Below are 72,089 nucleotides of genomic sequence, written 5' to 3'. Positions count from 1 at the left end.
AAGATCGGTTGTTACATTATTGTATTGAATTCTAAACAAACCGATATAATCACCGATAGGTAAAAGTCTATGTTGATTGTAGCTTTAGTATATAAATTGAATTCTTTTTTAATAAACACTTAAATTAATATTCAAAAATTTTTAAATCGAATATTTTAGTTTCAAATAAATTTTTATTTACTAAAAATTTTCAAAAATTATTTTATCAGGAAAATTTATTCTTGTATTATTTAAAAAAAGATTAATTTAGCTTATAATATATTTTTTGAAGATCTAATTCTTTTATAATATAATTCATTATAGATTATTTGTCTAATATATATTAAAAGATTGATTAAAAATGATAGATGACTAAGTTATTCAACAAAAAATAATTTTTAAAAATTTCTAAAAGGTAAAAATTTTGAAAGACCAAAATATCAAATTTAAAATATTTGGAAAACTAATTTTTTATTTATTTATTTTTATTTTGATGGTAATAACGAAAGAATTAGCGAGATCATTCGATATACTATTATGGCGGCAAAGCTTGAAAAAAATTTTTGGTGGGCAAAAAATTGTAATATAAAAATTGTATAGTAATATTTATATTAAAATAAAATTTATAAATATAATTATTTTTACATTTATTACTAATTTGACAATAAATAAATAACTATATAGACAGATGTTATAAAATATTTTAGAAATTTTAGAATTGAAATTATAAAATAAATAATCATATAGATAAAAGAAATTAATTTTACTATAATTAATTCCAACATTAAAATTCTAAAACCCAGTTGATAATGAGAATAATAAATTATAATGAAAATAGAATTTTTATTTGTATAAATAAGTCAATAAAATTTTTAATTTGTAAAAGTCTATTGAAATCCAAGTCCAAGAAATTATTGTAAAAAAAATTAATGTTATTACAACTAATTACAACATTAAAATTGTAAAATGTTGAGAATAATAAATGATAATGAGAATGAGATTTTAATTTACATAAATAAATAAATAAAATTTTTAATTTGTAAAAATCTATTAAAATCAAATTTAAAATATTAATATTTAAAATTAAAAATAATTAAATAAATATAAAAATTAAAAGTTGATTCCACAATTCTAATATAAAGTGTGAGACATAAATTAATTGAGTTATATCTATTAAAAAAAATTAATACTACTAATTTGATAAAAATTTTGAGAGCTACTATGACCTCAAGCTCCGCCCCTGTACTATTATATCTTTACTGTTTAGATAGGATGTATACATTATGATCTAATTAAAATAAGTTTTGATTGTTAAGCGTCTATTATTGTTTATTTGTTTTATAAATTGAACTTTCTCCTATTAAAATTGAGAACCTAATGAATTATAAAAATGTAGAACGCTATGAGTTTTTTTTAATTATTAAGTAAATAAAAAAATTCAATATAATAACTTATATAAATTTCTTGTAAGATATACAATTATTTATATGTCATTTTTTAATAATTTAAATTTTAAAAAAATATCCTTTATTGTATATTACCAAAAACTTTTATAATAAAAGATTTAAAAATTCAATGTCTATTATTCTAATACAGTGACTTTTATCATATTAGCCTTTTTTTTTTCTTCTTTAATTAAAAGCCTTCATAAACGTCTTTAATTTTTTAGCTGAATTTGATGGAAGAAATTTTGATGATAAATTGATAATGCAAGCGCACCATAGACAAGTGTAAGGCGGGTATAAATAATAAAATGTACTAATATAAGCCCCTACCTTGAAAGTCCATGAGTTAATAATTTTAAATAATGTGAGTTGAAAGAAATCATGATTTGATGATTGGAAAATAAAAAACATGATGTGACTAATAATATTGAAGATAATGTAAGGGATAATAGGTGATGGGACAGGGTGAGAGGGAAATTTGAGATAGAGACAAATGGTTGTTGTTAAGATTTCTTGAACATGACGGTAAAAAGCACAAAATGAAAAGGGTGGCCATGGAATTCTAGGGAAGGGGTATTCCTCATCCGTTCCTCATTTTGATTTGTTAAAGTTGCAAGTGTTGAAGAAATATCCATTAAATTAATTTATTATTTTAAAATTTTAAATTAAATATAGTATTTTTTTATTTTATGTTTCCTCACTTAATTCTTTTTAAAAAAATTTTAATGATCGAGAATTTTCCACAACAACCCAACACTATTATTAACACTTTTTTACATTTTATCAATGCATTATAATAGGTTAATTTTCTTAACATGATAAAAATGTAATTTAAACCTATAACTTCATGAGATTTAAGAACTAAAAAAAAGTTAGAGAATATTGTTGTATAAATATATAGAAAAGACCATAAATAGACAATCATATACAATTAGAGAATAGTTTAATTTTTTTAGATAATTCTGATCTATTTTAGAATTAGTTAAAATCTTACATAAGAATGCTAGATGAGTTATCTTACTTTTATCTTATTTATTTTTAGTTTTTTTAGGTATTAGCTCTCTTTTAGTAAATTAAAAAAAAATCTCAATCTTATTATTGTTCATAAATTTTTTATTTTAAATTTTTAATTGGACTAATGAATGTGAAAAGATTTTTACTAACATAAAAAATATTCTCTCAAAATTAATAATTTTACAAAAAATTCTTCGGGAAGAAGAGCTTTATTTATATTTATCTGTCACTGACTGGGCAATAAGTTCTGTTCTTGTCACAGAAAGGAACAAACAGCAACAACCGATTTACTTCATCAGTAAATTTTTACAGAATGTTGAGCTTCACTATTCAAAGATCGAGAAATTAGCCTTGGCTTTAGTTTTCTCAACTCGGTGTCTCCGACCTTATTTTCAAAGCTACGTAATCCATATCTGAACTGATCAGCCATTAAGGCAAGTGTTACAAAAACTAGAGCTGGCTGACCGACTGGTAAAATGGTCTATAGAACTCTCCGAATTTGACATCAGATACCAAAACCGAGGTCCTATAAAGTTTTAGTATATTGTTGATTTTATAGCCAAATTCATCATGCCAAGCTCGGCGAACAATCCAACACAGTGGATCTTATATGTGGATGGAGCATCCAATCCCAAGGCTATGGGGTCAGAGTACTTGAAGATGAAAACGGAATAGTCCTAGAACAATCTCTAAGGTCAAAGCAAGCAACAATCAAACCGAGTATGAAGCTCTAATTGCAGGCCTAAGGCTCGCAGCCAACTTGAGAATTTCAAACTTAAAGGTATACTGTGACTCTTTACTAGTCGTTCAACAGGTAAATGATTTCTTTCAAGTGAAGGATCCTCTATTGGCAAAATATTTGAATTTCGTGAAAAAAATTATTTCTCATTTCTCACCAATTGAGATCCTTCACATACCTCCTGAGCACAATAGTCGAGCTGATATTTTATCAAAACTCGCCAGTACACAAACACCAGCTTCTACTTTATCTCAATCTATGCTACATGAACCGAGCATAAAACTAGCCGAAATTCTAAGTGCTACACAGAAAGAAGATTGGCGTACATCCAACATAGAATATCTCAAGACTGGAGTAATTCCAAACAAAATTATGAATGCTCGACGATTCTGCCAACATGCATCTTTCTTTACCATATATAACAATTCCTTATACAGGCGAGGCTTGTCCTGCCCACTTCTTAAGTGTCTTTCTAGGTCGGAGGCCAAACTTGCGCTTGCAGAAGTACACGAGGATATATGTGGTACTCATGTTGGAGCACGAAGCTTGTCATCCAAAAAATCACGCATCGACTTCTTTTGGATAACTATGCAACAAGATTGTAACAACAAAGTCAAACATTGTGACAATTGCCAAAGGCATAGCCCAATCACACACCTTTCAGCCGAGGAACTCCAGCTCCGATATAAGTTGGCCTTTCAACCAATGGGGGCTCGATATCTTCGGCCCTTTCTCCCTAGGAAAGGGGCAGGTAAAATTTCTAATTGTCGCTATCGATTACTTTTCAAAATGGATAGAGGCAAAACCCCTAACCAAAATAACATCGGAACAAAAGATTTCCTTTGTTTGGAAGCATATTATCTGCAGATTCAGCATACCTCGGCACATTATCACTGATAATGGTCGCCAGTTTGCCGATCACAAGTTTGCTTCTTTTTTGCAGAATTTCAAAATCAAACATCACTTCTCATCGGTAGAACACCCCCAAACAAACGCCCTAGCAGAAGCCACTAATAAGGTTGTCTTACATGCTCAACGGAAGAAATTAGATGATGCAAAAGGTCTTTGGACTGAATTAATACTAGAAGTAATCTGGGGTTACAACACCACAATCCACTCAACAACAAAAGAAACACCTTTTCGATTGGTATACGGATCCGAGGCTATGATACCCTTAGAAGTATCTCAGTCATCAATAAGAACTCAAATAGATGACCATAATGAAGCTCGACAAATAGATCTCGATACACTTGAAGAAATCAGAGATGTTGCCACCCTTCGACACCGAGCAGCACAACAAATCATAGCTCGACACCATAACACAATGGTCCGCTCCTGATCATTTCAAACAAACGACTTGGTTATTCACAAAATAGAACAAGCAAGAAAACCACCTTTACATGGAAAGCTGGCCACGAACTAGGAAGGCCCTTTCCGAGTTATTGAAGTGCTCGGAAATGGAGCTTATCGGCTACAATCTCTAGATGGTACAAATTTACCCAATACTTGGAATGTTTCTTCTTTAAAATAATATTACAGTTAAAAGTCATGGCCAGGCTTGTACTCTTTTTCCTACTCATAAGATTTTTTTCAAAAGAATTTTGCTTGGAGAGGTTTTAACGAGGCTTGCCTACCTGCACCTTTATATATAAAGGTTGAAAAATTATCAAACTATTATCAGATAAACTGCCTTTTCTAATCGACAAAACAAACGCAAGCATATAAAACAGTCAAAAGCTCTCCGACAAGCAATCAAATCTATCAACAACTACTGTAAACAAAATAAAAAGTTCAAATACACAATTCACTGCACATTTTTATCTTCATCCTCGGCCGCTCCATCATCTTTCACCATCGCTCCTCACGAACAATTTTTCCCGAATCCATCACAGAAAAGTGAATATCAGGTGCCAAAAACTTTGCCTGGAGGGATGCCCTCTTGAAACCCTCAACAAATGAATCCAGTATTTCTGCCTGTTTATTCTTTTCCATATCTTTTACTTGGCGGTAACCTCAACCACCCGAGTTTCCATATTTGAAAGATTGGCCTCTTTCTTCCTCAAATCCTCAACTTCCTTCGCATAATTTTCCTTTATTAACTTCAGCTCCTTGTCACTCTCAGTTAACTTAGCTTCCAGCTCTGCAATAGTGCTCGTCTTAAGAGCCAACTCCTCCTTCAATAAACTCGGATGTTCTTTCTGTCCGAGAAGTTTTTTATGCTTAAGCTCTTGGCTGCGACCCAAACTAGCCAATCGCAACCCAAGAACCTAAAACAACAAACAATCAAAACCCAAAATAGAATACCAAACACCAAAACAAATCTGAAAATAAACATAATCAATACCTACATATATTGACCAATGGCGACGTCTCCAACCTCATTCGCCAAAGACACATCAGACGATGATTGACACACATCATCGGCAACGACCATGAATGGGAAGTCCCTCCCCCACACAGACAACCCGTCACTATGATCGGTGGTGAGATGAAATTTCTTATGATTATCCATAAACTTATGAATTTCCTCAACAGACACTTCATTCCCACCCTCGTCCGAGTCCTCAGATAAATTAACCATGTCCAATTTTCTTTTCTTCAAAATCACCTTCTTCCGTCTTAGGCGAGGTTGATTAACCTCCCTCGCAGCAGTCCCACTCTCAGGTTTGGAGGAGGATCCTTCTTTATCCAAATTTTTTCTCTTCACCCGCGCTCTCAACGTAGCCGTGGACATTCCAGGATATTTTCCACATGAAAAAACACAAACAACTATCCATTACCAAAACATATCAACATACAACGGGCCTACAAGGCTATTTTTTCCAAACACAATAATATATACCTAAGTAATCTATCATAGCCTGTCTATTTTCATCCCATTGCAACAAATCAAAAACAGATATCAATTCTTTTCAATTGAAGACTTCAATCAAATACTCAATCACACACTCAACCCTCGGGCTTATCGTTTCGAATCCGAGGATATTTTGAGGTTCCGAGCACCACCACAAAGGAAACCTCTCCCCTAAATGCTATTCCAAATAGAAGGAAAAATCATCTTCAATACTTTTAACCTTCAAATACATTTTTTTGAAATTCTTAAATGAAGACTTATACAACTTGAAAACAGCAAACCCAAGAGAGTTGTTAAGATTGACCCAACCCCCCTTCTAAACACTTTTGGCCTGGAACATCGAAAAGAACAACTCCAACGAAGGTTCTTCTTCCAAATACTCCATTAGAACCTCAAAACTTTGAAGAAAGTCCCACCCATTAGGATGAAACTGAGAGAGAGCACAGTTCAACTAATTCAGCACTCGACATTGGAAATCAGAAAAAAGGAAGCTTCACTATCAACTCCTCCAAGACACAACTATGCATGTAAAAGAACTCAGGAAATTCTCTTCTATGGAATACATGATCCTCACTAGAACAAGGTAGCAGCTCTACATGCACCCCAGATCCTACTCTCACTACCTTCTTCAAATATATTTCTTTCACAGTCCTAGGATCAGTAAACAACAAAGCTCGAGTTTTCACATCATCACTAACCCAGTCATATGACCAATCCACCTTTTCTTTTCTCTTTCTCTCTCCTTCTCAAAACCCATTTTCAAAAACAAAACCAGCAAAGATGTAGAAGCAAGAACAGAGAAAATGAAAAACAAAGGCATACCTCTTTTACTCATTTCCAGCCAACTCTGCAATGCAAACACTTAACCCAAAGAAAAATCATGATTTGAGAAAAACCATTAAATTTTCAAACAGTTACCTAAATGCCACCTTGAGCATTGGGGTTCCATCAAAATCGTGCCATCAATCTCCTCAACAGTCTAGATGGCATTGGAAAAGCAAACTTCTCTTTATTGCAATCACTAACTTCTTTTCTCTTCATTAACACTGCCACTCTTTCATATAATTATTTTTAATAAACTATGTTGAACTCGGAACTCCATAACTACTATACTCGCCAAATTACAGCTCATAAAAAAAGTTCAACATGCTTCATTAGAAATATCCTCAGGATAAGTTTGGGGACTATGATATGGCTGTTACAATCCAAGCGTCATAACTCGGCATCACCCATTACAACTCAGCTTAACGAGCTATAATTCAGCGTAACGGCATGAACCCGTGATAAAACGACCGACTATATCGTAACTCCGAGATCTAATCATAATGATTCTTCAATATCAACAAATGGCTAGAAATATAGCCAACCTATGTCTTTCACCTATAAAGGTATGATATCTCACCTTTCAGATTCACTTGAACTCTCACAATACTAACTTAAGAATCGGAATGTCTTTTGCAAGTACACTCCCCTTTTGCTCATATTTTCCGTGACGTGATATTTTTCTGGACGAAAAGTTCGGACCTCCAAAACTTATAGCTCGGCGTTAAGGACAACAACTTGATACCAACTCTTAGAGATTGACTTATATCTAAGTTATTCACCCAAAAACATATCTAAATATAAGGATATATATTAAAGTTATTATAGAAAAAGTTTTAATTTTTTTTATAAATACATAACACATATATTTAAAACTTAAATTTTATAGAATTCATTGATGGAATCAAATTTTTTCTCTCTCAAATCCTAAGCCTTAACCAAGCTATCTCTAGTTTTGAAGGGCTCTTAGGCGCCCTCCCCAAGTCCCAACCCTGTTTTCTCCCTCTTCCTTCCTCAGCTTTGTTATTCTTTTTGCTCCTTTTTTATCCACCACCTTTTTTTCCCTCTTCTTACCATCATCTTTTTTCAATTTTATTACCACTTCGTGTCCTCTTTCATGTTTGTTTCCACCCTTTTTTTTCCTTATTGTGTTTCTTCCCCAGACCCCACCCTCTTTTTCTTATTCCCCTATGTTTTTTATTTTAATTTAGTCCTAAAATATTAGAAATCTCAATTTAGTCTCTAAAACAAATATAAATGTGAATCATGTTGATTCTTCTGATGTGTCATCTCTTGTATTTAAGGTGTGAATTATCCATGCCGATGAAATCTATTCCTAACAAAATATGTGTTTGTCAAAACAACAATTAACTTCAAACTTGTATTGATTCGTAAAATTGTTAAAAAGATTATTGTGATTCATGTTTATATATATATGTTTTAGAAATTAAATTGAGATGTCTAAATATTTAAAAATCATTTTAAAATTAGAAAAACACAAGATATAGAAATATTTATGATATAAAAATCATGAAAACCCTTTCTGACTATGAATGACATTTTAACAACCACTTCTTAGTTCTTCTAGTTTCATGTATGTATACCTAACATAACCTCATCCAAATCACCCATCAGCAGTGGCAATCACTTCCCCTGTAATAAATGGATGTAATTTTTCATATTTTCTCCTATTCAGATTTAGCACTTATTATTATTATTATTTACATATTGGATGTGCATTGTATTTCTTCACCTGTCTTTTCTCATTGTTTCACGCAAAGGGGCCCTCGTTATTATATTATTGATGATTTATTTATGCATTGAGTTTGCTACCTGTTCAATGTTCATAATAATGCATTCTCCCATTAAGAGAACCCTACCCCACTTCAAAACCGTGTTTAACAAAATCATCCTTATATAACATAAAATTGACCAAAAGGATGCATTATGTATTTTTATTTTGAAATATACTCTTCTATGGTGTAATTTACATAAAATATATTTCACATTTGATTCAACGATGAAAGCTTTATCTCTAAAGCGACTCGAAATAAACCAGAAGATTAAATTTCAAATAATAATAATGATAATCATGAATTGGACAATACATTTTAATAAAAAAAATATTGAGACATTAGTTATGAATTCTCCTAAAAGTTATATTTATTACTTAGTTCATTTTTAACTAATACGGAATTTTACTATATATAATTAATCCAATGAAAACACATGTCTTAGTTATTATATATGAAACAAAATAAGTACATAAAATATCACTCACTCTTAACCAAACTAGGTGCGAACACCTCTATGTTGTAAACATCGAATTCTAAATTGCAGTTCAATAAGTAAAGTCAAGTTACAATGTATGTAACTTAGTTTGTGATGAGCATTACATTTTTCATATATATTATTTTTTAATATTTAATATAAAAGTTAAAAAAGAAATGCAAAAAGTTATGTATTTTAATATATATAAAAAAAGCATTCACTTGAGGTGTGATAAAAGGTTACATTCTGGTGCTCGTAAAGGGAGAATTCATGCATAGAAGAGAAGCAGAGAGCTACGAACAGAGAGAGAAAGAGAGAAGTTGATCTCTTCTACTCATTTTTCTACAATGATGAATCACACTTTGCTAACTAACTACATGCAGGTATGTATGGTGAGTGTCTTGTTATCATAAATATTTACAAGGCTTAAATTATAAAATCGTGTTTGATTGTACCTAAACATATTGAATTAATATATTTTATGTTTATGATGCAGAAATAGTAACAAAATATGTAATTTATTTTTTATTTTTTTATTATTTTATTAATTTTTTATAATTAAAATTTTATTATTATAATTTTTATTTTAAATTTTTAGAATAAAAATATAAAAAAATTTAATTTTTATAATTTATTTTAATTTATTAATAAAATAAAATACAAAAATATTAATTTTTATATTTTTATTCTTTATGTTTTATTCTCACTTGATGTGTGAGAAGAGTTGAGTTTTTTTATCGGAAATATGTCAGGTCTTTTTTGCTACATGAGTGTCTTCAATGATGTTGTGCAGTTGGAAGAAAGAAAAGGTACTAGTGTGTTAACAGCATTATCGAACTAATGGATATAAAGCTGAATGACCGTAAGTTTACGTGATTCAGAGAGTCAATCGTGCAGTCAAATTAATAAAATATTGGTGAGTTTAAGTTTCATTGTTATCATTTGGAGCACTTGGTAGAAAAGGAATAACAAAATTTTCACGAATCAAAAATCAGGTGTTGTAGGAATAGTGAGCAAGTCAATTAAAAGCTACAAAAAGTAGAGTGATATTTGATCTTAGGTTGTTGATGATTTTTGTCAAAAATAATTATGAATTAGTTTATTTTATCTTTTTAGTACTTTTTCTGTTGAGACATTGATACTTCACCTTATTGTGTTAAATTTTTTATTTTAAAAAAAAATCTTTTATTATTCTCACAACCGCAATCTAACTAACTAGTGCTAACACTCTCATAACAAACTCCAAAACTAAGTAACATGCTACAATACCGATTCCTAACTATCTGTGATGCCAGTAACCATCATGAGCTCCAGTTCCTTCTATCAAGGTGTAATAGAAAATGATACAATTATTTTTTTTTTTTTACTTTAATCGACATTTTTTTTCTTAATCATGCTATTCGATCAATTTGACTCTTATTAAATAATCCATTAACCTAATACTATTATATTAACTAGAATAATTTAATTTAAAAAAGAAATGGTAAAACTGGATTGATAGAGAGCAAAAACCCACACTATTATATGTGAAGGATAAAAAGATAAAATCCAAATGACACATCCACTTGCACTAACATGCTCAGATGCTTAGTTTTGTTTTCTTCCTTAATTTGGTGCCTAATGTTTCCCCTTTTGACAATGGTAGATGGATGATGTTTCTGACAACACCAAATCTAATATTCGACATATTATTAATATTAATTATTAGCCTTGCAACAAAGATCATTTAGTAGATAATAATAATATTAATAATAATATATATATATATAGAAGCAAAATGCTCAAGTTTCCAACAACACAGGATGGGACTTTGGGACGGTGCCAATCATTTTACGCTCATCTTTTAATCATAATATTTGTCATTTTTCTATTACAAAGAAATCACGGATCATTTGTCCGGATAATAATAAGCTCAAGAAAGGAAAGGAAAATTATATTTTTTTTAATGAGATGAAAAAGGGTAATGCTAGGTAGCCAAAAAATAATTACAATATAAAAATATCATGTAAAAATTTTCATTCTCTTGATAAGCAAGTGACATACACTTCCTTATCACTTATCCTCCTTATCACCTATCATTTTGCTGCATATTTAGAGTCATTAATATTCTTTCCAAAATCAATTTCAGTTTCTCTCAAATCAAATCTCTAACATTTCTCAATCACATTATTATCCATTAAATACAATAATTCTCTGCAAAAATTATGAAAGTTAAATAATTAAAAAATTTTAACAACTTCTACTATACAACTTATATTTTACATATAGACTATTAAAAAATAAAAAATAAAAAATAAAAAATAAAATATAAACAAAAATTTAAAAATAAATTTTTAAAAATAATTATTAACTCGTCATATTAAAATCAATAAATAAGCATACATATGAATATTAAAAAAATATTAAAATAATTAAAATCACGACCTACTAGTGCACATATGAGATAATTTGAAGAATACAATAAGACGTATAGTTTAAAATTTGATAATATTAATTATAAAATTTATTAATTATAGACATCATGGGTATAAAATTATGAATATTATGAGTATAAATTATGGATGTTATTAATATGAAATTATAGATGTTATGTGGATAAATTTATAGATGTTATGAGTAAATTTATCAATTGAATAAATTAATTTAAGAATTTGACATTTTTTTAAATTCAATTATGATAAAATTTAAAAATATCTGTGTTAACTTAATAGTTACTTATGCAATAACTAAAAAATGATACGTGTATGATTGTAATATCTAATAAACATGAATTTAATTTTTAGATGTTAGTTGTATGTAATTATGGATGTTATGTATATAAACGTATGAATGTTATGTGTATGAACATAGTAGTACAATATAATTATAAATACACATAAAAACACAAAAAAATCGGTTTATTACCATACCTCATCAAAACTAGTTAAAAATAATTTCTTGTAAAATTTTTTGGTTTATACACTATTGTGCTTGCAATGGTGTTATTCTTGTGATTTTTGAATGAATATGATTGAATTAATATAAAGTATATATTAGGATAGGTTTCATGTTTCAAATCTCCAATAATTGATGATAAATACCATAACGAACAAAGAATTAATTGCAATTATTTAATGTAATTGATATTATAATTACCGTTTTTAAATATAATTATTATTAATTTTTATTGTATTTTTATATATATAAATCAAATTATAAAAAGGAATATTAAGTATTAATTACAATAATACCTAATAAAAAGGATATGATTTTATAATTAATATCATTAATAAGTAGATTTGATAAGAACGGTGATAAGTAGAATGATAAGAGAGTGGGATAAAAAATAAAACTGATATTAAATGATATAAATGAAGTGAATTATAGAAAATTTTGGCTAATTATGGCTGAAAAATTTTGGTTACCAAACTTTTTCCGATGAAAAAATAATAAAGAAGATAATGGAACAGATAAATACGGGTTAAAAAATTTATCTATGTAGGGAAATTTTTAAAATGGCCAAAAATAGGTTGTACTAGTGATTATCTAGAATATGAAAATCCAAAAATATTTGATAGATGAATTATAAAACCAACAAATTTAAACTTTTTTATTGAATTTGTTGAGAGCAAATTGTACTCAAAAAAATTATTTTTAAAAATGGAATTCATCGAAGGCAATTTATGGGTGTTTGGTTTTTTTTTTTAATTTTGTAAAGAAAAAGAAAAAAACAGAAAATTCAACAAGAAAACAGAATTTTATTATTTTTACAATTTTTTTGTTTTTTTACAAAATTCTAAAAATAAAAATATTTAAAAATAAAAAATAAATGCACAATTATTAATTTCTCAAAAATATTTTAGAAAAAACAGAAAATCAATTTAAATAATTCAAAATGATCTTATTTTACTTTCTTTAATTATTGTTTATCTTATTTTATATTTATTAATTACTAGTAGAATAGTTGAATAATATTAAATAGACTAAATACATACATATATATATATATATATATATATATATATATATATAATTATTAATATTAAATTAAATAATTTTAAGCTTTTATTTATCTGACATTGCCGATAATTTCTTAACTATGAGATTTTATTTCTTTCATTGAAGCTCTCCCCACCTTCTCATTCAAGCTTTAATTTACCAACACCATTAGAACATACCCGACAAGTCAACAACCTTTATTCACAACCATCCACCACTCCTATTATTTCTTACACCAAAACGCCTCCATGCTCCTAATAAAAAACGTTGGGGCAAATTCAAATTCATTCACACTATTGTACCAATCAACAATTTTAGCTTATTTATCTACATTTTATTGCTATGGGATCCATTCTAAGATTTAAAGCTGACAAATATGTAAAGACACAAAAACATTAGGGTTTTTTTTTCTTTGGGGGCTAGCCTGAAATCTTAATAATAAAATGAATTATTAAGATTGAAAGGGTGTGCAACTTTTGGGGAGCAAACAGGGATGGCCCCCAAAACCCCACCCACATAAAAAAAAGTAATTAATTTATAAAATAAAAAATAAAAAATAAAAAAGATGTATCATATGAATCCTAGAAAATTATAAAATATTTTTAGTATTGCCCAGGTGCCCATATCTCCTCCATCCCAATTTCCCCACTCATAATTGTGAGTTGTGACATCAGATATAATAAAAAAAAGTAATTTAAAAAAATTAAAGCAGAAAAAAGGGCTAAAAAGAATTAATATAAATACATAGTTATTTTTGTATTGTTATGTTAGCATAACATAGTTTATAGTAGTAGCTTACTAGATATATACACATATATTAATGCTTCAAATTCCACAATTGTAGTTTATTATTCTTTCAATTTCATCATCATCATCATCATCATCACTATTCTCTCTCTCTCTCTCTCTCTCTCTCTCTCGATTCACTTCACAAAACCAAGCCAAAGAGGAACCAAAAGCTTATTAGCAACCATAGATAATAAACCTCTCATGCACTTCGCTATTGAGCTTGTTCTGATTAATTAATTTAATTAATTAATTAATTAAGATATTTTTATTAATCTTGTAATTAGTGTTGTTATTATTGTTATTCTGGAACTTTAATCTGAGAGATGATTGGCAATAGAATCTACTTACATGGTTACTATTAGGGCATGAAAACCATCAATCTCCTTTGTTCTGAGCCCATTTTCCGCATCTCCAACAACATTGCTGATCGGTGAGTTTTCTGATGACCCACCTTTCAAAATTTCATCTTTTCAGCTACCCTTCTTCCAAATTTGGTTGTGTTTTTGTTTCTTCGATGATTGTGCCTAAGCTAAGAAACTCTCTCTGTGTGTGTCAGTGTGTGTGTTTTTTGGGTGCCATTGTTTCATTATTGGTACCTATTGTTGATATGATTCTCTGGGTTTTGCTTGGTTCTCTCTCTCTCTCTCTCTCTCTCTCTCTCTCTCTCTCTCTCTCTCTCTCTCTTTGATATGATTCAGATTTTTAAAGTGTTAATGAAAATGAAGATTATTGATTTGCCTGTGTACACTACATGATGATTTGTAAATATCTTACTATTTTATTTCTTACGGGGTTCACTTTTGTATATGATAGGAAAATTTGATGTAGTTGTCCAAATTTCTCAATTTGGTGCTTCAAGTGATGTTGATATTCTGTGTATACAAGGCTGAAATACAACTGTTGTATGTGATAAGTTATATTTTATGCCCCTATGTAATAATTTTGTGGAGTTAGGATTGAATAACTTGCTAAATGATTTCAATATATTGAACAGATAATATTTTTCTTTTCCCCTTTGTTGATTTTGCTAAATGATGTCCTTTGAGTTGTGCTGTTTAGTTTATGAAGATAAATTTGACTTTGAGCAGTCCTTTTCAAGGAACTTTGTGTTATGGATACTTTGCAAGGAACTTTCTCTACCTATGTTGAAGCATTTTGTTGTCTGAAAAGTCTTGGAAATTTGGTCATAACAGGAATGCTTTTCTTGATTTGGATCATCAATTATTTATGTTGTTAAGCAGTGTTAAGTGTTATGTAGGAGAGCTGACAGATGAGTCGGCCTCGCTTGGAGTTAAGAATTCATCACTCCGGATCAACACAATCGGAGGAGTCAGCCTTGGACCTGGAAAGGAACTACTATGGTCATCCTAATCCTTCTTCCAGTCCCTCGCCCATGCAACCTTTTGCTGCCGGTGCTCAGCATTCAGAAAGCACCGCCGCGTATTTTTCTTGGCCTACGTTGACTCGCTGGAACGATGCGGCAGAAGACAGGGCCAACTATTTCGGAAATCTTCAAAAGGGAGTGCTACCTGAAACTTTGGGGCGATTGCCAACAGGACAACAGGCTACTACCTTGCTTGAGCTGATGACTATTAGGGCATTTCATAGCAAGATCTTACGGCGGTTTAGTCTTGGCACTGCCATTGGATTTCGGATTAGAGGAGGTGTTTTGACTAATACTCCAGCTATTCTTGTCTTTGTTGCCCGTAAAGTTCACAGTCAATGGCTCAACCCTGTTCAGTGCCTACCTGCTGCCCTTGAGGTGGGGAATTTTGGTTCTTCTGGATATGTTGCAGGTTTCGACATGGCTTTAGTAGATCTCCTTACTCTTCTCTATTGAATTATTGGTTACGTTCTTTTTGTGGTTTCCGTTCGTTCCAGTTGTTAGTTAGTATGGTTACAAAGAGGGAATAGACTTCCACTTGATTTGGATTTAGACAGCAATAAACAACAACAAAGCCTTATCCACTAGGTGGGACTTGATTTGGATTTATAATTTGGAAAAATAGAAAGCCTTTAGCAATTAGCATAATAGACAATGGAAATCTTAAGAATACCGACTTGCTAAACATTTTCTTTGTTCTTCTTTAATTGCAACAAAAAAAAAAAGAAGAAATAAAGACATAGAAACATTTGGGGACATCCGAACATGTTCTGATGAGGCTAATTGTCTAATAGCAAGATGGTTCTCCACATACTAATAAGGCAGTGAACGAACTCATCTTTGTTCTACAATGGTCTGTATGATAAAACGATTAATGTATTCCAGCACTAAAAAGTAAGCTTCTCCATGTTTCCACTTACCTTTTGGTTGTGCAATTTCCTCTCCAACTTAAACTAATCTATGCTAGTGTAAACTTAGTTGCATTAACATCAAACTTTTATGGATATTTTGATTAGGCAAGTTTTATAAATTGGTGAAAAACTAACTAGTGCCTTGTAGTGATAAGCTAATGAATCATCAAAGCTCTGTTCCCTTTTTATTTATCTTTCTCTTGTTTGGTTTTTGAAAAAATACCATCTCAGGTGAAACAATAACTATTACACTATTCTTTACACTAAGGGCTTTTACATTCCCCCCCTCCCCCCCTCCCTCCTTTTTTTTTTAGTTTGAAAATTTGACATTGCTGTTTAATGAAGTTGAAATCATTTCTTACTTTTCCAAACAGGGGCCAGGTGGTGTTTGGTGTGATGTGGATGTTGTGGAGTTTTCCTACTATGGAGCACCTGCACCAACTCCTAAAGAGCAATTATATACAGAGCTCGCTGATGGCTTAAGGGGAAGCGATTCCTGTATTGGCTCTGGTTCTCAGGTGCTTTTGCCTTGAAGAATCGATTTCTTTTGTGTACTAAATGAAATTCAAACGAAAACAAATGATTCCTTTGTTATCTTGCCATAATCATTTTTTTTTTAACTTTCATTATGCAGTAACTTCTTTTTATATTTAGAATTATTCACTGTTTCATTTAGTCCTATTAAAATCTTATGGGTCTATTGTGGAAGATATGAAGCAAGTGCTGTTGATGGATGATAAAAGATATTTAATAATTGTTCTTTGTGATGAAAGATAGAGCTTGTAGTATGGCAAGTGGAAGAGTTTGGTACACTGTAAATTCGGCTTTTAAGTAAAGGGATTACCAAACTAGCAATTTTAAGTTGGATTAAAATAGTAATTTGCCTTCTTTTTCTTTATTTTTTTCTGAGCTTACCAATTCAGGTTAAGTGTTGTCTTACTTCATGACTCTGTGATTTGGATTATCAGATGCTTCTTTCTTTTACTAGTTAAAGGAGTTGATAGTATATAAACCCGGTTGTATTGTTTTACATTAAGAATTCTTACATACTGGTTTTACTCTTCCATATATTGATTTGATCCTTTTTATCTTGAACCTTGGTCCAATGCTGGCATCTATCTGAAGTTTTGGTACGTTTTCCCCTTTTCTGGTTTTCAATTTTTTAATTATTGTACTCAAGGTTGCAAGCCAAGAGACCTATGGAACCTTGGGGGCTATTGTAAAAAGTCGAACTGGAAATCAAGAAGTTGGTTTTCTTACGAATCGACATGTCGCTGTTGATTTGGACTATCCAAACCAAAAAATGTTTCATCCGTTACCGCCAAGCCTTGGACCTGGTGTATATCTTGGTGCTGTTGAGAGAGCAACATCATTTATTACTGATGATCTTTGGTATGGCATTTTTGCAGGAACAAACCCAGGTAATGAAATTTTAAATTGCTGATTATTCTGAATTTATTACTTACAGTGCGGTCAAGAAGCAAAAGTTCTCAGTTAAGTGCTACTTGTTGATCTTAATATTTGGTGTCTAATTTCATGGCCTTAATGTCAGGATAATACGTGTGATGTTGTTGCCTAGAAGTTCTTACAATAAGATGGTAGAAAAACAGATTTGATTATCAAACTCAATAGTAATCTAATGTCTTATCTGCTCGTCATGATTCTGCATTGGGATTTTGCATTTGTTCTAGATCCATCCTGGCCATACATGCATGTAACAATTTTGCTATCCTACAGAAACTTTTGTGCGAGCCGACGGGGCCTTTATACCGTTTGCTGAAGATTTCAATATGAACAATGTAACTACATCCGTAAAAGGTGTGGGAGAGATTGGCGATGTGAATGTGATAGACTTGCAATCGCCAATAAACAGTCTCATAGGGAGGCAAGTGATTAAAGTTGGAAGAAGTTCTGGTTTGACTACAGGGACTATTATGGCCTATGCACTAGAGTACAATGATGAGAAAGGGATTTGTTTTCTCACAGATTTTCTAGTTGTTGGTGAGAACCAACAGACATTTGATCTCGAAGGTGATAGTGGAAGCCTCATTCTCTTGACCGGTCAGAATGGAGAGAAGCCACGGCCTGTTGGCATTATCTGGGGCGGGACAGCTAATCGGGGTCGTTTGAAACTAAAAGTTGGTGAACCCCCAGAAAATTGGACAAGTGGAGTTGACCTTGGCCGACTTCTTGATCTACTCGAACTTGACCTCATAACAACAAATGAGGCACTTCAAGGTTTGTTTCTGAAACATTCTATTATAATTCAATCCCCTTTAATATGATAGGAGTCAGATGGCTATGTTGATAATTAGATGCCAAGATGGAGGAATTTCAGTTTTCACACCCATGCCGAATGTGCAAATCTCTGACCATAAGTTTGTCTGGATTGGTTAAAGTCTCATGTTTTAAGTAGGGGTGGTAACGTTAGCGTCATCATAAAGATGCCAATAACGTATAATAGTGATCTCAAATTTGATTATTCATGATTTACATAATGATCAAGGAGGCTTAGGCGCTTAAAATTATCTCTTTAACTGTATACCCATTAAACGTGATTTCATTTTTATTTATTTATTGCAGTACTATCTCTTTAGTCGAATACATATCTGATTAACTTTAGATCAGTGAAATCTCTTCAGCAGTTGATAAATATAGTTAACTTATTTTTAACCCAATGGAAGAAATTGCATATTGCAACCTATTCAAAAATACATTAAAGCAAAATAATCCTTATTGTGCTATATATGCCTCTTAGGCTTTCCGGATATTCAGATATTTAAAACCTTATTTTATTTGCATAAACAGGAATGTACATGTCTGTAATATTCCAATTTTCTAATAAACCATTTAGAAGTTTTAAAGCAGGGAGCTGACAATATTTTCCCCCTTTCCTTGGCCGTTTCGTAGCTGTGTTGCATGAGCGAAGGAATGATTCCAATGCTGGAATTGGTTCTACGGTAGGCGAATCCTCTCCCACCATACCAACGAAAGAAAAGCCTGAAGGGAGCGTTGAGCCATTTTGCTTGAACAAAGTTCCTGTTGAAGATGAACCCTCCGAAAGAGTCAGCCCATCTTTAAAGATTTGTGAATTTGATAACATGGATGAGGTTGAAACGGCTCCAAATGTAGAACACCAGTTCATTCCAAGTTTTGCAGGTAAGTCCCCAGAGCACTCAAGCTACCGAAAAGGAGCCTTTGAATTTAAGTCTCTTTCCGAACTTAGGAATGGCCCCGACGAGGATAGTTTTGTTTCCTTGCATTTAGGAGAGCCTGAAACAAAGAGAAGGAAGCATTCAAATTCTTCTCTTTGCATTGATGAATTAAAGTAACTGTTAGAATTGAAACCGAAAATATGAACTCGACGAAGCAACGGTCTCATGGCATAGCTGTTCTCTTCAAAATCAAAGGACTAAACACAGTTCACTTCTGCATAAAATTCATATTTTTTTTTTCTTTTTGTTTTCACTTGTTTTACTTGTTTCGGTAAAGTGAGAATATTAGTCACTTGTGAGCTATATAATATTTTATAGAGGACATTAAGGGCATGATTGGTTTGTTAAACCAAACATGGCCTTAGATTGCACTGTGTTAAAATGAATCTTTGATTTTATACCACTTTGTAGACTTTGTAAACATAAGTACTCCTGAAGGAGGACAACTACTGTAAGTAAAAAGGAATGTAAAATATATACTTGTCAAGAAGCTTCAGTCTCTAATCACCATCTGTGTGTTTATCCTTCACTTCCTTAGCACTTAGCACAACTTTGTTCATTTGTTGGGTGTTATTCATGGCAAATGTTAATTAGTGCTCGTAAATGGTGTAAAGAAAGTTGATTTGATTCCTTGTGTTGGGATTTTGAATTTGAGCTTCATAGAAATCAATTTAAGCTCAATTAGTGAAATTTTTAGATGCTCTAAGAGGAAATCAAGTTCCGAAAATAAGGTTAAATTACTTGGCTAATTTTTATAGTTTTATCAAATTTGTGATTAACCTTTTATAGTTTAAAAGTTTTGAATTGGGTCTTTACACCATTTGAATTTTGTAATTAGGTCCTTTTTGTGTCAAAAATGTTCTAATAGAATATTCCAAAAATGAGAAGATGTCGAAATTTAGAGATTTAGTTCTTAAGTATAGGTATCTTCAATTTAAGAAATAATATTTTATTAATTCTAATATTTTTTATGCAGTAAAGATTTAATTATAAAATTTAAAATAACGTAGAAACCTAATTAAAAATTTTTAAATTATAAGGACTTAAATTGTAGAGATCTAATTAAAAATTTTTAAACTATAAGGACTTAAACTATAGAGATTGATAAAATAATTTAACCTCAAAATAAATCTAATCATGGTTAAATCTAAACCCAGCATGTAGATGTAATGGTCTCACTTTCTCAACAAGTTTTGGTCTTTTTATTTTCAAATAAAAATAAATTATGGTCTAAGAATATTGGGTTGGAAGTATTGAATTTGAACCAATGGTTGTCGAAGATTTTAGAAAAACAAAATTTTCTCTAACTAATTGCTGAATTCTCATCTTTAGTAGTAAACTCTTGAAGGTTGTAAGAATTTTCTTTTCAAATGAATTAATGAGTTGAACTAAATTTGCTAAAAACACCACAAAAATATCATTGATTATTTTGCTTGTTTAAGTATTCTTGATGGCTTCTAATGCGGAAGACTTGAAATTTGAAAATGGAAATCAGCAGTAGAGGCAGCGAGGAATAACAACATAGATCTAGCTAGTCTAGGCTTTAATCATTGTTATTTTCTTTTTTTAGCAATATTTTAGCTTTTATGTTCAAAGAAATATAATTAAATGGCCTACTTTGTTGATATGAAACAAAAAGAGGGATGCATATGTTTTCTATCTGTTTGGAAACTCCTGGAGTAAAATTATCTAGAGAATGGAATTTTATTTCATGGTTTGGTATTAAAAGATTGCATAGATTTTAGTTCTAATGAGAATTCAATTTTTAATTTTTATATTAAAGCTATATAAAAATTAGACTAAAATAAGTTTAATTTCTAATTTCATTCTCATAACTTGATACATAAAAATTGATATACTAAAAAATCTAAAATACCAAAAGGTAATTACAGCCCTAACATTATCAAATTCTTCTTTCATCTCCACTCAACAAGAAGAACCTAGCAAATCACCTCTCCCACCATCATCATTACGAGCAAAAACCCTTTTTCAAATTCTCATTCTTGATCGCCACTAACTACTCACGCTTCAACAAAGAATAAGAGAAGCAATAAGGGAAAAAAAAAAAAAAAAACTAAACCACAAAGTTGACAGCGTCTTGTTTATTAGTAAAAAAGTTCAACAAATTAAACTAGGGGGCAGTCACCTAAAAAAAATCTGGGGGACAAAGAGCTTGTTAAGAAGGGGAGGGTTTTTAATAAAAGGTACTATATATAAGAGTATATATAAGTGTTAGAAGAATAAAAGTAATAAAAGCATAAAAATCTTACAATAAATACACAAATATGCTAAATAAATATAAATGATACTAACCGATATTAATTGGATACTAGAGCCGAAAACGAGTAGAATGATGAGCCTTCATGAAGATATCTGCATTCTGATCCAGAATTCCAACAGTTATGAGATAAACAACATCAATAAGGAGACGTTGCCGAACAAAATGATAATTAATCTCAATGTGTTTGGTGCATTCATGAAAAACATCATTATGAGCAATCTGAATAGCACTGCGGCTGTCGCAGAAAACATCAGTCGGAGATGACTGAGGAGCACCCAAGTCTTCAAGAAGCCAACTAATTGAGACAACCTCTGCAGACTGCAGTGGTGTCAGAAACAAACAATAACGAGTAGTAGAATGACGATCACTGGGATCAACAGCCCCATCAGCATCTAAGTAGGCCTAAAGGGATAAAGATGAATGGCAGAAAAATAAAGTCCATGAAACAGAGTGCCTTTGATGTAGCGAAGAATGCGAAGAACAGCTGCATAGTGAGTAGTACGAGAAGCTAACAAGAACTAGCTAAGAACATGAACTAGATAGGTAATGTCTCGGCATGTGACAGTCAAGTAAACGAGACCTCCAACTAACTGTCGATAAAGAGTAGGATTATCCAAAACAGTGTCATCCATAGGGGTAAATTGAACATTAGGCTCAAGGAGAGTAGACTCAATTTGACTATCTGTAATTCTGGTGCGAGCAAGAAGATCTGAACATACTTAGCTTGAGAGAGATAGATATCATCTGTGGATAAGACCTCTAGACCAAGAAAGTAACTGAGATAACCAAGATCTTTCATCTCAAAATTATGGTGAAGGGAGGCCTTGAGATCCGAGATACCATCAATATCATAGCCAGTAATGATCATGTCATCAACATACAAAAGTAGAAGAACAACTCCATGTTTACTTTTACGAATAAAGAGAGTATTCTCATGAGGGCTGCAAGTGAAACTAAGATTGCATATAGTGGTACTGAACTTGTCAAACAATTCACGAGGAGCATGCTTAAGACCAAAAAGTGCCTTGCGAAGGAGACAGACTTTACTAGAAGGACAAGGATAACCCGGAGGTGGTTTCATATAGACCTTCTTTTTCAAATCTCCATTAAGAAAAGCACTCTTCACATCCATCTGACTGAGAGACCATTTTTTGACCGCAGCAATAGCAAGAAGAGCTTGAACAGATATGAGAGGAGCAACAGGAGCAAAAGTCTCTTCATAATCAATACCATACTCTTGCGTACAACCTTGAGCAACCAATCATGCCTTATAACGGTCAATAGAACCATCAGAACAAGTCTTGATCTTGTATACCCATCTACTATCCACAAGTTTCTGATCAGAAGGAAGATCAACCAAGTTCCAAGTGTGTGCTTTTTCAAGTGCCTGAATTTCTTCCTACATTGCTTGCTGCCAACTTGGATTTGTGGAGGCTTCTCTAAATGACTTAGGTTCATATTGATGAAGAATAGTAAAAAAATAATGATAATCAAGAGGATGAGGAGGTGGATTTCTTACCCTAAAAGAACGAGTGGAAGGAGAAGGCATGACAGCAGGAGCAGGATCATCGTTTGGTCTGGAATCATTGGGAGATGGAGAAGGCAGAAGAGTAGGAGGCTGTAGAGGTTGACTCGAGATTGAACTTGTAGAATCACTAGAAAAAAGATCAACAATGGGCTTAGTGAAAAATGGTGACCGAGCAGGAGGAATGAACTCAAACGAGGAGAACCTAGAAAACATGTGATGCTCCTAGAATACAACATGACGAGATATACGAATACGTTTAGAGAAAGGATCCCAACAATGATAACCCTTATGTTCAGTGCCAAAACCAAGAAAACAACACATGCGAGTCCGAAGTTTAAGTTTACTATGTTCATGAGGCTGAAGAAGAACAAAATAGACACAACTAAAAACTCGAAGAGAACTGTAATCTAGAGAGGTATGATAAACACGCTCAAAGGGAGTAATGTTACCAAAGATAGAAGAAGGAAGTCTATGGATAACATAAGCAGCAGTAAGAACAGCTTCACCCTAAGTACGCTTAGCACACGAAGAAAAATAAGCATTGCATAAACAGAGTCAAGAACGTGATGGTGTTTGCGTTCAACTCGTCCATTTTATTGAGATGTACCAGGGTAAGAAAACTCAGACAAAGTACCCTGTTCTGCAAGAAAGGTTAAAAGCTTGGAGTCACGGTATTCCATAGCATTATTGCGTCAAAAAACTTTAATGACCTTGGAAAAATGAGTTTTAATCATAGCGGCAAAGTTAATATAAATCTGAGGTAGCTCATGGCAATTAGTCATCAAATAAATTCAAGTAAAACGTGAGTAATCATCAATGAAAATGACAAAGTATCGAGCCCCTCACATAGAAGCAGTAGGAGTGGGTTCCCAAACATTAGAGTAGGTAAGATCAAAAGGAGAGCAAATAGGGATGAATTATTGTGAAAAGATAGAGTAGGTTGTTTGGCAGTTTCACAAGAAATGCAATCAAAAGACTCATTATTAACCTGACCCAAAATATCCTGAGATACAAGAGAATGCAATTTTTCTAAGGAGTTGTGGGCAAGACGTTGATGCCATAATTGAAGGTTAAATAGGGAAGAAGCAGCACAAAAATTTGACTAGGAGGAATATGAAGATCCTCGAGTTCAAACAACCTTCCGACCTTATGGCCAGTCTCGACAATCTGTTCTGTCCGACGATCCTGTACACGACAACCAGAAATAAAAAAAAGGTTGACGCCAAAATTGAGATCCACAAGTTGACCAACAGAAATAAGATTAAAGTTCAATTTTGGAATATAATAAGTACCACAAAAATTAAGAGTTGACTGGGAAATAGAACCCTTATGTGTCGTGTGGAAGAGGAAACCATCAGCAATATTGATAGAAGGTGCATTTTTAGTGGTAGACAAAGGTGAGAAAAGATGACGCAAAGAGACATGCGATGAAAGCGACCAGAAATAAAATACAATTTAAAATTACTTGGAGGAGACAAAAAAGTAGCAGGAATATTACCAGAAAGGGAGAGAAGATGCTTAAGAAGAGATGCAATATCAGACAGAGAGACAGGAGATGGGCTGGAAGGAGCAGAGTTGGTAGATTTAGTAGTAGCAGTAACAGCAGAAGCAGACACATCCTTGGAGAGGTTGGAACGAGAATGATACTTAAGTTGATCAGGATGTGGTGGGCGAGTAGGACAGGTTGTAATCAAATATCCCGAGAGCTTGCAATAATGGCAGAACAGTTGCAAACAATTGTAGCTAATGTGAACTTTCTGTTAGTATTTACGACATTTAACAGAAGGATAGTCTGAGAAGAGGTGCCCATAACGGTTATAGTTTCGACAGAATTTACCCTTTCTGTCTGTGGCAGCAAAAATATCTGATTTTTTCATAATAGTAGATGTAAAGATCAAAAATAGGAGGGAAAACTGTAAATTTAGGGCAAAAGACGAGAAAATGGAGGGCAGAATCAGAAAGATATCACCAAAAAATCTTAGGGAGGGACCCACTGTCTACCACGTCAGCTACCACGTCAGATGTCACGTCAGGAGGGGAGGCCACGTGGCAACGCGTGATAGGAGAAGGAAAATGCGTCAATGCTGACGCAAAGAGGGAGGTGGTATGTGGGCCGGGTCGGTTTTGACACGGGCTGAAGCAGGCCCGTCGACGTTTCTGGATTTGACACGTGGCACTCTGTGGTGCCGCTGATTCTGGGCATGGATCCAACGGTGCTGGAGGCATCTGGTGAGAGGAGAACCTGAAGCGGACACCGATTTTCAGGCGACGCGTGAGGGCGCGTCTGGCGACTGTTGGCAGTGAGTCTGGAGGCATTAAAATCGTGACGATGAGATGAACATGCTAGTAATAGTAGTGACAAACGAAAACATCGGGAAAGGATAAAAAAAATAAGGGCAAAGAACATTGCCGGAAGAGAGAAACAAAGGGGCTATATACGAATTTTCATGGAAAAAAAAGGAACCTAAGCTCCTGACACCATGTTAGAAATAAGAGAGTAATCTGAAGAAAGTGTTTTGTGTATTATTTAGGGTAAAAATAAAAGGTACAATGTACAAGAGTATATATAGGTGCTAGAAGAATCAAAGTAATAAAAGCACAAAAATCCTACAATAAATACACAGATATGCTATATAAATATAAATAATACTAACTGATCTTAATTGATCCTAATTATACTCTATCATTTTTCATTCAAAACCAAAGAGAGAGAAGCAGTGGTGTTGAGTTAAGAATACAATTAATTTAATGATGATGACAAACGTTGATTTATTGGGTTAAACACCCAATTGAATTTGATTGTTTCATTTAAGTGATGCAGGCCCAAATAATTGTGTAGCAGCCCAAAACTAATGAAACAAAGCAATCCTAAGTGATGAAGAAAATTGATCCACTACCCAAGCCCAATCCTAACTAAGCAATAGAGAAGCAAACCTAAGCAAAGCTTCAGATGCTTACTTCAGACAAATACAAGAGAAAGAGAGGGAGAAAGCTTCATCTTCGAGCTCACATTACCAGAGAAGAAAGAAAGAGAAACTTCACCTAGAAAGCAAGAGTCTAACCAAATAAATCAAAAGCATGTTACACTAAGTCAGAGGTTAAAGGTAAATAATTTTCTTTTTCATACAAGTTAATTTTTTCACTTCTTCTCCTACTCTCTGCAATGCTATTTAGAGAAAATTGAAGAAAATGGTGGTTGATTATCTCTGCTATAAATCAACAGTTAAAGTTGTTACTTGGGGCCAAAATACATTTTCAAGGGATTTGGGGTAATCACTGAGCATGCTCATTTCTACTGCCACGTTGTCCTCGGTCAAACAAGAACCAGATTTGAAATTTCTATTTTGTGGGTTGATTGAAGAAAGAGAAGGGATAATTTCTGAAAGTCCAAGATTCAAGAAGTTGACTCTAGAGGAACCTTAACCGTGGCTCTGACTAAGATACAAAAGGAAAGTTGAATCTCATTAGAATTCAATGAGAGAGAACCCGAGAGAAAAAGAAAAGAGAGAATCCTCACTACTGAGTTTGAAGTCTTGGAATCATTGCACCTACACTAAAATGAGCACTCCACCAAGATAAAGAACAAGGTTATGAGTTCAGATGCTGGGTTCAGTACATAGAGTCAAAGTTGTTATTCATCATCTCCTTCATGTTTTACTATTTATATTTTTGTTTCGATGTATATCTTTTTTTTGTATTCTATCTGAGATAAAAGGCAAGAAAAAGAAGCATTGAGAAAAAGCCATAGAGTGAATAAGGATGAGAGAAATACTTGAGAGAAAAGTCAAGAGTGATTTCAGATTTCTATTGGTTGTATTTTTTGTCTTGTGTCATGTACCTAAGAGGTATTCCTTGCTAAGTTGGGTAAGCACTTAGTGTGGTAAATCTAGGTATTAGTATAACCAAGTCAAGTTTATATTAAAATTTGTGTGCCCAGATAGGATTATGTTGAGTCCTAGGGAATTAGTGTATGTAATACTTGGATTGATAGTGGAAATTCCACCAACGTTGTGGCAGAGACTGGATGTAGGTTGCATTGCACAAGACAACTAAACCAGGATATATGGCTGTGTCACTTTCTTCCTCTCTGCTTTAGTTTCTATTTTATGATTTTGATGAGATAAAACAAAATTATCTCCTGTATAATTCGTTGTGCAGACTAAACAGAAGCCAAGTTTAATGTCTGGTTTTAAAGCTTCATTAATCAAAGTTCAAGAAGGTCATAGATTCAACCCCATTTCTCTAAGCCTTCTGAAACCTTCAATTGGTATAAGAGCCAAGATCTCAAGAATCGAGCTTAACAGCTTAGATCAAAGGTCCAATGGTGAACAACTTGGGCACAACTACTGTGGCCTACACGCTAACAGAGGGTTAATTAAACAACAGGTCTCCCTTCTTCAATGGGAAGAACTATGCCTACTGGAAAAAGAGAATGAGGATCTTCATTCAATCAATAGACTACAACATATGGAAGATCGTGGTAAATGGTCCCAAAATCCCAACAAAGACTAGTGCTGATGGAGTGGTGACTCCAAAGGAGGAAGCCGAATGGAACGATGATGATAAACGAAGGTGGAACTGAATGCTAAAGCTATTAACCTGCTGCATTATGCTATAAGCTTCGAGGAGTACCGAAAGGTGTCTAGATGCATGACTGCCAAAGAAATCGGGAGAAACTTCATGTTAGACACGAAGGCACCAAACAAGTCAAAGAAACAAGGATTGATATGTGATGAGCGAATAATTTATACGCTTTTGGCATTGTTTTTAGGTAGTTTTTAGTAGAATCTAGCTACTTTTTAGTATATTTTTATTAGTTTTTAAGAAAAATTTATATTTCTGGACTTTAATATAAGTTTGTGTGTTTTTCTGTGATTTTAGGTATTTTCTGGCTGAAATTGAGGGACCTGAGCAAAAATCTGATTCAGAGGCTGAAAAAGGACTGCAGATGTTGTTGGATTCTGACCTTCCTTCACTCAAAATGGATTTTTAGAGCTACAGAAGCCCAAATGGCGCGCTTTCAATTGCGTTGGAAAGTTGACATCCTGGGCTTTCCAGCAATATATAATAGTTCATACTTTGTCCGAGTTTTGACGATGCAAACTGGCATTCAAATGCCAACTTCCTGTCCTATTCTGGCGTTAAACGCCAGAAACAGGATAAAAGCTGGAGTTAAACGCCCAAACTGGCATAAAAGCTGGTGTTTAACTCCAAAAAAGTTTCTACACATGAAAGCTTCAATGCTCAGCCCAAGCACACACCAAGTGGGCCCGGAAGTGGATTTCTGCATCATTTACTTATTTCTGTAAACCCTAGTAACTAGTCTAGTATAAATAGGACCTTTTACTATTGTATTAGGGATCTTTGATCAGTTTTATGCTATCTTAGACTTTTATGGGGGCTGGCCATTCGGCCATGCCTGGACCTTCATCACTTATGTATTTTCAACTGTGGAGTTTCTGCACCTCATAGATTAAGGTGTGGAGCTCTGCTGTTCCTCGAGTATTAATGCAAAGTACTATTATTTTTCTATTCAATTCAAGCTTATTCTTATTCCAAGATATTCATTCACACACAAGAACATGATGAATGTGATGATCAAGTGACACTCATCACCATTCTCACTTATGAACGCGTGCCTGACAAACACTTTCGTTCTACATGAAAACAAGCTTGAATGCATATCTCTTGGGACTCTAATCAACGATTCACATCATTTCCCCTCTGACAATGGGGCATCTGAATCTGAGATTGGAACCTTCATGGTATAGGCTAGAAACAATTGGCAACATTCCTGAGATCCGGAAAGTCTAAACTTTGTCTATGGTATTCCGAGTAGGATCTGGGAAGGGATGACTGTGACGAGCTTCAAACTCCTGACTGTGGGGCGCAGTGACAGTGCGCAAAAGGATCATTGGATCTTATTCCGATACGATCGAGAACCGACAGCTGATTAGCCATGCGGTAGCTGTGCCTGGTATTTTTCATCCGAGACGAGAAATCCGACAGTTGATTAGCCGTACAGAAACCGTAGAGGACCATTTTCAATGAGAGGACGGGAGGTAGCCATTGACAACGGTGATCCCCAATGATGACAAGTCATCATATACCCATTTTTCAAGCTAATTTCACTTGTTTTATTAGCATTTATGCACTTTCTTGCATCCTAAGTAAGTGATTTGGAGTGAAAATGCATAACTTCTTTAAATCAAACAACCACCATGAAATTAATGTTAACTCATGAGGTTTAAGCTAAATTTAATTGAGTTTTAATTGATTTATAAGCCTCTTGAATTTAGTGATACTTTGAGTGGTTGTTTTGGTTTATTGTAGGTGAAGAAAAGAAAAAAAAAGGAAAAGCGTGGCCTAAGGAAGTGTGGCCCAAGGAGAAGAAAATGTGGTCAAAGAGAGAAGAAGTGTGGCGCACAAAATGAGGAAGGCAAGTATTGCCCTCCACAAGGGCACACTGCCCTCTAGGAGGGCAACATAAGGGAACAAAGCATGAAAGGCAACTCTACCCTGCCCACTACAAGGGCAGAGCACAAATTTGTGCCTTGGAATCAAGAAGAACAAAACCTTGCCCTGCCCTCCACAAGGGCAGTATCGGGCTCACCAAGGGAAGAAAATCAAAGGAAAAAGCCTACAATGCTTGCCACAAGAGTTGAACACGGGACCATGAGGAAGCAAGGAATTAAGCCTCATTTTGGTACCAAGAAAGCCAAGGAAAATGGGTAGCGTGTGTAGCATCCAAGCTTCGAACTCGGGACGTCAAAGTGGAAACACTGCCCTGCCCTCCGCGCGGGCAGGGCAGCATTTTGTTGTGGCATGAATCTGGCGCACCAAGGCACGATTCTGGCGCACCAAGGCACGATTCTGGCAGCACCAACAGCGCACCACAGCACAATTCTGGCGCACCAACTTTTTCTGCCCTGCCCTCCGCGAGGGCAGGGCAGCATCCTGCGCACCAAGCCTGCACCACGCCGCACCACGCACGCACCAAGCACCAAATCCTGCCCTGCCCTCCACAAGGGCAGGGCAGCCTCCTAGAAGCAATCCTTCATGGGCTATAATTGGATTAAAAATCCAATAAAATTCAATTCTTCACAAAATCAAAAGCCCATCCAAATCCCAAGATCCAAGAATAGAAAGTGTATAAATAGGAGTTAGTTTGATGTAAATAGGACTTTAACTTTCACTTTATTTTTCACCTTTTCTTTGACTTTTGGCACTGCAAAAACTTGGTGGGCGAAATTGTGATTCATTCTTTTCTAACTCGAAACAATCCCCGGTAATGGCTCCAAAAACTTGGTGCACAATACCATGGTCTAAAATCAACTTCACAGTCTCGCTCAACTAACCAGCAAGTGCACTGGGTCGTCCAAGTAATACCTTACGTGAGTAAGGGTCGATCCCACGGAGATTGTTGGTATGAAGCAAGCTATGGTCATCTTGTAGATCTCAGTTAGTGAGTGGAATCATAGGGTCAAATGTAATTAAATAGGATAAATAAAATAAATAAAAGGGATAGGAGTACTCATGTAATTCAATGGTGGGAATTTCAGATAAGCGTGTGAAGATGCTGTGCTCCTCTTGAATCTCTGCTTGACTGTTGCTTTCATCCAATTCTTCGTACTCCTTTCCATAGCAAGCTGTATGTAGGGCATCACCGTTGTCAGTGGCTACATCCCATCCTCTCAGTGAAAATGGTCCTCTGCGGCTGTCACTCGCATGGCTAATCATCTGTCGGTTCTCAATCAGGTTGGAATAGAATCCATTGATTCTTTTGCGCTTGTCATCACGCCCATCCTTCAGGAGTTTGAAGCTCGTCACAGTCATTCAATCCCAGAATCATACTTGGAATACCATAGACAAGGTTTAGACTTTCCGGATCCTCATGAATGCCGCCATCTATCTAACTTATACCACGAAGATTCTGTTGGAGAATCTAAGAGATATGCGCCCGGCCTAAGGTAGAACGGAAGTGGTTGTCAATCACGCGCGTTCATAGGTGAGAATGATGATGAGTGTCACGGATCATCACATTCATCAAGTTGAAGTGCAACGTATATCTTGAAATAGGAATAAATAGAATTGAATAGGATATCATCTTAATGGCATTGAAACTTGAGGTACAGCAGAGCTCCACACCCTTAATCTATGGTGTGTAGAAACTCCACCGTTGAAAATACATAAGTGAGAGAGGTTCAGGCATGGCCGAGAGGCCAGCCCCCAAGGTCTAAGGACTAGGCGTCCAGAGATCTGATCCTAAGATCTAAAGTGATCAAAAGATGTCAAATACATTAGTTAAATGTTCTATTTATAATAAACTAGCTCCTAGGGTTTACATGAGTAAGTATTTGATGCATAAATCCACTTCCGGGGCCCACTTGGTGTATGTTTGGGCTGAGCTTGATCAATCCACGAGCTGAGGCTTCTCTTGGAGTTGAACTCCGAGTTATGACGTGTTTTGGGCGTTCAACTCCGGATCATGACGTTTTCTGGCGTTTAACTCCAGACAGCAGCATGTACTTGGCGTTCAACGCCAAGTTACGTCATCAATTTCCGAATAAAGTATGGAGTATTATATATTGCTGGAAAGCCCTGGATGTCTACTTTCCAACGCCGTTGAGAGCGCGCCATTTGGATTTCGGTAGCTCCAGAAAATCTACTTTGAGTGCAGGGAGGTCAGATTCCAACAGCATCAGCAGTCCTTTTGTCAGCCTTTTTCAGAGTTTTGCTCAAATCCCTCAATTTCAGTCAGAATTTACCTGAAATCACAGAAAAACACACAAACTCATAGTAAAGTCCAGAAATGTGAATTTAACATAAAAACTAATGAAAACATCCCTAAAAGTAGCTTGAACTTACTAAAAACTACCTAAAAACAATGCCAAAAAGCGTATAAATTATCCGCTCATCACAACACCAAACTTAAATTGTTGCTTGTCCCCAAGCAACTGTAAATCAAATAGGATAAAAAGAAGAGAATATACTATAAATTCAGAAATATCAATGAATATTAATTATAATTAAATGAGCGGGACTTGTAGCTTTTTGCTTCTGAACAGTTTTGGCATCTCACTTTTTCCTTTGAAGTTTAGAATGATTGGCTTCTCTAGGAACTTAGAATTTCGGATAGTGTTATTGACTTTCCTAGTTAAGCATGTTGATTCTTGAACATAGCTACTTATGAGTCTTGGCCGTGGCCCTAAGCATTTTGTTTTCCAGTATTACCACCGGATACATAAATGCCACAGACACATAACTGGGTGAGCCTTTTCAGATTGTGACTCAGCTTTGCTAAAGTCCCCAGTTAGTGGTGTCCAGAGCTCTTAAGCACACTCTTTTGCCTTGGATCACGACTTTAACCACTTAGTCTCAAGCTTTTTGCTTGGACCTTCATGACACAAGCACATGGTTAGGGACAGCTTGATTTAGCCGCTTAGGCCTGGATTTTATTTCCTTGGGCCCTCCTATCCATTGATGCTCAAAGCCTTGGATCCTTTTTACCCTTGCCTTTTGGTTTTAAGGGCTATTGGCTTTTTCTACTGCTCCTTCTTTTTCTATATACTCTTTTTTTTTTCGAATGCTTCTTCTTTTTCACTGCTTTTTCTTGCTTCAAGAATCAATTTCATGATTTTTCAGATCCTCAATAACATTTCTCTTTGTTCATCATTCTTTCAAGAGCCAACAATTTTAACATTCATAAACAACAAGATCAAAAGACATATGCACTGTTCAAGCATTCATTCAGAAAACAAAAAGTATTGTCACCACATCAATATAATTAAACTAAATTCAAGGATAAATTTGAAATTCATGTACTTCTTGTTCTTTTGAATTAAAACATTTTTCTTTTAAGAGAGGTGAAGGATTCATGGAATTTATTCATAATCTTTAAGGCATAGTTACTACATACTAATGATCATGAAGTAAAGACACAAAACATGGATAAACACAACATTAAAAACCGAAAAGCAGAAAGAAATAAGAACAAGGAATGAATCCACCTGAGTGAGGGTGGCGCCTTTTTGAAGAACCAATGGTGCTCTTTGAGCTCCTCTATGTCTCTTCCTTGCTTCTTTTGAATGATTCCTAGTAATTTTGGTGTTCCTCCCCTTAGTTGCTTCCAATATTTGTGTGGAGGACAACTTATCCCCTGAGGTATCTCAGGGATCTCTTGATTTGCAGCCACATGTTCTACCACTGAGCTATGACGGCTTATATTAGTCTTTCCATCTCCCATGACTCAGAGGTGGAAGCTTTTTTGTCTTCCCTTTTTCTCTTTTTTTTTCTTCTTTTTTTTTTGAGGTTTCTCTGAATTGTTGATTTTTAGTTTCTCTTGACTTCCTCTTCAGAGTCCTTTCATGTTCATGATCTGCTTCAATAAGAATGTTCTTGTCCTTGCTCCTGCTCATATAGGGAAGAAGAGAACAAGAAAAGAAAGAGGAATCCTCTATGTCACAGTAAAGAGGTTCCTTATTGTTAGTAGAAGAAGAAAGGAATAAAAGTGGAGAATCCAATCACAATGGTGAGGATAGAGGCAATGATTGGAGATGAAGAGAGGTGAAGAGAAGTGTTAGTAAATAAATAAAATAAATAGAAAGAGATGAGGGGGAGAGAAATTCGAAAATAATTTTGAAAAATGGGTTAGTAATTTTCGAAAATTAAAACTAAAATTTGAAACAATTAATTAATTAAAAAGAATTTTTGAAAAAGAGGGAGGTATTTTCGAAAATTAGAGAGGGAAAAGTAGTTAGGTGGTTTTGAAAAAGATAAGAAACAAACAAAAAATTAATTAGTTAGTTGAAAAAGATATTAAAATCAAATTTGAAAAGATAAGAGGATAAGAAGTTAGAAAAGATATTTTAAAATTTTTTTTTTTGAAAAAGATAAAATTTTAAAAAATATGATATAAAAGATATGATTTAAAAAGATATGGTTTTGAAAAGATAAGATTGAAATTAGTTTTGAAAAAGATTTGAATTTTAAAATCACAATTAATGACTTGACTCACAAGAAATCACAAGATATGATTCTAGAACTTAAAATTTGAATCTTTCTTAACAAGAAAGTAACAAACTTGAAATTTTTGAATCAAAACATTAATTTTTGATGCAATTTTCGAAAATATGATGTAAAGATAAGAAAAAGATTTTGAAAATATTTTGAAAAAGATTTTTGAAATTTTCGAAAATGATGAAAAAATGGAAAAGATATGATTTTTGAAAAAGATTTTAAAAAGATAAGATTTAAAAAGATAAGATATTTTTTTGATTTTTGAATTTTTTTTTGATGAGAGAGAAAAACACTAAAATACTCAATGCATGAAAATTTTGGATCAAAACACATGATGCATGCAAGAACACTATGAATGTCAAGATGAACACCAAGAACACTTTGAAGATCATGATGAACATCAAGAACATATTTTTGAAAAATTTTCAAGAAAAGAAAACATGCAAGACACCAAACTTAGAAATTTTTCATGTTTAGATTCTATGAATGCAAGAATGCATATGAAAAACACCATACAACACAAAACAAGAAAATATGAAGATCAAACAAGAGGATTCATCAAGAACAACTTGAAGATCATGAAGAACACTATGAATGCATGAATTTTTCGAAAATTTTATGCAAGAAAAAGATGAACATGCAATTGACACCAAACTTATGACTTGACACAAGACTCAAACAAGAAACACAAAATATTTTTTATTTTTATGATTTTCTAATTTTTTTGTATTTTATTTGATTTTTCGAAAAAATTATAGAGAAAATAAAATAAGAAATTCAAAATTTTTAATATGAATTCCAGAATCATGCAATGTTAGTCTAAAGCTTCGGTCCAGGAATTAGACATGGCTTAATAGCCAGCCAAGCTTTCAATGAAAGCTCCAGTCCAAAACACTAGACATGGCCAATGGCCAGCCAAGCCTTAAGTGACAAATCAAGCATACAGCAGTTGATATTTCATCCAACTTCATATACTTATTATTGGAAGCCTCAGTCCAAAAGAATTAGACATGGCTTTACAGCCAGCCAGGCTTCAACATTTTTCATGAAGCTCTAGAATTCATTCTTTAAAAATTTAGAATAAATTTTCGAAAACATATTAGAAAAGATTTGAAAGAATTTTGAAAAATTTTTTTTGAAAAATAAAACAAAAAATAAATTACCTAATCTGAGGAACAAGATGAACCGTCAGTTGTCCATACTCAAACAATCCCCGGCAACGGCGCCAAAAACTTGGTGGGCGAAATTGTGATTCATTCTTTTCTAACTCGAAACAATCCCCGGTAATGGCTCCAAAAACTTGGTGCACAATACCATGGTCTAAAATCAACTTCACAGTCTCGCTCAACTAACCAGCAAGTGCACTGGGTCGTCCAAGTAATACCTTACGTGAGTAAGGGTCGATCCCACGGAGATTGTTGGTATGAAGCAAGCTATGGTCATCTTGTAGATCTCAGTTAGTGAGTGGAATCATAGGGTCAAATGTAATTAAATAGGATAAATAAAATAAATAAAAGGGATAGGAGTACTCATGTAATTCAATGGTGGGAATTTCAGATAAGCGTGTGAAGATGCTGTGCTCCTCTTGAATCTCTGCTTTCCTGTTGCTTTCATCCAATTCTTCTTACTCCTTTCCATAGCAAGCTGTATGTAGGGCATCACCGTTGTCAGTGGCTACATCCCATCCTCTCAGTGAAAATGGTCCTCTGCGGCTGTCACTCGCATGGCTAATCATCTGTCGGTTCTCAATCAGGTTGGAATAGAATCCATTGATTCTTTTGCGCTTGTCATCACGCCCATCCTTCAGGAGTTTGAAGCTCGTCACAGTCATTCAATCCCAGAATCCTACTTGGAATACCATAGACAAGGTTTAGACTTTCCGGATCCTCATGAATGCCGCCATCTATCTAACTTATACCACGAAGATTCTGTTGGAGAATCTAAGAGATATGTGCCCGGCCTAAGGTAGAACGGAAGTGGTTGTCAATCACGCGCGTTCATAGGTGAGAATGATGATGAGTGTCACGGATCATCACATTCATCAAGTTGAAGTGCAACGTATATCTTGAAATAGGAATAAATAGAATTGAATAGGATATCATCTTAATGGCATTGAAACTTGAGGTACAGCAGAGCTCCACACCCTTAATCTATGGTGTGTAGAAACTCCACCGTTGAAAATACATAAGTGAGAGAGGTTCAGGCATGGCCGAGAGGCCAGCCCCCAAGGTCTAAGGACTAGGCGTCCAGAGATCTGATCCTAAGATCTAAAGTGATCAAAAGATGTCAAATACATTAGTTAAATGTTCTATTTATAATAAACTAGCTCCTAGGGTTTACATGAGTAAGTATTTGATGCACAAATCCACGAGCTGAGGCTTCTCTTGGAGTTGAACTCCGAGTTATGACGTGTTTTGGGCGTTCAACTCCGGATCATGACGTTTTTCTGGCGTTTAACTCCAGACAGCAGCATGTACTTGGCGTTCAACGCCAAGTTACGTCATCAATTTCCAAATAAAGTATGGACTATTATATATTGCTGGAAAGCCCTGGATGTCTACTTTCCAACGCCGTTGAGATCGCGCCATTTGGATTTCGGTAGCTCCAGAAAATCTACTTTGAGTGCAGGGAGGTCAGATTCCAACAGCATCAGCAGTCCTTTTGTCAGCCTTTTTCAGAGTTTTGCTCAAATCCCTCAATTTCAGTCAGAATTTACCTGAAATCACAGAAAAGCACACAAACTCATAGTAAAGTCCAGAAATGTGAATTTAACATAAAAACTAATGAAAACATCCCTAAAAGTAGCTTGAACTTACTAAAAACTACCTAAAAACAATGCCAAAAAGCGTATAAATTATCCGCTCATCAGGCACTTTCTTGGGAATTTGGAATTTTGCAACTTCTCTTGGTGACTTCACTGAGATTTTAGAGAATTGGGGAGGAGAATTGATCTCTCTTCTTCCTCGTGCTTGCCTGAGCACTTTTAATTTTCTTGTTTTGAGTTTTGGGTGTGAAGAGTTGAGGAAATTCTGTCTCAACCTCCATTCAAAATCTCTTTAATTCCTTTCTGCACAATTAAATTGAATTTCAATTTCCTTTACTGCTTCTTCTTCAATTTCTTGTCAATAGCTTTGTGAACTTGGATCTGGGAAGGCAATTGAGATCTAGGCTTTGCTACCTAGTCTCTGGAGACCTGAGATCCCAATTTACTTTTGGTTCTTCTGTGAACCTCTGCTGCACTTTATTTCCTTACTGTTTGAATCATAATTGTTTCTAATTCAATTCCTGCTCTATTGATTGTTGCAATTCACATTCTCTTGCTTAAATTCTGAAATCCCTGTCCTCAAATCCCTTTTACATTCAAGCAATTTATATTCCTTGCAATTTAAGTTACTGCACTTTACATTTCTTGCACTTTAAGTTTCAGTCATTTACTTTCTTGTTCTTTAAGATTCTGCAAGTTTACTTTCCTGCTCTTAAATTTACTGTAATTCTCCCTTCCCCCTTTACATTCCAAGCAATTTAGCTTCTGTTAAAATACAAATCACTCAACCAATACTTGATTCGCTTGACTAAACCAACCACTAAACTAAAATTGCTCAATCCTTCAATCCCTGTGGGATCGACCTCACTCATGTGAGTTATTATTACTTGATGCGACCCGGTACACTTGCCGGTGAGTTTTGTGTCGGATCGTTTTCCGCACATCAAGTTTTTGGTGCCGTTGCCGGGGATTGAAATAGATTGACAATGATTAAGTGAAGTGGAGGTCTAGATTAAGCACTTTTTCATTTCTGTTTCTCTAACACACTAACTGTTTGAATTTTTGCTTAAACTAACTAAAACTTCATTCTAGCTATAGTTTGAAGTTTTATTGATTTTCTGGATCTGTGTGTTTATTGTTGTGTGTTTGTATGTCAGGTACAGGAAGATCTTCCCCTATCCTCTCTGAAATTGACCAAAGAACTCTTCGAAGAATAAGAAGAGCTGAAAGAGGAAAGAACGTTATTGGAGAGGAAGAATCTGAGGAGGAATTCCAAGAAATGGAAGGAGATCCATCAAATCCCAATCAACCAGAAGGAGGAGCCAATAATAATCAACAACAAAGAAGAGTACTGGCTTCCTATACATTTGCAAATGCTAGACACTGTGGGAGTAGCATTCTTCCCCCCAATGTCAATGCAAACAACTTTGAAATAAAGCCACAACTCATCACTTTGGTTCAAAATAACTGTTCTTTTGGAGGAGGACCATTGGAGGACCCAAATCAACACTTATCCACCTTCTTGAGGATTTGTGACACTGTTAAAACCAATGGTGTGCCTCCTGACAGTTACAAGTTGTTGCTCTTTCCATTTTCTCTCAGAGACAAAGCCACTCAATGGCTAGAAACGTTCCCAAAAGCATCAACACTTGGGATGATTTGGTGAGCAAGTTTCTTGCCAAATTTTACCCCCTCAAAGAATCATAAGATTGAAGACTGAGGTGCAGACATTCACTCAAATGGAGGCTGAGAATTTATATGAAGCATGGGAAAGATATAAAGCTCTATTGAGAAAGTGTCCACCAGAGATGTTTACTGAATGGGATAAGTTGCAAAACTTCTATGAAGGACTTACTCTAAAGGCTCAAGAAGCACTTGATCACTCAGCTGGAGGCTCATTACAACTCATGAAAACCACAGAGGAAGCTCAAAACCTCATTGATATGGTGGCCAACAACCAATATTTCTTTGCTCATCAAAGACAACGCCAACCATCACAGAGAAGAGGAGTAATGGAGTTAGAAGGAGTGGATTCAATTCTAGCTCAGAACAAGATGATGCAGCAGCAGATTCAACAACAGTTTGAGCAAATGGCCAAAAGAATTGATGGCCTACAAGTGGCAGCAGTGAGCACCACAAGCCAACCATCAACCACATGGGTGCAAAGTGAAGAGACCCAAGAGGAGCAACAGCAAGAGCAAGTCCAATACATGCACAACCAAAATCCTGGAACAAATGAAGCTTATGGTGATACTTACAATCCATCTTGGAAGAACCATCCCAACCTCAGATGGGGAGACAACCACAATCAAAGCCAACAACCATGGCAAAGAAACTCAAGTCAGAACAATTGGAAAAACACAAACCACAACCCCCAGCCGAACACTAACCAAAATACATACAGAAAACCACAAAATAACTACCCCAATTCTAACCATCACTTACCCAATAACCACCCAACTAACCAAAGCACTTACCATCATCCATCAACATCCCAAAACCAACCAATCTCACAAGACTCTCAGAGGATCACTAATCTAGAGCTGCTCATGGAGAAAATGATGAAGAACCAAGAATTGACAACAAAGAACCAAGAAGCTTCCATGAAGAACTTAGAAAGGTAGATTGGGCAGATCTCCAAACAAATTTCTGTTGAAAAACCATCAAGCTCACTACCAAGTGACACCATTCCCAACCCAAAGGAAGAATGCAAGGTCGTGCAACTAAGAAGTGGAAAGATGTTAATGGATGGTAACCAAGGAGCAACCAAGAAACTTATGGAGAATGACAATGAGCCAACAAAGAATGCTGAAGCCATCAACAAGGACATGACAACCAAGAATGTCCCAGAAGAACTCACAGAAGAAAACAACTAACCACAAAGTCTGAAAAAGGGAAAGCAGATCATGGAAGAACCGATTCTAAGACAACTTCAAGGGGAGAAAAACTTGACACCCCCAATACCTTATCCACAAAGATTCCACAAAGAAATAAAAGATCAGCACTTCCACAAATTTCTTGAGACTTTCAAGAAGCTGGAAATCAACATACCTTTGGCTGAGGCATTAGAGCAAATGCCTCTGTATGCCAAGTTCTTAAAGGAGCTCATCAACAAGAAGAGAAGTTGGAATGAGAAGGAGACTGTAATGCTTAGTGAAGAATGCAGTGCACTCATCAAAAAGGGACTCCCTCCCAAGCTTGAAGATCCTGGAGGTTTCTTCCTACCCTGCACTATTGGAAACCTATTCATCAACAAGGGGATGTGTGACTTAGGAGCAAGCATAAATCTAATCCCATCTTCTTTGGTAAAGAAGCTTGGCATAGAGGAGGTGAAACCAATACAGATATCCTTGGAATTGGTGGACCAATCAGTAGTATATCCTAAAGAGCTGATTGAGAACCTTTTAGTTAAGGTTGACAAGTTCATCTATCCGGCAGATTTTGTGATCCTGGACTCTTCAGAAAATGGAAATGACTCAATAATACTTGGTCGACCATTTTTGGCCACTACTAGAGCCATTGTGGATATAGAACAGGGAGAGCTAACCCTCAGGATGCATGAGGAAAGCATCACCTTGAAAGTCTTTCCAGAATTACAAAGGAATGAAGAACCAAGCAAGACAAGTGGTGACTTCCTTCCAAAGCAAGCAACCGACAAAACAATAGAACAAGAGAGTGAGTTTGTACAAGGAGAAAAAGGAATTTAAAAAGAAGCTGGGATGATAAACAAAAAGGAAGGTATCACAACTCAAGTCACTATCAAAAGAAGCATATCAACAAGGAAGAAAAAGAAGAAAAACAAGAAAAAGACCTACAAGGGGTGGAAGAATAAGAAAATCCCAACTGAAGGATTTGCCAAAGGTGATAAGGTGCAACTAGTGTATCAACAGCTGGGAACAAAAGATTATTACACTGTCAACCAAGTACTCTCTCTTGAGCACATTGAAATTGAGCATCAAGGCACACAGAGAAAGTTTACAGTGAGAGGTGACAAATTGAGACATCACCAACATCAACCACCCTAAAGGGAGTCCAATGTCAAGCTAGTGACAATAAAAGAGCGCTTCATGGGAGGCAACCCATGATTTAAGATTTCTGTCTTCTCTTTAATAAGCTATGATTTCCTGAGTATGATTTTGAACTTCCATATTTGATAAATGCATATTTCATTTTAGAGCATGAGTCAGACTTCTAAGTTTGGTGTCCCTTAAGGCACACTTAATTTTTGCTTTTCAAAAAGAAAGGGAGCTATTCTTAGAACATATGCATAATTCTTTTTGATGAAGCATATGACCAAACACTAAGTTTGGTGTCTGCATGTGTAACAATGTTCAGAGGATCATTTCCCATTTATGGAATCAAAACCATACAGAAAGGGATCATGCATCAAATTTTTTTATTAAAATACATCAATTGTGAAGAATGGTTTGCATTGCTAAGCCACCCCCTCAATAAAAGATAAGTTTGGTGTTCACCAACTTTTAGCATCTTTAATTAAGGGACACAATTGACCATAAAAAAATTAAATAATAAATAATAATAAACAAAACAAAACAATTTTTTTTCCTTTAGTACCAATCAATTGCCAACGACTACATCAATGTTCTAAGGATAGTTGTTTTGGTTCATGCAGGAGAAAAAGATTGAAACAAACTCATGGAGGGGCCACGGCTAGGATCAGCTATGAGAGGATGGTCACATGTGCCTAGAAGAATGTGCTCATGGGGAACAGAATTTGCATGCATGCATCATTGAACACCTAAATGCATGCAGCCAATGGGAGGAGGATCCTCGTCAAAGCCTCAACAATACATGCAGACCGTCCATTTCATGCATCCCTTGGATGAACAACTCAATCTTAACCCTTCATGAGCACCAACGAGTCCCTTTCTCACTCATTATGGTTTTGTTGGAAAGCTTGAAGAATCCACCTATAAATAGCCGTTGGCACCAACACGGTCCACACACTCATGCAAGCCACTTTCATATGAAAGCCATAATCTCTTCTACTCCCAAAACCAACATAATTCCTTTATCTCACACAACAAAACCGAACCAAAACTCATCCCTAACACAACATACTTCTTCTATTCTCACTTTTTCTTTCTTCTTACCTCAAATCCAATGGCCTCCTCAAGTTCAAAAAGAAGGCCGGGAAAGGAACCTATGGTAGCCGAACCTCCATCATTTGATGCAACCAAATTTAGATCCCAATTCCATGAAGGGAGATATCATAGGTTCATGGAGACAAAGAATGTCATTTATGAGAAAGGCCTTGAGTTGAGAGACGGGGAATACCCCATCATGAGGCAAATCACTAAAGAAAGAAGGTGGGAACTTTTATGTGCTCCTCTTGTTGACATCAGTGCAGTCATGATCAGGGAGTTCTATGCAAATGCTGTAAAAGAAAACAAAAATAGTGCTCCTTACACAAGTTATGTCAGAGGAGTTGAAGTGAGTTTTAGCCCAGCTGCCATCACAAGGGCCCTCAAGTTGAGAACCATAACTTATGCAGAGCCCAGTTATGAAACCAGATTGCAGATAGAAAACAATCCTGATGAGATCTTGCAGGGGTTATGTGTGGAGAATACAGATTGGGAAAGAGATTCAAAGGGAGTTCCAAGTCACTTGAGGAGGATAAATCTCACTCCTGTGGCTAAGGGATGGTATGAAATAGTGAGGAGATCTATCCTTCCTACTGGAAACGCCTCTTGGGTCACATTCAAACGAGCACTCTTGACATACTGCATCTTGCATGGAGGTGAGATCAACCTCGCACAACTCATAGCCGGCAGTATTCAAGAGATGGCCAATAGCACAAGCAAATCAAGTGGTCTTGGACATCCAAGTACCATCCTCAGGCTATGTGACAAAGCTGGAGTAATCTTTGAAGATGAGGACACAGAAAAAGTGAAAAAGGGAAAAGGGATCACTAAGAAGAGTATGGAAGGAATAAATGAAGAAGATGATCCAGAGGGGATGGTAGCTCCCAGACAAAGGAGATCACAAAGAGAGGAAGGACGAAATCAAGCTCATGATGCCATAGACATGAGCCAGCTACACAGGGCGATAGAAAAACTATCTCAACAACTCATGCAGACTCAACAAGAGCATAATCTGGGGCGCCCAGCGCAATATCTAGAGCCCCATCCAGAGTTTAGGGAACAATATCTGAAAGATAAAGAGGAGAGAGAAGCTTGGCAGCGTCAAATGGAAGAGAAGCAAGAGAGATGACAACAGCAAATGATGACTCAACAGCAAGAATTTCAAGCACAGATTCTTGAAGGACAAAAAGAGCAATACAAAGAATTCAAGGAATCATATGATAAGCTGTATTTTAGTCAAGCTAAAGCAGGGGAATATAGTCACAACTTGTATCAATGGAAGAATATTCATCACACCATGGGAGAAGTGAGATATGCACAAAGAATGGAGAATGATGAAAACATGCAAGCAAGGTTGGAGTACTTGACCCATAATTTGCCAACACTCAATCCTCAGATCAAGCCATTTGAGCAATGCCCTGAATTTGAAGCCAAGCAACAAGCAAGGTCTCGTCACTATACGGAGGCAACCTTTAAAAGATTGGAAGATGTTGGGCTCTCAGGATTCTTAGATTCTGTCTGGGGTAGAAGATGTCCTGGTGAAGAGATCCGAGATTATTCCAAGCTAGGGAAGAGAAAGAAGAAAAAGGGAGAATCAAGCAGCAGCCACGACCAATAGAAGGTGGCAAAGTTCTTTCATTCCCCTTCTTTCACTCTTCTAATAAGGAGAAGCATGTCTGAAACATGATATGCCTCCACTGTTTATTTCTTTTTTTATTTCTTTTTCTTGTACTTTCTGTTGTTCAATAAGTAGCTAGAGAAATGATTTGCATAATGCTTGTCATTCATCACTTAGCTTTAATTTTGCTTTGTTTCCCATATGCTTGAATAAAAGAGATTTGGTTTGAATTGAAAAGTGAAATATCCAATGTTGCATAAGTAGAATGGAAGTTAATGGTGGTATATATGTTTGATTAAATGCATGACTCATGAAATAATTGTTGCATAATCTCATTCTCATTCAAGTGTGAGTTAGCTTGCTGTTATAAAGACCCTTATCAATGAATAAAAAGCCCTTGAGAACAAAAACAGAAAGAAAAGGGAGAAGAAAAAGCCAAAGTGGCAAGAAAAGCAAAAAAAATAAAGGTTGGACACCAATAGCTTGGACCCTAGAACATATGCCTGTGGTGTTCTTGTACTAAGATATGCTTGGATGAGTAAATTCTAAGGGGTATTTTAAAACCCGGTCACTTAGATCAACTGATTTGGGATGGCCAATTGAAAGTCCACAATAAAGAGCAACTTAGATACAGAACATTTAGTTATCCAAAGAGATGATGGGCATCAATGATCCTAGGAAGAATTAGTGAGCCATGTGTCTGTGGTGGAAAGATGTTGAGTAAAAGAAAGAAACAAATAAAGCCAAAGGCTATTACTGCAACATTTGACACCAAAACCTCCAAAAGAATAAGCTTGTTAAGCATTATAAGAAAGAAAAGTTAGCAAGGGAGTGATTAAAGAGCAAGTCTTATAACAGCAAGTTTAGCAAACCTTTGATGAAAAATGTATATTATGTAACAACAAACAATAACTTGAGTTATCATTGTCTGCATAAAGACCCCAAAAATCAAGTTCTGCTATATGCCTAATAAGGATATGTGTTCTTTTCTTATTCATTTAAATTTCTCTTAGTTTTGATGCTTGCTTGGGGACAAGCAAGATTTAAGTTTGGTGTTGTGATGACAAGTCATCATATACCCATTTTTCAAGCTAATTTCACTTGTTTTATTAGCATTTATGCACTTTCTTGCATCCTAAGTAAGTGATTTGGAGTTAAAATGCATAACTTCTTTAAATCAAACAACCACCATGAAATTAATGTTAACTCATGAGGTTTAAGCTAAATTTAATTGAGTTTTAATTGATTTATAAGCCTCTTGAATTTAGTGATACTTTGAGTGGTTGTTTTGGTTTATTGTAGGTGAAGAAAAGAAAAAAAAAAGGAAAAGCGTGGCCTAAGGAAGTATGGCCCAAGGAGAAGAAAATGTGGTCAAAGAGAGAAGAAGTGTGGCGCACAAAATGAGGAAGGCAAGTATTTCCCTCCACAAGGGCACACTGCCCTCTAGGAGGGCAACATAAGGGAACAAAGCATGAAAGGCAACTCTGCCCTGCCCACTACAAGGGCAGAGCACAAATTTGTGCCTTGGAATCAAGAAGAACAAAACCTTGCCCTGCCCTCCACAAAGGCAATATCGGGCTCACCAAGGGAAGAAAATTAAAGGAAAAAGCCTACAATGCTTGCCACAAGAGTTGAACACGGGACCATGAGGAAGCAAGGAATTAAGCCTCATTTTGGTACCAAGAAAGCCAAGGAAAATGGGTAGCGTGTGTAGCATCCAAGCTTCGAACTCGGGACGTCAAAGTGGAAACACTGCCCTGCCCTCCGCGCGGGCAGGGCAGCATTTTGTTGTGGCATGAATCTGGCGCACCAAGGCACGATTCTGGCGCACCAAGGCACGATTCTGGCAGCACCAACAGCGCACCACAGCACAATTCTGGCGCACCAACTTTTTCTGCCCTGCCCTCCGCGAGGGCAGGGCAGCATCCTGCGCACCAAGCCTGCACCACGCCGCACCACGCACGCACCAAGCACCAAATCCTGCCCTGCCCTCCACAAGGGCAGGGCAGCCTCCTGGAAGCAATCCTTCATGGGCTATAATTGGATTAAAAATCCAATAAAATTCAATTCTTCACAAAATCAAAAGCCCATCCAAATCCCAAGATCCAAGAATAGAAAGTGTATAAATAGGAGTTAGTTTGATGTAAATAGGACTTTAACTTTCACTTTATTTTTCACCTTTTCTTTGACTTTTGGCACTTTCTTGGGAATTTGGAATTTTGCAACTTCTCTTGGTGACTTCACTGAGATTTCAGAGAATTGGGGAGGAGAATTGATCTCTCTTCTTCCTCGTGCTTGCCTGAGCACTTTTAATTTTCTTGTTTTGAGTTTTGGGTGTGAAGAGTTGAGGAAATTCTGTCTCAACCTCCATTCAAAATCTCTTTAATTCCTTTCTGCACAATTAAATTGAATTTCAATTTCCTTTACTGCTTCTTCTTCAATTTCTTGTCAATAGCTTTGTGAACTTGGATCTGGGAAGGCAATTGAGATCTAGGCTTTGCTACCTAGTCTCTGGAGACCTGAGATCCCAATTTACTTTTGGTTCTTCTGTGAACCTCTGCTGCACTTTATTTCCTTACTGTTTGAATCATAATTGTTTCTAATTCAATTCCTGCTCTATTGATTGTTGCAATTCACATTCTCTTGCTTAAATTCTGAAATTTCTGTCCTCAAATCCCTTTTACATTCAAGCAATTTATATTCCTTGCAATTTAAGTTACTACACTTTACATTTCTTGCACTTTAAGTTTCAGTCATTTACTTTCTTGTTCTTTAAGATTCTGCAAGTTTACTTTCCTGCTCTTAAATTTACTGCAATTCTCCCTTCCCTCTTTACATTCCAAGCAATTTAGCTTCTGTTAAAACCCAAATCACTCAACCAATACTTGATTCGCTTGACTAAACCAACCACTAAACTAAAATTGCTCAATCCTTCAATCCCTGTGGGATCGACCTCACTCATGTGAGTTATTATTACTTGATGCGACCCGGTACACTTGCCGGTGAGTTTTGTGTCGGATCATTTTCCGCACATCACCCAACATACAGCTTGCCATGGAAGGGAGTATGAATGATTGAATGAAGACGGTAGGAAAGCAGAGATTCAGAAGGAATAACACATCTCCATACACTTATCTGAAATTTCCACCAATGAATTACATAAGTATCTCTATCTTTATTTTATGTTTAGTTATCTTTTAATTATCAAAGCTTCATAACCATTTGAATCTGCATGACTAAGATTTACAAGATGACCATAGCTTGCTTCAAGCCGAAATCTCCATGGGATCGACCCTTACTCACGTAAGGTATTACTTGGACGACCCAGTGCACTTGTTGGTCAGTTACGCGGAGTTGTGAAAAGTGTGAAACACGATTTCGTGTACCAATATGCTGTGAAAAAAGTATGAGATGTTTACCATGAAGAATGGAGAAATCATTGATGAGATGTTTGAGAGATTTTCAATCATAATCAACAGCCTTGATGCTATGGGCTTAACACACAGTACACTAAACAAACTCTAGTGAGAAAAGTCCTTAGAAGCCTCACAGAAGAGTGGGAAACAAAAGCTACTATCCTAGTTGAGAGTAACAACCTGAGTCTTATAACCTATGATGAGCTAAGAGGGAAATTTCTTGCTTATGAAACTACACACATAAGCCAAGGCTAAAAAAAAGGAATAGCCCTAAAATCAAAAGTAGAACCAAATGAAAGTAAGTCTAGTGATAGTTTTTCATATGACGAACTTGTGTTTTTTGCTAGGAGGCTAAGGAGGCTAATGAAGAACAAAGGCAGGTATAAGGGCTCAAGCTCAAAAGAATACAAGAAGGGTTTGAGCAAAGTGATATGCCACAACTGCAAGGAAGCTGGACACTTTAAGTACAACTGCCCAAAGCTCAAGAAGGAAGAGAAAAGGAAGAAAGAAAAGAAAAGAGTGCTTATGGCCTCTTGGGAGGATCTTGAGAATGATTCGGATGAGGAAGAGGACTCCGAATACGAAGCTTAAGTCTGCTTCATGGCCGGTGAAGATCAACCATATAAGGTAAATTACTATGACTTATCCATGGATGATTTACATGTTATTGTTGATGATCTTACCCACCACTCTGAGAAACTGTTGAATAAATACAATAAATATAAAACTGAAAATGAAAGATTGAAAGCTGAAAATGATTTCTTGAAAGAAAAATGAAGGAGACCGAATGTGCTATCAATATCATTGAAGAAAATTGATTTTTGAAATCTGAAATCGAAAAACTTAAAGGAAGGCACATTATTAATCCTTCACAAGAACTTGTTGCTAAAAATGAAAGATTAAATGAAATGATTAAAAAGTTGAATAGTGACTTAGCAAAGTTTGCTCATAGTTCAAGTAATTTGGACAAATTACTTGTAAGTCAAAAACCATTGTTTGAAAAATAAGGTTTGGGCTATGTGACAAAAGAGGATGTATTTTTTGAAAAACCAATTGCTAAATTCTGGCCTCTTCTTCAAACACAAAAATCTCTTTTGATAAATCTGGTATTGGATATTTTTTTCCAACAATGATGCCTCTTTTGAACAGCCATATTTTGGTGAAACTACATCATCCTCTAAAACCAAACCGGTTCCAAACAATTCTGGTCAGGGGTACTTTTTAAATAATGAGGTTGCTTTCAAACAGCCACACTTTTACAAAAGATCCTCTTATTCAAGAAGCCCATGTGCTTTCAATAATTCTGGTTTGAGATCTTTTGAAAAAATGGGTGTGAATAAAAAATTTGAATTTATCAAAAGAAACACACCTTTTTCAAAAACCAGAAAGTTTCAACCTCCTAATCATTACCAACATCAAAGCTTCAATCAACTTTAGTAACATGCGTACAGAAATCATTGTTTTAATTGTAAAAACTCTGGTCATTCTTACTCCCAATGCTTTATTGACAAAAGAAGAGTAGGAAACAAAACTTACAATGTTGTTTGTAATTTTAACGCTCTTGGACAACCAAGATGGGTTAACTTCAAAGGATCCAAATTGATTTGGATACCTAAAATCACTTAAGAGTATTCACAGATTTGCCCAGCATCCAAGAAGAAGAAAGACATGTGGTACTTGGATAGCGGATGCTCTAGGCACATGACGGAAAGGTCCACATTCTTTATCAAACGCAACAAGTATGATAGAGGATTTGTGACCTTTGGAGATGATGGAAAAGGTCAAATCATAGCTGTTGGAAAAGTAGGTAAAAATCACTCTACCTTCATTGATGATATCTTTTTGGTGAGGTACAATCTTTTGAGTATTAGTCAACTATGTGGTTTGGGTTACTTGGTGATATTCAAAAGATTGGAATGCCGAGTAGTGAGTGAAAACTCTAATGAGGTATTGTCTGTTGCAAATCATTGTGATAATGTATATGACCTCACTCTTGATGAACTAAATAATCAAAATGTAGCTTGTTTCCATTCTAAAGAATCTGGAAACTGGCTATGATAGAAAAGATTGGGCCATACAAGCATGTTTTAAATCAACAAGCTTGTTAAAAAGGATTTAGTAAGAGGTCTTCCTTTGATAAAGTTCAACAAAGATATCACTTGTGATGCATGTCAAATGGAAAAACAAACAAAAAATTCATTTAAAACAAAGGAAGACATCTCTACTAAAAGACCACTTGAAATATTACATATTGATCTCTTTGGTCTAACAAGAACTCGAAGCTTGTGTAGTAAGCATTATGGTTTAGTGATTATGGATGATTACACAAGATTTGGCTGGGTTTTGTTCTTTGCTCATGAAAATGATGCCTTTGTGGCTTTTAAAGTTTTTAGCAAGAGGATTCAAAATGAAAAAGATTTAAAGATTGTTTCTATTAGAAGTGATCATGGTAAAGAATTTGAAAATCAATCTTTTGAATCATTTTGTGAGGAATTTGAAATATCACAAAATTTTTCTTGCCCAAAAATACCACAACAAAATGTGTTGTGGAAAGAAGAAATAGAAGCATACAAGAAATGGCAAGAATTATGATGTGTGAAAGTGATGTTCCAAAATTCCTTTGGGCTGAAGCTGTTAATACCACTTGCTACATTTTATGTAAGGTCCCACATCGGTTGGGGAGGGGAACGAAGCATGCCTTATAAGGGTGTGGATGCCTCTCCCTAGCATGACGCATTTTGACGAGTGAGTGTGGGGGGCTTTGGCTATCATGCCTATCGTCAAAGGTAAAATCGTGAGGCCTTGTGTGCCAAAGCGGACAATATCATGATAGCGGATGGTCTGGGCTGTTACAGATGATATCAGAGCCGGAGCCCGGATCAATGTGCCAGCGAAGGCGCTGGGCTCCCTTAGGGGGGTGGATTGTAAGGTCTCACATCAGTTGGGGAGGGGAATGAATCATGCCTTATAAGGGTGTGGATACCTCTCCCTAGCATGACACGTTTTGACGAGTGAGTGTGGGGGAGGCTTCGGCTATTATCCCTATCGTCAAAGGTAAAACCGTGAGGCCTTGTGTGCCAAAGTGGACAATATCGTGCTAGCAGGTGGTTTGGGCTGTTACAGATGGTATCAGAGCCGAAGCCCTGATCGATGTGCTAACGAGGGTGCTGGGTTCCCTTAGAGGGGTGGATTGTAAGGTCCCACATCGGTTGGGGAGAAAAACGAAGCATGCCTTATAAGGGTGTGGATACCTCTCCCTAGCATGGCGCGTTTTGATGAGTGAGTGTGGGGGGCCCCGGCTTTGGCTATCATCCCTATCGTCAAAGGTAAAACCGTGAGGCCTTGTGTGCCAAAGTGGACAATATCGTGTTAGCGGGTGATCTGCGCTGTCACAGATGGTATCAGAGCTGGAGCGCTGATCGATGTGCCAGCGAGGGCGCTAGGCTCCCTTAAAGGGGTGAATTGTAAAGTCCCACATCAGTTGGGGAGGGAAACGAAGCATGCCTTATAAGGGTGTGGATACCTCTTTCTAGCATGACGCATTTTGACGAGTAAGTGTGGAAGGCTTCGGCTATCATCCCTATTGTCAAAGGCAAAACCGTGAGGCCTTGTGTGCCAAAGCGGACAATATCGTGCTAGCAGGTGGTTTAGGCTATTACAGATGGTATCAGAGCTGGAGGCCAGATCGATGTGTCAGCGAGGGCGCTGGGTTTCCTTAGGAGGGTGGATTGTAAGGTCCCACATCGGTTGGGGAGGGAAACGAAGCATGCCTTATAAAGGTGTGGATACCTCTCCCTAGCATGACGCGTTTTGACGAGTGAGTGTGGAAGGCTTCAGCTATCATTCCTATCGGCAAAGGCAAAACCGTGAGGCCTTGTGTGCCAAAGCGAACAATATCGTGCTAGCGGGTGGTCTGGACTGTTACAGATGGTATCAGAGTCGGAGCCCGGATCGATGTGCTAGCGAGGGCGCTGGGCTCCCTTAGGGGGTGGATTCTAAGGTCCCACATCGATTGGGGAGGGGAACGAAGCATGCCTTATAAGGGTGCGGATACCTCTGCCTAGCATGATGCGTTTTGATGAGTGAGTGTGGGGGGCTTCGGCTATCATCCCTATCATCAAAGGTAAAACCGTGAGGCCTTGTGTGCCAAACCGGACAATATCGTGCTAGCGGGTGGTCTGGGCTGGTACATTTTGAACAGAACAATCATTAGAAAATTTTTAAACAAAACCCTTTATGAGCTTTGGAAAGGTCACCCACTAAATCTGAATTATCTTCATATCTTTAAATGCAAGTGTTATGTTTTAAATGACAAAGAAAATTTGGGAAAATTTGATCTAAAATTATATGAGTGTTTGTTTGTAGGTTACTCTACTACTAGTAAAGCTTATAGGGTTTGCCATCAAGATGCTAGAGTTATTGAGGAGTCCAGACATGTTGCTTTCTGTGATATTAAAATGGTTCAAAGTGTTTTGGAAGAATGTGATGCAGGAAATCAGGTGGAGAATAACGCCAATGTATACCAAAGCCAAGAAAAAGAAAATTATGGACAACCTAATTTTGAACCTGCTACTGCAGAAGATTTTGCAGGAGATAATTCCATTTTATCTCCTAAAACTGGAGAAATTCCTGGGAGAACCAGCTCCATAAATCCTTCAGTAACCAAATTTGTTCCTAAGTCTACTAGACTCCGTAAGTAGAGATTTTGAAGAATTATCCACAAGAATTTATCATAGGAGATATGTCTCAAGGTGTCAAAACTCGGTCCTCCACTAGAAAGGCTTCAGAAGAAGCAAACTTGGCCTTTCTATCTCAAATTGAGCCACAAGATATCAAAGAAGCACTTGATGACCCCTTTTGGGTAAAGGCTATGGAGGAAGAGCTCCATGAATTTGAAAAGAATCAAGTTTGGACACTCATTCCAAAAGCAAACAGAAAGAAAGTAATTGGCACCAAGTGGATCTTCAGGAACAAGTTGGGTGAAGATGGAAGCATAGCTAGAAACAAAACAAGATTGGTAGCATAAGGATATGATCAGGAGGAAGGAATAGATTTTGATGAATTCTTTGTCCCTGTGGCTCGAATGGAAGCTATAAGGCTTCTTCTAGCTTATGTTGCCCATTGTGGCGTTAAATTATTTCAAATGGATGTGAAATGTGCATTCTTAAATGGAGTAATTGATAGAGAAGTGTATGTGGCACAATCACCAGATTTTCAAAATAAAGAGCTACCAAATCATGTTTTTAAACTTTCAAAGGCTCTTTATGGATTAAGACAATCTCCAAGAGCTAGGTATAGAAGACTCAACTCTTTTCTTTTGAAAAATGATTTTCAAAGAGGCACCATAGACACTACTCTATTTATCAAGAACTCTAACGATTCTTTCATTTTAGTCCAAATTTATGTTGATAACAGTATATTTGGATCAGTAAATGAAACCCTTTATACTGAATTTGGAAAACTTATTACAAGTGAATTTGACATGAGCATGATGGGTGAACTTAATTTCTTCCTTGGACTTCAAATTAAACCGACAGAAATAGAATTTTTATTCATCAAGAGAAGTATGCCAAGGAATTAGTTAAGAAATTTGGTATGGAGAATCTCAAACCCATGGGAACATCCATGTACCTTAACTCAAAGTTAGAAAAGGGTGAAATTGAGAAAGATGTTGATGAGACTAGGTATAGAGGAATGATTGGTTCCCTTATGTACTTAACATCCTCTAGACCAGATATTGTGAAAAGTGTTTGAATTTGTTCTAAATTCCAATCACAACCGAAAGAATCACATCTTTCCACAGTTAAAAGGATTATTAGATATGTTCATAGCACATCCAATTTTGGTTTATGGTATCTGAGGACTAATAAATTTTCTGCTGTAGGTTATTGTGATGCAGATTTTGCCGGAGACAAAGTAGATAGAAGAAGTACATCTAGCATTTGCCGCATCTTGGAAAGATCTTTAAATGTCTGGTCTTGCAAGAAGTAGTCAACAGTGGCTCTTTCCACTGCTGAAGCTGAATATATTGCTGCTTCTTCAAGCTGAATATATTGTTGCTTCTTCATGCTGTTCTCAATTGCTTTGGTTGAAAATTCAACTTGCTGATTGTAAATTGAATGCCGAAAACATTCCCTTGTTGTGTGACAACATGAGTGCCATAAATATTTCCAAAAACTCTGTTTTGCACTCAAGAACTAAACATATTGAAGTGAGATTTCACTCAATAAGGGAACATATTCAAAAGGGTAATATAAGCATTCAATTTGTTAAATCAGATGATCAACTAGCTGATATTTCCACCAAATCACTAGCTGAGGACATATTCTGTAATCTAAGAACTAATCGGGGTACTTTGTGTTATGATTCTTTGTTTTAGCCTTAATAATATGTTGGTTGAAATTTTTGTCTCTCAGGATGAGAAGAGACAATTCTGGGCAAGTAAAGAACCATCTTCCAAAATCTTGGTTTCTGGGTTCAATGTCAAGTTCTGAATCTTCTGGGCCAACCTTCCAGTTCAGTTCGTGTGGTCCATTGTGTTTCCTTAAACACCACCACCATTGGACCTAATGAGTGTTACATTTGGCTTGCGGGCTTTTCTAGTTTGTCTTTTGTTTGAAAAAGGTTTTCTTTTTAAATTTGTTTTATTATCTATTTATTTATTTTAAATAAAACCTTTTCAACATGATGTCAAGTCTTTTCAAAGAGTAGCCATAGGTTCTGCAAATGCATGTTTTCAATAAATTTCTTTCTTGTTGCAGTTAACAAACTTCTCTTTCATTAACTCATTGCATAACCTCTTTGATTTCCTCCACTATCATCATTATTTTGATACCTGCAAAATCCTTCTTCTCTTAATGATGAGAAAGAAAACTGCCATTCGTAGAGGTTCTCTCACTCAACTTCCTCGAAACCCTAAAAAAATCAGAACCTCCTCACATTCCAAGGATCCTACCTTTACTCCTTCCACTACTCCTTTGCTGTCTCCTCCACGCACCGATCCAATGGCTCGAACCAAAATGACTCCGAGATATCCTTCATCATTCAGGCCAACGGCTCCACCCGGTGGTCCTTCTCGACCAAGAACATCAAAGGGGAAGCGTCCTGTTGCAGAGGAACCCACTCCTGAACCTTCGAGACCTAAGCCTAGGTCAGTCCCTTAACATCTTCAAAGAGGTAATCTTTGTATCCCTCTCAAATCGCTTAAGGAACCTTCCATTAATCTTTTTAAACACAAATCTCGGTTTATGACCTTCCACTCCAACTACAACCCTCACCATTTTCGTTTTGCCATGAACCATGATTTTTATGAGGGTGTTGTTATTTATCATCCAATTTGTCCCACTTTTTTGATTGACTTACCAAATCTAAAAAAGAAAGATTTTACATTGGTTGAAAATCTTGAGTTTTTGGACTGGAATCAATTTTTTAAAATTAAAAAGCCTGTTTACCAGTTTCAGTTCGAGAACTTTATGCAAATCTGGCCTACCATATGGGAAGCATTCACTCATATGTCAAATATCGTGAAATTATTTTGAACAGTGAATCTATAAGTGACTCTCTTGAATATACTGATGTTGGTGCATGTGCTTATACCTCTAGTAAGTGGGATGAGGGATTGGGTATTTCATATAAAGATGTTATGGCTCATGCGTGTGAGAATATCTCTCTGATTGATTGCCTTACACCCACTCACAAAGCCCTCGATCCTCTTCATGCTCAGCTGCAGCATATAGTGAACCACATTATTCTTCCTCAAAGTGGCTCATATCAGAGGGTGTCTTTCTGTGATACACTAGTTTTATATGCTACCATCACTAAATCTAAATTTTTTTTGCATATCTAATGGTGAGGCATATATTTGATTGCATAAGGAGTGACAAAATTGTGGCTCTTCCTTATGGAATATTCTTAACTTGTATTTTTGAACAATTTGGTGTTGACTTGTCAAATGAGTCTTATGAAAATAGACACTCATATCTAAAAGGAGGTGGTTCAGTGAAACAACACAAAAAGGGACCTACGAGAACTAAAAAGGTGGTCCTTGATGATAATGATGATGATGAACTCGATGACACTCATCCTCCCTCCACTTCAAGGATTTCGGCCTCAACTGGTCACAAATCACTCCTTTTTGGAGTTGAAAAGGATGTTCCACAAGAGTTTGTGAACTTATCCAACCATCTGATCTCCACAAGCAAACAAGAGAGAAAGCTTGCAATCAAACATGAGAATGCCCTCAGAAAGTCAAGAGATAGAGTAGTTGTCCTTATGAAGTATGTTGATAACATTCATGAGAATGAAACCATGGCCACTGCCCCAGAGGAATCATTTGATTCTGGGGAAGATGGTTCAGATGCTTGAGGATGTCTTTTGATGCTGATCTCTGTGATTTATTTATTTATCTCTTAGAATATTGTAGTTTGTTTTAGACTTTGTTTTATTTTGGATGACTGTAAAACCTAAACAACTACTTACTTTGCACTTACTTTACTTCGGTTAATATAGTGCTTTTGGCTAACATTTTTCTGCAGGGTTGAGTTGCTTATAACTTCTCACTTGATGACTAAAGGGAAAGTAGCAGAGATAGTTTTTAGCTCTAATGTTTAGCTTTTGTTTTGATGCATTTGATTTGGATGATTTGAAAATGCCTTGAGCATGCTATGTCTTGAAATGGTAAATTCTTATATCATGCTCCATTTTGATTTTATGCTCTATCTTAGAATGATTAATTTGTTTATGCTCTATTTTAAAACTCTTGATAGTTGCTCTATTTTGTGATAACTTTTGCATGATTTTTTTGAACAAAAGTTGATGATACTTTTGACCATGATCAGGAGTTTGGTTTTATTGATTGGGTGATGACTTAACTAAGTTTGTGTCAAGAAAATGCATGATAATTTTTTGATAAATATGCTAAAATAACTACATCACTACTATTTATATAAACATGTGTTTTGCATGAGCATGTTCTTTATATGTATATACATGAACAGGAAACAAATGAAAAGTACACCTTCAGGGGGAGCAAACCTTATGAAAGAAAGGGGGAGCACATCAAAACAAATTGATATCATTAAATGGAAGTGTCTTAATCTCATCTAAATTAATTCCTTTGATTATAGCTTTTTTTTAAATTATGTTTGTCATTAAAGGAGAGATTGTTGAGTTAAGAATACAATTAATTTAATGATGATGACAAACATTCATTTATTGGGTTAAACACCCAATTGGGTTTGATTGTTTCATTTAAGTGATGCATGCCCAAATACTTGTGTAGCAGTCCAAAACCAGTGAAACAATGCAATCCTAGGTGATAAAGGAAATTGATCCACCCAAGCCCAATCCTAACCAAGTAATAGAGAAGCAAACCTAAGCAAAGTTTCAGATGTTCACTTTGGACAAACACAAGAAAAAGAGAGAGAAAGCTTCATCTGTGTTCACATACAGCAGAGAAGAAAGAAAGAGAAACTTTATCTAAAAAGCAAGAGTTTAATCAAACAAATCAAAAGCATTTTACATTAAGTCAGAGGTTAAAGGTAAATAATTTCCTTTTATATGCAAGTTGATTTCTTCACTTCTTCTCCTACTCTCTGTAACGCCATTTAAAGAAAATTGAAGAAAATGGTGGTTGATTATCTCTGCTATAAACAACAGCTTAAGTTGTTACTTGGGGCCAAAGTACATTTTCAAAGGTTTGGATTTGGGATTATCACTGAGCAAGATGATTTTTACTGCCACGTTGTCCTCGATCAAACAAGAACCAGATTTGAAATCTCTACTTTGGGGGTTGATTGAAGAAAGAGAAGGGATGAATTCTGAAAGCCCAAGATTCAAGAAGTTGACTCTGGAGGAACCCTAACTGTGGCTCTGACTAAGGTACAAAAGAAAAGTTGAATCTTATTAGAACTCAAGGAAAGAGAACCCAAGAGAAAGAGAAAAGAGAGAATCCTCACTACTATGTTTGAAGTCTTGGAAATATTCCACCTACACTAAAGCTAAGGGAGCATTCCGCTATGATGAAAAATAAGGTTATGAGTTCAGATACTGGGTTCAGTGCATAGACTCAAAAGTTGTTATTCATCATCTCCTTCATGTTTTACTGTTTGTATTTTTATTTCAATGTATATAATTTCTTTGTATTCTGTCTGAGGTAAAAGGCAAGAAAGAGAAGCATTGAGAAAAAGCCATAGAGTGAAAATGGCTAAGAGAAACACTTGAGAGAAAAGCCAAGAGTGATTTTAGATTTTTATTAGTTGTATTTTCTGTCTTGTATCATGTACTTGAGAGGTATCCCTTGGTAAGTTGGGTAAGCACTTAGTGTGGTAAATCTAGGCATTAGTATAACCAAGTCAAGTTTATGTTGAAGCTTGTGTGCCCAGATAGAATTACGTTGAGTCCTAGAGAATTGGTGTATGTAATACTTAGATTGATAGTGAAAATTTCACCAATGTTGTGGTGGAGACTAGATGTAAGTTGCATTGCACAAGACAACTGAACCAGGATATATGACTGTGTCACTTTGTTCCTCTCACTTTAGTTCTATTTTCTAGTTTTTATGAGACAAAATAAAATTGTCTCCTGCATAATTCGCTACGAAGACCGAACAGAAGCCAAGTTTAATTTTTGGTTTTAAGGCTTAATTATAAAAGTTAAAGAAAGCCATAAATTCAGCACCCCTTCTCTAAACCTTCTAGAACCTTCAAGTGGTAGCTAGGTTAGTGTGTGTTTGTAGACCCAAAAAAAAATAAACCAAGGAGAGAGAAGCAGAAGAAAAATAAGGAAGAAATAGACTTTTTTAGTTGAAGCTAAAATAGTAATATTAAATATATTTTAAGAAAAAGTATAGGTAAACAACTCCTAACCAGCTAACTTTAAACAATTGATAATGCTCTGCATCCAAGTGATTTCACTAACCATGTCCAACCAAGTGATTTAGAGTCACGTGCCGCGCCACTTTATAACAGACTTTTGATGTAAACCTCTCCTTCATTCCTCTTCAACGTAAACCTTCCATTTGCCTCGGATTTCTCTATGTTTTTCTTTGATTATTGTCTCTTTCTATTTAGAATTTTATTTTCTTTTTTGATTTCATTGTATTCTCCTCTTATTTTATTCTCTTTCTCTTCAGATTTTGATCTGCATTTGTGTTTTTAAAATCGAACAGTGTAATTAAAATCGTTTAGATTTTGTATGTTCCAAAATAATGAATGATTCAAGTTCAAATTAGTTGAATGAGAGTAATTTGGATTATTCTTCTGAATCGAATCAAGTGGACAAGATTTGGATCGTTCTTAATTTTATCTAGTTTCATTCTTGAACAATTTTGAATTGAATTGAATGGAATAAAATCTAATGCAATTGAATAAAGTGATAATGAATAGTTTCATTCTTCTTTATTAAAATCAGCATTATTTATGAACACAATTTTCAGTTCATTTGTTATTACACAATGGTGTTGTTTTGATAATATTTCGGTTCATTCTTCAACAATTTTGAATTAAATGGAATGGAATGCAATTGAAAAAAGTGATAATGAAGAATTTCATCCTTCTTTGCTAAAATCAGTGTTGTTTAGGAATTTGAATTTAGATAGAATGCAGCAGTTTCTGAATTTATAGAATGTACAATTTTCGGTTCATTTGTTATTACACAATGGTATTGTTATGATAATATTTCGGTTCATTCTTCAACAATTTTGAATTGAATGGAATGGAATAGAATGCAATTGAATAAAGTGATAATGAATAATTTCATCTTTCTTTGCTAAAGTTAGTACTATTTATGAATTTGAATTTGGATAGAATGCAAAAGTTTCTGAGTTTATAGAATGCATAATTTTCGGTTCATTTGTTATTACACAATGGTGTTGTTATAATAATATTTCGCTTCATTTGTAGTTCAGGTGTGTTATCGATGAACAGTTTGTCCCAAAAGTTGGGATGACTTTCAAGACAAATTGAATGGAATAGAATCGAATGCAATTGAATAAAGTGATAATGAATAATTTTATTTATTTTTTTTTTTTTTGCTAAAAAATTTTGTCGATACTTATTAGTAGCATAAAGTGAACCTCAATTAACATATAAATGAACCGAAATCAGTTCAAATTTGAACAAGTAGTCAAAAAGAATCAATCATCAATAAAAATGCATCGAATTCATTTCTGGATCCAAATAAACTTCAATTAAACTAAGAAATGAACCAAAATTACTTAAGGAATAAAAAATTTGGCCAATATTATCAACAGTATCAAGTGAACTTCAATTAACATACAAATGAACTGAAATTAGTTCAGATTTGAACAGACAGTCAACAAGACTCAATCATCAACAAAAATGTATCGAATTCATTTTTGGATCCAAATGAACATCAATTAAACTAAGAAATAAACTGGAATTACTTAAAGAATAATATATTTGGTCAATACTTATCAGCAGCATCAAGTGAATCTCAATTAATTCACAAATGAATCGAAATTAGTTCATATTTGAACAAGCAGTCAAAAGACACAATCATCAACAAAAACACATCGAATTCATTTCTGGATCCAAATAAACCTCAAATAAACTAAAAAATGAATCAAAATTATTTAATGATGGCACCAGAGAACATCAAAACCAATAAAGATGTTAGTAAAATGTTGTTGTTGTTGGTGATGACGATAAGAAAAGAGAAAGTTGACGAAAAAGGAAAAGAAGAGCGTGCGTGCGCGAATTTAAAAGAAGAAATAGAAGTAACAGCAGCAACGGCAGTGAAACGGTTTTTCATATTAGAGCGCAAAGAGACAGGTAATATTTTTTGGGGTTTCGGGTATGTGTACACGCTCTTTTAATGATCAATGAGAGTGATTTTTGTTGGTGTTGGACCTGTTTGGTTAGACTTGGATGTCAATATGGCTTGGATGTGTAGTAGATCTATTAAACATTTGCAATTAATAATTATTAATTTTATAATTTTTTAAATAATTAAATTTAAATAATCACTAATTAAAGTATGAAGTGCAATTCAAAAATGCTTATTAACTTATTATTGGTTAAGTCTCTATTAGTTATCTAGCGAGGTTAATATTTTAAATATTCGCTTTTAATTTAATTTTTTTTGTTCCAAATTTAAGAATTGGATGTAAGAATTGAATTATTCTGAAGGATTGAATTCTACTCTTTAAAGTTCCAAATATACTCTAAAATCGGTGAGTGCAGAGTAATTCGTGGTAAATAAAACACAAATTAATATATTTAAATAGTAACGAGGATAAAATTGAGAGAAGCCTAAAGATTGTTTTTGAAAAAGAAAAAGTTGTTGAACTTCAATTGAGATGTGAGAGAATAGATCATGACATGAGAATGTAATGAATAACTAAAAAATGTAATAATTGGGGAGGTACAAGAAGAGGTAGAAGAAGGAATGATCAATCGAAATAATAAAGAAGTAATAGAAATAGGGAGTCGACTACAAATAGGAGAAGATGTCACTTAAGAGCAACTCCAACGATTAAATATATTGAAACCTCATTTACTATTTTATCAGAAAAAGGTAATACTTCAGCGTTGGAGTAAAAAAAAGAGAGTTCCTTTACGTGGTTCGAAGTGGAAGAAATCCTACTCAGAGGAACTTGACTTTTTTTAATTATAACTAATGAGATATAAACATATGTTAATTAAATTAAAAAAATAAATAATATTTTGTTGATAAAATTAAAAATACTTGATATACATGTATGAGATTATCGTTACATAATATGTGTTAACTTTATATATATTATACTTTATGTATATAATTAATTATTATAATTATAAATAAATTAAATATGATTTACTTATTTAATATAATTATTAAATAATTATATTAAATAAGTAAATCATATTTAATTTATTTATAATTATAATAATTAATTATAAGTCTATTTAATTAATAATTTATATTAATTATTTAAATTATAATTAATATAAATAATTAAATTATAATAATCAATTTTCTATATTTTAACCACAAAATTAAAATTCACAAATATCACATTTTCTATTTTCATCTATATTTAATTCTTCTATCGGAAATGTTACTCCAACATCTTTGCTGTTTTCAACTCAATTTAGTGCATCGAGACATAGCTCATCTGGTGTTGGTGGCTCTTCTAACCCATTTCCTCAAACTCCAATACAATGTAGTCCAAATTCACAATATTCAGATTTTGCCAACTCTCGTGGATTAGATGCTATCGACCTCAATGAATATGACATTGAAAATCGTTGACAAGATAGTATTTAACACTAGCAATGTGAAGAGGATGAGATGTTGATGAGTACATGGTTGAATAGCAATGTGAAAAGGATGAGATGTTGATGAGTACATGGTTGAATATTTTAACCGACTCTATAGTTGGTACCGACTCTATAGTTGGAGTCAAATTCACAGTTATTGTGCGGAATTCGGCTCCGACATAAAGGGGGGCAGTTGCATGTAAGAAACGATGGTATAAGATCAACAAGGTAGTTGCACAATTTGCTAGTTGCTACGATCATGCTAGTCGAAACATAAGGAGTGGTTCAAATGCTGATGATATAAAGGAGTTGGCCTATAAACTTTATTTCACATATTATGGTCAAAAATTTACTTTTGAGAGGCATTGAAATATGCTTTGTTTGGAGCAAAAATGGAGAAACCAACTACCTACACAGAGTGGAAGCTCAAAGAGAACCAAAATTAGTGCAACTGGAGCATACTCATCATCATCAAATTCAGAAATACCGTTGTGTAACGAAATCGGTGTGGACTCTCCTATTCACCCACAAGGATCAAAGAAGAGCAAGAGAAAGGGTAAGAAAAAAGCACAAATATCTGAATATCTTAGCGAAAAGAAATCATCGATTGCTAAGAAACTATCTCTTATGGAAGACATTAAAAATGTTAGAGAAAAGGAACTAATGGATAGGAAAAAAGAAAGAGAAGAGGAGAGGGAACATAGAGAAAAGATGGGGGCAATCAAAGAAAAGGAGTTACAAGTTCAAGCGACGATGAAAGAACAAAAATTACAAACTCAGAAGTATATTAAAGAAATGGAGATAAATGCAAAGAAAATGAATATGGAAAGGATGGCTAAGAAAAGAAAAAGAGAAATGGATACGCAAATACTTAATGCTGACACGTCTACAATGAGTGAAAAACGACGAGCTCTTCATGAGATTATATGCGAGAAAATAATCAATAAGTGGTTTCCTTAATGGTTCCTTGTATTCGTAGACTTAAGTAGTATGTTTTTATTTTTATTGCGTATTACTGGTATGTGATGTACTCTATTTTATTCATTTCTGATGTAACTTTTTAAATTAGTCAATATTATTGTGCCGTTATTGTTTATGAAAGTGACCGTTGCAAAACTAGCCGTTTTAGACTTAGACAAAAAAAAACTAGCTGTTAAGTAGTCGTTGCAAAACTAGCTGTTTTAAACTTAGATAAGAAAAAACTAGCCGTTAAGTAGCCGTTGCAAAACTAGCCGTTGAGAAGTATCTACTGGTTGCGCAAACACTTATAAATATCAACTATCAACAATTCAGCAACTCCATTCCAAATCTGGCTTCTCGCCTCAAAAGAATAGTAAAAAGAACTTCAAGCTATGGCTAGAAATTTTGATAATATGTTTAATGAGGTTTTGTATGGTAAAAAAAGACGGCGGGATAACACACTCATAGATAGTTGGATCGATGAATGTTTATTCGATGATTCAGAAGATGAAGATATTGATAGAATCTCTATCCCAACTCCTCATAGATGGATCAACAGAGATCGAGAAGTAGGACATGATCGCCTTTTCCAAGATTACTTTGCAGATGAGCCGATGTATAATGCTGACATTTTTCAGTGGAGATTTCGAATGAGAAGACATGTATTCCTGCGGATAGTAGATGCTCTCTCAAATGCCTATCTGTATTTTCAACAAAGGGTCAATGCAACTGGGAGAAGAGGCTTGTCACCACTCCAAAAATACACTGTTGCGATACCGATGTTAGCATATGGCGTAGCTGCTGATGCCGTTGATGATTATGTGCGCATAGGTGACACCACTACAATTGAATGCTTGAAAAAATTTGTTGAAGGTGTCATTTTGGTGTTCGAGGATGAATACTTGCAAAAACCAAATTCAAATGATGTACGACGCCTGCTACAAATGGTGGAAGGTCGTGACTTTCCTTGCACATGTTGGGTAGTATTGACTGTATGCATTGACAATGAAAAAATTGTCAAAAGACGTGGAAAGGTATGTACATGAGTGGTTATCGTGGAGTTGCAAGCATAGTACTTGAGGTTGTAGCATCTCTAGACCTTTGGATATGGCATGCGTTCTTTGGAGTTTCTGGTTCAAATAATGATGTCAACGTGTTAGATCGTTCACCAGTGTTCGATGATGTTCTAAATGACCGTGCTTCAGAGGTAAACTATACTATTAATAGTAATAACTATACTATGGGATACTATTTAGCAGATGGTATTTATCCTGAATGGGTCATATTTGTCAAATCAATCTCAAAATCACAAGGGGAGAAACGCAAGTTATCTGCACAATACCAAGAAGCGCACAGAAAAGATGTAGAGTGAGCATTCGGAGTGTTGCAAGCACGTTTCACAATTATACGTAGTCCAGCGTGATTTTGGGAAAAGAAGAAACTTGCAAACATAATGCGAGCTTGTATTATATTGCATAATATGATTGTTGAGGATGAAAGAGACACTTATGCAGGAATTTTTTCTCAAAACTTAGAATATGAAGTTGTCAAAAACGGCTTATCACAACCTCAGTTGGGAGAGGAAGATTTTGCACCATACCATCAATTTCTCCAAAGAAATGCCCAACTTCGAAATAAGCAGCAGCATAGACAGTTGAAAGAGGACCTGATTGAACACATATGGCAATTTCACAATACTTATCGTTAACTATAGAACTTAACTATGTTTTTCTATATTAAAATATTTTTACAAATTAATGTAATCTCGAATTATATATTGTGTATTATTTTTATATATGATTTTTTTTAATAATAATATTTTTTAACAATGAATTGTTTTTGAATTTATAAATTTAAAAAATATTATTGTAAAAAAATAGTAATTATGTTAATTTTAATTATTTTAATTAATTAATTAATTAAGTGATGTCACAATAGGGCCTAAAGTTATTCTTCCTAATGAAGGAGAGAGATATTTTGAATTTTTATTTACTGTTTATGAGTATAGAGTTACTTTTTATAATAGATGAATCATAGATAAAAATTGGAATGAATTTTTTACTAGAAATGGTCTAATACTTGTCACCTAAAAATCGAAGAAGATGATGACGTGAAACTATTAAAATTTTAAAAAAATTTTTGATAGTTTACGGTATAAAAATAAAAGTGATTTGTAAATTCCATTCTTTTAAGATAGTATTTTTATTTATTTTAGATTGTTTGTTACAGTTTCACTCGTTAAAAAAATAAAATAAAATTATATTTAATAATTATTAATCCATCTCTTTTTGTATTATCATTAAAACAGACCTATAATTAACAGCTATAAAGATCAAAATACAAAATTCATATTATTAACATGCTATTAAAATATAAAGTATTCTACAATCCTCTTTAATAGTTTAATCTATTTATGTGACTACTGCTATGTGTTTGGTTTAATCTTAGAAAGAAGAAAAATATGTTTAAATACATTAAATATTTTTTTTCATGTTTGGATACTTTTTTTTATATTTTAAATGCCAAAATAATTTTATATTTTCAACATATGATTTACAGAAAATTAGAAATTGTGTAGGGTTTAGAAAATTACGCTAGGATTGAATTTATTTTTTTTTTATTAATTTTATCATTTATTTTTTTTCTTATAGTCTGTTTAGTACTCAAATTTTTTAAATATATAATTATATTTTTTTTATAAAATTTTTATTTTTTGTTTTGTATAAAAAGATTTTTATTTCTTTTACTCTGTTAAGATTTGTAAGTGTAGTTATTGTATATTAGTTTATTATTATAATTTTATTATAATATAAATTATTGATTCCATTGAAAAGAATAAAATAAATAAAAAACTAATTATAACTAAGAATAAAATCATAAATAATTAAAATTTATAGTTTAAAATAATATTAAATAAAAGAGTATTGAGAATACTAAAAAAATTATGAGTAATATAATTTAATAAAGTATATTTTGATATATTATTCATATATTATTTTTGTTTTTGATATAAAATATATTTTGTTAATTTTTATATGTTATTTTTAATTTAATAATTAATATTAATTTTTATTTTAATATTAATTTTTATTATAAAATTGATTGATAAATTTATTTAAATATTTAAATTAAAATAAAAATAATATAAAATAATTATTTAAATTCAGGTTATTTTTAATAAATTTTTACTTAAAAGTGATTTTGAACAATATAATCTAAACAACATTTACTTTAATATATTTTAATATAAAATTATATAAATTCCGTTAAAACCAACTCATTTTAACCAAAATCAATTTTATAAAATTAATTTTATGCAAATTTTTATTTACAAACTTTAATCCAAACACACATTATATTCTATATACGAATCTTAAAATAAATTATTCTCAATTAATCTTCTAATTTCCCTTAAACCACTCAACTATGCTTTTATTATATATCTAAAATCGTCTTTATTTTCTGTATATAGAATAACACTTTCCAACAAGAGTGGAAGAAAAAATAGGTTTAAGATCTTATAACATAGACATGTAAAGAAACACAAAATAAATCAAAAATAAATTTTTGATTCAATGATGACAATGTATTAATATTTCACAACTTATATTTCAGTAAGGGTATAAATCCACGGTACCATCTTAAAATTTTTCCAATCCCATAGTATTTTCTATAGATGACACTAGTATCTTTAGTGTATGTTCTTTTTCTTGTCGTAAATTCAATTTTAAATTAATATTTATTTTAAAATAGAATTTTATATAAGTATTTTTTTAAGTTGGTGCGTTATAACATCCGTGAAAAAAATTTGGTGAGTGTTTACATGAGCCACGGTCTTATACTTATTATCTCGAATAATAAAATTACAATTCAGGGTTTAAAACTCTCTCTTATAACAAAATTATGTAGGTTCACAGTCTATGCAAATAATTTAGAGTTCCATTTATATTTTTTCTTTTTTTTCTATTATTTTATATATTATTCTAGAATTATAAATATTAAATTTTAAATTTTAATAATATAAATATGATATTAACTAATCATAATAAAAAATATTGAATATAACATCTCTCTTTTAGAATAATAATATAGTTTGACACTTATATCAGGTAATCATATTCTTTTTTTCAAATATTCTTTTATTTTTATAACTTGATTCTATACATACCATATAACTGCAAAATAGTTACATTCATGGTACTTCTAAGTTTTCTAAGAAGAATTTTCATATAATTATAAGAGAAAAGATATAACTTTTTTGACTATTTAAAAAAAAATACAGTTTCTAAACTCAAGAATACTCTTTCACTCACAATGATTCCCAAATTTGTCATTGTAGTATCAACCACTTTCATATGCATTCGGTCAATGAACATTTTTGTGATATTCTCATCAACACATCATATATTCCCACTCCTTGATTATTTTGCCATTTTGGGTTTGTCCCAAGTGAAGTGATATATATTACTTACATAACTACATTATTGTTGTATAAAAAGCAAAGGCTAATAGTTAAGAGTTTCTAATAACAGGTGGGATGTAATGCATGAAAATTAGTAATTGGATTAGATCTAACAGTTACAACAAGTATGCATTATATGTTAGTAGCATGTACACTATCATTTGATCATCTATTATGAACCATACCAAGGTAATCTAAGTTAATTATTAGTTCATTCACTTTGTCTTATCATCCAATTTTTTTTGTATAATTAATTTGCACTTAACACTCACACGGAAAAGCAATAGGTTACATTATTGATGATTTTATTCTACCAAAGACTTAATTTGAACATTCCCTCCCCCTTCCATTTCCTTTTTTTAGATAAAAACATCATCCAAATTTTAGTCATATTTCAAACCCTTAGTTAATATCTATATTTTTCAAAAAGTAACCATTTTTAGATTCTTCATTTCATTAAATCGGCATTCAGCCATTAATTCTAAATATTTATTTTTTTATAAATTTTATTTTATATATATGTTATTGTTTTATTTATAAAAATTTTATTATTTTTTTATATGAGATTTCTTTTTTATTATTTATTATTTATATTTTAATTTTTTTGTTTGACCTTGTATATCTTTATAATATGATTTATTCATCACATTAAGTAAAGTAAATTAAATAAAAAAATTAATGATAAATAATAATAATAATAATAATAATAACAAATTATAACATATTAAAAAAGAGTATTAAAAGTACTAAAAAATATATTATATAAAAAACATACTAAAAAAAATATCAAAAAAATTAAACATGCATAAAAAAACAACCTTATAATTTAATGTTATGTACTTTTTAGTAATTATTTATCTAAAAGTGATTTTAATTAATATTATTCAAATAATATTTATTTTATTAAAATTAATTTTAATATAAAATAATCAAACATAAATCATGTTAACACAAATTTATTTTTATTTAAAATTAATTTTATAAAATTACTTTCATTTGACAAACGCGAGTCTAGATACTCACTAATTAATTAGCTGAATATGCTACATACACATGCAATTGTAAACTAAGACGAGTAAATACCTAACTTAATTTCTAAAATTTAATGATTAAATTGAATAACTGGTTTCTAAAACTTTTTTCATTAAAATGATATCTATAAATCTTTTTTTAGTGAATCATGTTAATCTCTATGAGTACTTCTATCCAACGGCTGGAGTGCCAACATGCGTGAATGGTAATGTAATGAGGTGGCACTTTAATAGATAATTGACTTAAAGGTGACATTATGTGAGTTTTTCACTCAAATTGGTCCACGGTCTAATTCATTAAATGGAACTCTTAATCCCCTAAATTTACTTCATGTTTATTACTTTATCTTTAACTAATTAACTTTGGGCTCGGGACTGATGGATGACGACTTGCCAGCACAAAATTTAGTTACTTGAAAAATTTAGTTACTTAGTATTACTTTAACTCAAAATTATCTTAATCTCACTTTTTTTTTAAAAAAATTAAACTAATAAAAAAATACAAATGAATAATTCGTGTCTAAAACTTTTCTCAAATAAAAATCACTTTTAAATTTGTTTAAATTTTTATATATTTTAAAAAAATTCTTAAATGTTTACATATTCTAAATTTTTTACTATAAAATTTTTAATATTATGTTATAAACTATTTTTTTAAATTTAACTGAAAAAAAAGACACACGAACGATTAAACCTTTAATTTAAATTAAGGATTTACTCAAAATAAAATATAAAAACTTACCCAGTTATGTATTGTAAAATAAGATAAATTTTTTGTTTTTTATCGTCACTTAATTATTAATTTAATTTCTTTAATTTAGTTCTTTTAATTTATTTTATATTTTTAAATATTAATAATTAATTAATAATAAAAATTAATAAATTCAAATAATTTTTTAATTTTTTAAAAAGTGAAAATTAAATAAATACAAATAATATTTATAAAATAAAAATATTATTTATATATTAAAATTATTTATTAAAATTAATTATTAATATATTTATATATAAATATATACATAATTTATTTTATTTTTTATGTATATTTATATTTTAATATATATTTTATATTAATAATTAATTTTAGTGTATACTTAGCATAAATCTTTGTAAGAAGAGAAGCAAAATAAATGACAATTAATAATAGTGGATTCCGGATTCCCTCATACTCGAGGGCACTTGAATTTCTTGATGAGTCGGTGAAGCTATATGACTATATCTGCTATCCCCAGAGATAGATGTTTGTAGGTACATATATAGCATTAGCATGCAGATGCTGAATAAAACGAATTCTCCATAATCACATCGTGTTCTGTGTGTGTTTTATATGTTTCCAATGCTGGACCACACATAATAATAATACATACATACACAGCTATACCGATATACATACATAGCAACAGATCCACACTTGTCTTTGCTTAACAAACTAACAAAATTTCAGCCGTTCCCCTCTTTGTCCCTATAACATCATCTTCTCTCATAAAACGCATCTCAAAAAAGTGAGACAACGGTTATTCAAATTATGACACTAATGGCTACCATTTTGTTTTATTTTAAAAAAAACACACCATATATATGAATAATTCTAATTGTTCATAGAAATGAAATAAACCACATATATTTGCACATATAGATAAGATAACATATTGCACTTCACTATTACATATATATACACTTTGTCTTATATCAATATACACTTTGTAACAAATTATTAGAATTGAAATTAAAAAGAATAACTCAATTCTAAAAAAAAAGAATTACTAAAAAACTATTAAAATTTATTATGTATCACCAATTAGCTATCTCAGTATTTAAAATTATGACATAAAATATGTTATTAGATTTACTACTAAATTAAAAAAATTAAATTGGATTAAAAAATTAAATTATTAACTAAATAATAATTAAAAACAATAAATTTTAATAGTCTGATAATATTTTTTTTATAAAATTTAATTCAAAAAATAAAAAATATCTTCTACTTATAAAATAATTACTACTTGTCTCAAATATGAACATTTAATGGGTGACCTAACAATATTAAATTATTAGAATTAAGATTAAATAAATTTAATTCAATTCTAAAAATAAATTCATTAAATAAAAAATATCTTACATTTATAAATCGATAATATTAAAAAAATAATATCTAAAATTATCTTATATAATATAACATCTAGAATTTTATACACATAATATCTGTAATTATATATTTATTATATTTAAAATTATACAAATATTTTAAAAATAATTTTAAACTATTTAAATTGATTTTCTGTTGTACCCAACACATTATTATTTATAAATTATCCAAAAATTTTATTACAGAGAGATGTAGTATTTGTATTACAAATAACACGCGTGAATATGAATATGGGAAAAAGTGGATAATGATTAGTATAGCGTGGAAGATAAATATTAAAGAGAAAAACAATGAATAATTTACAAGGGATTTAAAAGAAAGTTGTTGTACGGAACAAAGAATTGGAAATTCTCTAAATTAGAGGTCGTACCTGAAATTGAAATTGTAGCTGAAACAATAGTCCCATAGTTGGTGATGACGATGACAATGATGATGAGTAGCGAAGAAATTAAAGTATAAATAAAAAAATCTGTTGGTGATTGAGTGATTGAAGCTGCTAGATGACCTGATATGCAACCATAATCTAAAAACTCAAAATTACCCTCTTTGCCTCTTTCCTATATATAATTAATTAATGGATCTTTAGTTCAAGAAACCAAGCCCCATGAAATTGAAACTTGCTCTCTATATATATATATATATACACTGCCAATAAGTTTGAATCTAAACGATCTAGTACTACTAAAAATATAGAAATATTTAATAACAAAAAAAATTAATTAAAAATTTAGAAAAATAATATATAGACGATGAAATTGTTTCTTTTTTGTTGCTTTTAATTAATGATAAGGCGATCTAGAGCGAGTTTGGTAAATTACCAGATCATGCTGGCAGCTTCAACCTCTCAAACCAACATAGATAGAAGATGAGAAGAACGGAAGCTTGATGAGTAATAAAATATAGCTAAGCTACATAGCTAGCTAGGAACATATATAGGAAGTGACAGAAGAACAAAGCATGTTTATTTGGAGTAAATTAAGAAAATGAAAGACACATGCATATATACACGATCTCTATCTCTTTCTCTTCTATGGTATTCTTCTTTACTGTGCCATAAGAGAGGATCAGAGAAGTAGAGAGAGTATTTAATGGTGGGTTTATTGGTCCTTCTTGCTTACAGCTATTGACACTGACTTGCTGCTCCTTTTTTTTCTCTCTTATCTCATCACTATGTTAGTTGTAGGGTTTACATTTCTTAATCATCATATCATACCTTCTTTCAAAGGGGACCACGCACCATCTTGCTCCTTAATTAATTCATTCATGTACGTTAAACTTATTATAATCATATATCTCATGTAATTAGAAAATATAATCTATTATGCATTTACTTTTGATCCATTATTGCCACATGTGAAGTGATTATTATATCTATCATAGTTTATTCAACAATAATATGTGTATCCATATACATGTATGTAGATCAGATTTATTTCAATGACGTCATGAAGTAGATACCATACATATATCATCAAAAATAGATGTATATTATTTATGATGTATACTTTTTGAATAATGTATAGAAAATTAATTTTTAATTAGTTAATATTAATATGATTTTTATTTTTTAGAGTTTAAAAATCAAAATTAAAAGATATAAGTGATATTAACTGAAAATAAAATTGTTTTCCTAATTGAATTTATATTTCTTTTAAAACTGTAAGCAAATAATCTCATATATATCATATATGTAAGTTAACTACTTATTACCCTAGCTAAAATATTTGGCTTTGTACGGATAAGTAATCTTTTTCTCTTGAGAATGTATGTTAGAGATTTTTCAACTATACATGCAAGGTACATTTAATCAGTAGAGTTTGGAAAACTGGATGTCAGATAAGATTCGGATAGTATTAAAGAATAAAGTTAGTTAGGATATTATATTATATTTATTAGGATTTAAATTTAAATGTATCTTTATTATTCATAGATTTAATTTTGTTATTAAATTTATTTGATTAGGTTGTAAGCATTATTTTTTCATGTAATAAATTTGGTATATAATATATATAACTTATCTTTTAGTTCATCTTTCATTTGAAATGTCAATTAAAAACATTTCTTTTATCAATAAAAAATTATAAATTTTCTTAAATC

The 72,089-nt window shown here is 33.6% G+C and overlaps 1 protein-coding gene and 1 long non-coding RNA gene across 5 annotated transcripts; one reads left to right on the top strand and one right to left on the bottom strand.

Moving 5' to 3' along the window:
• The first annotated feature begins 13,940 nt into the window (after positions 1-13,940).
• Positions 13,941-19,961, top strand: LOC130975278 (protein NARROW LEAF 1-like). Of its 3 annotated transcripts, none has more exons than XM_057900095.1 (6): positions 13,941-14,321; positions 15,133-15,653; positions 16,561-16,704; positions 17,367-17,607; positions 17,924-18,424; positions 19,097-19,958. In XM_057900095.1, the coding sequence occupies exons 2-6, from the start codon at positions 15,162-15,164 to the stop codon at positions 19,516-19,518; spliced, it is 1,800 nt and encodes a 599-aa protein (XP_057756078.1). In that variant the 5' UTR covers positions 13,941-14,321; positions 15,133-15,161; the 3' UTR covers positions 19,519-19,958. The 3 variants fall into 3 exon arrangements, with proteins under 3 accessions (XP_057756078.1, XP_057756077.1, XP_057756079.1); XM_057900094.1 differs by having other exon boundaries at positions 13,942-14,321; positions 15,150-15,653; positions 19,097-19,955; XM_057900096.1 differs by lacking the exon at positions 13,941-14,321 and having other exon boundaries at positions 15,560-15,687; positions 19,097-19,961.
• A 16,351-nt stretch (positions 19,962-36,312) lies between these two features.
• On the bottom strand, positions 36,313-71,156 carry LOC130973649 (uncharacterized). 2 transcript variants are annotated; one of them, XR_009084225.1, is made up of 2 exons: positions 70,363-71,156; positions 36,313-36,945 (listed from the first exon to the last, which is right to left on the bottom strand). It is a non-coding gene; the product is annotated as an uncharacterized LOC130973649 (long non-coding RNA). The 2 variants fall into 2 exon arrangements; XR_009084224.1 differs by lacking the exon at positions 36,313-36,945 and adding an exon at positions 69,121-69,320.
• Between the last annotated feature and the right edge of the window lie 933 nt (positions 71,157-72,089).

This window comes from Arachis stenosperma, chromosome 4 (assembly GCF_014773155.1).
Source record: "Arachis stenosperma cultivar V10309 chromosome 4, arast.V10309.gnm1.PFL2, whole genome shotgun sequence".
NCBI classification, from domain to species: Eukaryota; Viridiplantae; Streptophyta; class Magnoliopsida; order Fabales; family Fabaceae; genus Arachis; species Arachis stenosperma.
Note: the sequence above shows the minus strand (reverse complement) of the source record. Positions and strands in the feature narration are given on the sequence as shown.

Excerpts from the sequence above, each read along its gene's own strand:
- LOC130975278 (XM_057900095.1), top strand. The coding sequence starts at position 15,162 with ATGAGTCGGCCTCGCTTGGAGTTAAGAATTCATCACTCCGGATCAACA. Across the intron at positions 17,608-17,923 it reads TTTTGCAGGAACAAACCCAG|AAACTTTTGTGCGAGCCGAC; the intron begins GTAATGAAATTT and ends GCTATCCTACAG. Across the intron at positions 18,425-19,096 it reads AACAAATGAGGCACTTCAAG|CTGTGTTGCATGAGCGAAGG; the intron begins GTTTGTTTCTGA and ends GCCGTTTCGTAG.